Source organism: Panicum virgatum, chromosome 6K (assembly GCF_016808335.1).
Source record: "Panicum virgatum strain AP13 chromosome 6K, P.virgatum_v5, whole genome shotgun sequence".
NCBI lineage: Eukaryota > Viridiplantae > Streptophyta > Magnoliopsida > Poales > Poaceae > Panicum > Panicum virgatum.
In genome coordinates, this window is record NC_053141.1 from 17884377 (window position 1) to 17954314 (window position 69938).

Sequence of the window (69938 nt, forward strand, 5' to 3'; positions counted from 1 at the left end):
TTTTTCTGGCCTGTCCATAAGTTACCAGATTGACCTATTGTCAAAACCACTCAAAATGTTTCTTTTCTTTTCAAAAATACTGAAAAAGTTTGCATGCTCCAACATTTCAACAAATAGCAGATCTGCATGATGAGTACCGGTTGTCTATGGATCCTTGACAAATGGCAATTATTTTTGTTTAGAGCAAATATCTAACTTATATTTACATCCTGCTCCAAACTCCGCCTATGCTGACTGGAAGACTCTATCTCTCCTGAGTCGTCTCAGCACAGCCGGTCCCAAACCCGGGTAAAGGAGGAGGGTTGCGTTAGGTTTTGGCAAACCAGCATAAAAAATAGCCACTCTAATGGATTTGAAATCCACAAGAAACTCGTTGGGGCGTAACCCTCTTAGCGACGCGCTACATCGGAACCCGGGTGTGGTGATAAATGGGCAAGGGCCAGTTCGCCATCCCCCCAAGGGCGCGTCGTATCGTGACCTAGGTACGATGATAAGTGAGCAAGGGTCGGGTCGTCTCCTGAATGGCGCGCTACATCTACACCCGGGTGTAGTGAAAAATGAGCAAGGGTCTTCGCACTTCCCTCGACGGGTGCGAAGGGTAAGGAAGCTAGCCGAGCCAACTAGGATTCGTATAGGTAGCTGGAACGTAGGGTCCCTAACGGGTAAGTTGCGAGAGCTAGTTGATGCAGCAATTAGAAGGCGTGTAAATATTCTATGCGTTCAGGAGACTAAATGGAAGGGCCAGAAGGCGAAGGAGGTTGAGGATACTGGCTTCAAGCTTTGGTACACGGGAGCAACTCTGGGTAGGAATGGTGTAGACATCTTGATTGATAGGAGCATTAAGGATGGAGTCGTAGAGGTTAGAAGGCAAGACGACCGGATTATCCTAATCCGGTTGGTAGTTGGAGATTCGGTTTTGAATGTGATCAGTGCCTGTGCCCCTCAGGTAGGCCTTAGTGAGAGCACCAAGATGCAGTTCTGGGAAGATCTAGATAGCATGGTTAGTACCGTGCCTACCAGCGAGAAACTCTTCATAGGAGGATATCTCAACGGCCATGTGGGTGCGACTAATGTAGGGTTCGAGCGAGTGCATGGGGGTTTTGGGTATGGTAGCAGGAGTCAAGAGGGGGAGGATGTGTTGAACTTCGCGTTAGCCTACGACTTGTTGATAGCGAATACCGTGTTTAAGAAGAGGGAATCCCATCTTGTGACATTTCGTAGTGGACAACATGAGCCAGATCGACTTTATCCTTGCTAGGAGGGAGGATAGACGTGATTGCTTAGATTGTAAGGTGATACCTGGGGAGTGTGTTGTCCCTCGACACAAGCTTGTGGTGGAGGATTTTCGTCTTCGGGTACGTGTCCACCGGGACAAACGTGCCAAGATTGTGAGAACAAAGTGGTGGAAGCTTAGAGGGGAAGCGGCACAAGCGTTTAAGTGAAGGATGCTAGGTGAGGGGCCTTGGGAAGAAGAAGAAGACGCAGATGACATGTGGCAAAAGATGGCAACATGTGTTCGGAAGGTGGCCTCAGAGGTGTTTGGCGTGAGTAGGGGAGGCAAACAAGAGGGGAAAGACACCTGGTGGTGGAATGACGAGGTGCAAAGGGCTATTAAGGAGAAGGAGTGTTTCAAGCGCCTCCACCTTGACAAGAGTGCAGCCAACATCGAGAGTTATAAATTAGCGAAGAGGGTTGCAAAGCGAGCTGTGAGTGTAGCAAAGGGTAAGGCGTATGATGACCTGTATCAGCGGCTAGGCATGAAAGAAGGGGAGAAGGACATTTATAGGATGGCTAGGATCCGCGAGCGGAAGACAAGGGACATCAACCAAATCAAATGCATTAAGGATGGGACAGATCGACTGCTAGTGAAGGATGAGGAGATCATGGATAGATGGAGAGAGTACTTCGACAAGTTATTTAATGGGGAGAGTGAGGGCCCTACCCTTGAGTTAGATGACTCTTTTGACGATACCAACAGACGTTTTGTGAGGAGAATTCAGGAGATAGAGATCGGGGAGGCTTTGAAGAGGATGAAGGGAGGTAAAGCGATGGGCCCTGATGGTATCCCCATTGAGGTGTGGAGATGCCTAGGAGATAGAGCAATAGTATGGTTAACTAAGCTTTTTAATCTCATTTTCGGTCAAACAAGATGCCGGAATAATGGAGGAGAAGTATATTAGTACCTATCTTCAAAAACAAGGGCGATGTTCAAAATTGTACTAACTACCGTGGGATTAAGCTGATGAGCCATACGATGAAGCTTTATGAGAGGGTTATCGAGCATCGCCTAAGAAGAGTGACCCAAAACCAATTTGGGTTCATGCCTGGAAGATCAACTATGGAGGTGATTTTCTTAATACGACAAATGATGGAAAGATATAGGGAGCAGAAGAAGGACTTGCACATGGTCTTCATTGACCTTGAGAAGGCATATGACAAAGTACCGAGAAATGTCATGTGGTGGGCCTTGGAGAAGCACAAAGTCCCAACTAAGTACATTACCCTCATTAAAGATATTTATAAGGATGCGACGACGTTTGTCCGAACATGTGATGGCAACACCACTGACTTTTCTATTAACATAGTCCTACACCAGGGGTCAGCATTGAGCCCTTATTTATTTGCTTTAGTGATGGATGAGGTCACAAGGGATATACAAGGTGAGATCACTTGGTGTATGCTCTTTGCTGATGATGTGGTGCTAGTTGACGAGAGTAGGGCAGGGGTTAATAGGAAGTTAGAGCTGTGGAGATGCACGTTAGAGTCAAAAGGGTTCAGACTTAGTAGGACCAAGACCGAGTACATGATGTGCGATTTCAACGCGACTAGGCATGAGGGGGGAGACGTTAGTCTAGATGGGCAAGTGGTGGTCCAGAATGATACTTTTCGGTATTTAGGATCGGTGCTACAAAAGGATGGCGACATTGATGAAGATGTTAGGCATAGAATTTCAGCTGGCTGGTTGAAATGGCGGCAAGCTTCTGGCATCCTTTGTGACAAGGGGGTGCCACAAAAGTTGAAAGGCAAATTCTATAGGACAACAATTTGTCCGGCGATGTTATACGGTGCTGAATGTTGGCCTACAAAAAGGCGACATGTCCAGCAACTGAGTGTAGCAGAGATGCGGATGTTGTGGTGGTTTTGCGGGCACACAAGGAGGGATAGAGTCCGGAATGAAGTTATTCGGGATAGGGTTGGGGTGGCACCAATTGAGGAGAAACTTACCCAGCATTGGCTGAGATGGTTTGGACATGTCCAACGAAGACCTCCCGAGGCGCCGGTGCGTAATGGGGTTCTTGAGCGGGTCGATAATGTAAAGAGGGGTAGAGGTAGACCTAAACTGACGTGGGATGAGTCGGTTAAGAGAGACCTTAAGGATTGGAATATCTCTAAAGAGATAGCTTTGAATAGGAGCGCTTGGAGACTAGCTATCAATGTGCTTGAACCTTGAACTTATTTATTTTGGGTTTCATCTCTAGCCTACCCCAACTTGCTTGGGAAAAAAGGCTATGTTGTTGTTGTTGTAGTATTTACATCCTGCTCCAACAGGTAAGCCTCTCATGAGTTTTTAGCTGAAAGAATGAAAAATGGTAGAGAGAAATGTTGTCTCTGATCTCGCAGGGGAGCGTCTCATCAGCCATTAGCAAAGCTCATGTTTCAAGTAGCAGGAAATCAGCTTATCGGCTAGATCAGTCTACTATGGACTATAAAATTAACTCTGTATGGGATTACAAGCTTGTTGCTACTTCTACGTAAAGTTCAAAGAAACTGAGTAGAATACCTCTAGTGAGAACATTGCTAGTGACACATTGTTTCAGCATAAAAGAAGATTCCAGTCTCCTCAGTTCTTTCTGAACAGAAGATTTGAACTACTACCTACCTGCAGCAATTTTCCATTGAGCTTGTAGCTTCTCAAAGTAGAGAGTGATCGGATGACCTGTGAAATGAGAGACGAAATTTCAGCAGTCTTATATTCTCAATAAACAATCTGAATGGACCAAATTTTTAAATAGAACCTAGGATAAATATAAGGTTGCATGATGTACTTCTATTCTCAACTATTCAAACAAAAATGCATAGAAAACTATCTTAATTCAATTATGTACTTGGTTAAATCTATCTTAATTGTTAATTACAAAATGAAGGGTTAAATGGTTGCTGTGTTAAGCCAGTGTGTCTCTTATGATGGAGCGCATCAAGAAAATCAGTAGTGTGGTTTACTTGGAATCTAGTGCAGTAAACACTTTTCTTTGGCAGTGTGTAGCATTAAAGTAGACATGTGCACTCATAGTTTGCATAAATTGAACAGATGTATGTGTACAGACACACACAACAAGATGACAGAAACAAAGCCATAGCAAGAGTTGCATAGCTCATTGCTGATGAACCTAATAACAACCCAAATGAACTGTATGCTAATGCTCAATGGACAACAAATACAACAATCTCAATGGATAGGAAAAAACAATCAAGAGAGGGTACTTTCAGTCTAAAACCACGAGGCTAAACCCCACATGACCAGGACACAAATCTGATTGGGCTTTGAACCAGACAGAAAAGCACAAAGGCGTTATGCAGTACAAAGTTGGGAGGCTTACGTAGGCCAAGAGTAACCAGCAAAAAGATGAAGAAAGAGTGGTTCTTGGAGAATAGTAGTGGCCGAGATCTGCAAGATCTACACAAGGGAATCTGGAGAGGTCAGAGGAGTACAAACCCTAGGAAATTAGGAGAGAAGGAGAGTGAGAACTCACATGTGCTGAGCTGAGACGCGATTGTATACCTTATGTCACGGCCCATGGGCTGACTGGGCCGCGTAGTTACTGTAGCATACGGCTACTGTAGCACGCGGCTACTGTAGCACGTATCACAGTATTCCTTCAGTCACGGACTGGAAACGGAAAGGGAGTTGGACTGACTTACATAGCCGGTCCCTGGGAAGCTAATAACTCCGGTTCGAACATTTTGCGCGAAGCGAGGACGAAAGCAAGAGAGTTATTTAACAGGTGTGGTTTACTCAATGTGTAGAGTAGATCTTAACCGTTATCCTGGACCGAGTCGTTACACCCTGTACCCTATATCGACGGGAGGCCGAGCGGTTGCAACGATGGGGATGCCGAGCGGCGGAGGGCGGGTGGAGGCGGTGATGCTCCTGTTTCCCTCTCGTCGCGTCCCTCACGACTCGGTCAGGGAAGCGAAGCCCGATGTCTCGCCCCGAGGAAAACGGGGGGCTCAGGCTTTCTAACCTGCTAGCGTGGGCTTCCAAATGGAAAGGTAATTTGACCTCGGGCCAATTTCCACATGGGCTTCCAGCCCCGGGAAACGGCCGCAACCCAGCGGGATTCGGTGCTTCCAAACTAAGCCCCCATTGTGTATTTTTGCCCATAAACGTAGTACATGATTAGACGATGTGACGCTGCCTTCCGACTAAAAGGAGCTAATCAACTAGCTGTAGCCAGGTGCCCAAGTGGTTTGAACTGTCTGGTCACAAATATAGACCTCTATTTAGGTTCATTGTAAGTCAAATTAACTAGCAATATCTGTAAAATATGTTGTAGTAAATTTGAAAAAAGAAAACATTTGTCATAAGGTACTTCACGTAATAAATCTACTGGTGTCAATATTTTATTGCCAATCTAAGAAATTTAAATATCGACGGTGAAGGTTTGAAAAAATTACTTATAAACATATATAGAGTAGTGATTGACGGCAACGTATCAGATGCAAACCAACCTCTCCGTGCAAACTATGGAAACTTCAATCTGAGTCATTGGATCAACATCCAAGGGGTATGGGGGATTGGGTAATTTTATAATCTAAACCCCCTCTTGGATTGGGTAATCACACTTTTGCAAATCCCCCCTCTCACCTCTCTGCGTCTCTCCCCTTAGATGTTGATCTGATGGCTCAGATTGAAATTTCCATAGTTTGCACGAAGAGATTAGTTTGCACCTGATATGTTCCCGTTATTGACACTGCCAGCTCGGGCTCGCAAAACTAAGGGATTGTTTGGTTCCCAGAACTAAACTTTATTCCCTATGACATTAAAAAGAATCTTAGTATTTAGTAGTATTAAATAAAGTCTAATTACAAAATTAATTGTATAGATGGGTACTAATTGGCAATTTTCTTTAATGTGCAATTAATTTTACCATCTGTGCAATTAGTTTTATAATTATACTTTAATAATACTTTTAACTATAAGATTTTCTTTGATGTAACAAGGACTAAAGTTTAGTCCCTAGATCCATACGCCAATGCGAAGCGGCCGTGCACCGTGCTATCTATACTATAAAAGTTGAAACAATTGTAGCTCTTTCTCATCAAGATTAGACCCACCATACCCTTCACAGAAGTCCCACTTGTTAGGCCAAAGGTTTGACGAAAGGGGTGTAGACCTACAAAATTGATAGAAGGAAAATGTTTACACCAAAATTTTAATTATTTTTACACTAAGTATTCATCTACCTATCTTTTGTATCCACGTATTACTTTTTTTTTGCACACACTTTACTTTCCTTTGCATTGATATCGTTGTTTTATGAAAGAAAAATAAATATGTGTATTATTTTGAAACAAAAATAAATAATATCGTTGCTCGATGAAAGAAAAATTAAATACATGCCTCGGCACGTACATCTCCGCTAGTACGAGATAAAAGAAAAGGAAACAGAAGGCCGCCGCCTCTGTCTAGCGGAATGGGTCGGTGCTGCTAATAAAAGCTACGCTGGGCCAGTTGAGCTTTAGCCTCTTCTGTGGGGGGTAACCACAGTGATTCCGATTTCAAATCTTGAAGGTTTGCATTTGGTTGGTCTTGTCAGGCAAAATCTCAGCCAAGAGGAAATGCATGTAGGGCACGTAGGGGGCATGGCAGCTGCCAATTAATAATTGATACTTCAATAAGTGCCCACCGTCATATCAGCTACCGCTTCGTTCATAGTATTATCCTCCACCCAATTACTAACGACAATTTTAACTAGTCCACAGGATTATATTGCATCAGATTTTTTTCCCGAAAGCATTAGAAGTTTCTACCAACAAGTGTGGTAAGTACCTGTCGTGTGGGGCCACAAGCAGTTGCAGCGCGGGACCCACCACACATCAATATGCAATCATCGCCCACGTCTCTCCACCATGCATGCAGGTGCGAAACAAGCCAAGAAACGAAGCAGCTCTCAACATCAAACTAAATGTGGGTTTAAAAGGATTAAAGTTTAGTGCTAAATTTTAGCATATATTAGCACTCGCGTGCTCCTACTAAACTTTTTGAGTCGATTTTATTTAAAATTTAGTCCATCTCATTAGCACTCCTATTATTTGGATGAAGTAGTGCTAAAGTTTAGCACTCTCGTATATATCCATTAAAATTTGGATCCAAACGGAGTTTAAACTAACACACGATCGATCGCCGCCATGATGATGATGATTACCTCGACGGTATGGCCAGAGATTTGTCGCAACGAACTCCAAACGTGTGGGGGTGTCGGAGAGCCAAATGTCCCGTCGCCGAAACAGTGCGGTGTGGTGGTGGATCTTTTGATCATGATCAGGCTAGGTAGCTAAGGTCCTGTTTAGATCTTTACTTCTAAATCCCGTAAACGCAAAAAAACGTCACATCGAAATGTTGGGACACATGTATGGAGTACTAAATGAAGTCTATTTATAAAACTTTTTCCATGGATGGGCTGTAAATCGCGAGACGAATCTAATGAGCCTACTTAATTTATGATCTACAACAATGATGCTACAGTAACCATCCACTAATTATGAATTAATTATAGATTAATTAGCATCATTAGATTCGTCTCGCGATTTACAACCCATCTATGCAAAAAGTTTTATAAATAAACTTCATTTAGTACTTCAAATTTGTAAGATTCCAACACAAAATTTTTATATGTAAAAAACTAAACACGGACTGACTGAACTGCCGAGCTAGGCCACTCCACACTCATGCTGCCGCTGGCTTCGCCGCCAAGCAGCGGGAGAACAAGGAATGGGAGCCCGTCCTCCACTGCAGGGACGCGAGTGAGCCTTGGCTTCCACCCTAAACAAGCCTCTTTTCTTCCTGTACCAACCGCCATTACTGCTGCTCGTCCAACTATGGCAACTCACAGGTTCTCTTCCTACAAATGCTGGTTTTGGTACATTTTCAGATTCACTTATATCATTTTAATTGATGCGTAATTAAAAATCATGATATGTGGCATTCAATTTTGGGACTTTCGGATTAATGTCAAGTCGTCTGACATATATAAGAGGCATGTAAGTATTGAGTTCCAAAATCCAAATTTGGCTTTACAAATTGGAAATTCTAAACAACAAATAGTAGTTTCAAATATTGATATTTAAATGGTTTTGGATTTGCAAATATGGGTGTTGAGAAAAATAAGAGCTCAATGTCCAGAGAACGTAGATGAAATTTTATACTGTAATTCAGGGTTTCTTATTAGGTTCTGGTTTGCAGGTGGAAAACTAAGAGTAAACTTCACAAAACTACACGAGGATGTTGATAACTATAGAAAAAACATATATTTCAAAATCTATCTGAAAAGCTACACAGTTCTTGTTCTTTTGTATCACAACTACACCTCTAGATTAGAAAAAATTAAAACTACACTTTTATTATCATTTTGTATGGGAAAACTACACCTCTTTAAAAATTTATATCATAAAACTACACTTATATTATCATTCCATTTCACAAAACTAACTTATTAGTAATGTTGTATTTTTTTCTATACTGACGACTAACAAAAAAGTGTTGTTTGCGATACCGAATGCAAGTTTACGTGTAGTTTTGCGATACAATATGGAAATGGAAGCGTAATTTTGTGAAGTGTACAATAACATATCATAGGGTATTATACCCCCCTCGACCGGCCGGGTGTCATCCCCCCTATGTAAAAAGCCAAGGAAAAGTGTTGTTTTGTGATAGCTTTCATAATTACAATGTTGCTCTCTCACATTTACTTGGATGAGTTCTTGGTGTTCCATTTTCCAACTACTCCACGTTCTCCAAAACTAGAAATTCGAATCCATTTTGAAATTTTTTATTGCCAATTCTTTAACATATAAAGTTGGAAAACTACTCAAGATTACAAAGCAGTACTTGAAAGGACTGGATATACACTTTTTAATTCTATTCACTTTTTTAGTCTTAATTATTTGATCTAAAACCAAGCACGTGAGTCTGTAACTTCTGAAATTTGTAAGTTAATATGATAGTTTGGAATGAGTTTAAGAGTGTTTTCATGTATATATATTAAGCTAGTACTACAGAATTCATCTAGCTGAACCTGCACCCACAGGATTTATTCTTCAAAAATAATACGCACACAAACTGCATTTTAAAGGTTTTGGGATCAAAATAACAAGTAAGAACTGTATTTATTAGCGGGGTGGTGGCCTGCTGCACAGATGGGATCCATAAGAGCTTCGAGAAGGATGTGACACATGAGATGGCCGGTCTTGGTGTTCTAGCAATAATGTCAAGGAATGCTAGCACTACTAAAAAAACGCTAATTTGTCCCGGTTGGAAAACTCTTATTGTCCCGGTTTCTCGAGTCTGGCAACCGGGACAAAAGGTGCTGCCAGCGCCACGTGGCTGGCGCACCCTTTTGTCCCGGTTGGTGTTAGGTCTCTTTTTTTTTCCTGTTTTCCTTTTCTCAGTTCTTTTTCTATTTCAATTATACTTTTGCATTTCAATTAAACTTATGTATTGAAATTCAATGTGTATGATCTCCACTAATATATACATACATATATATATATTCAGGGCTAATCTCTACCCTGGGTATGGAATAACTATTCCATACCCGAGCCAGCCACCGTCACCCATGCGAGCGCACCCCAAGCGAGCGCAGCACCGGTTTTTCCTTCGAGGCGCCCCGCTCCCGGTTTCTGCGCTCGCCAGCCACCTCGGATGGCGCTGGTGCCTGCCGCACGACCCTCCCCTCTCGCGCCACCGGTTTTTTTTTGTCACGCATGCAGAGATGGGTGGCCCCGGCCCCTCCATTCAGTTTGGGTCCCCTTTTTCTGGTTTTGCTCGGTTTCCTTTTTTTCTGGACCTGGATTTTTTATTTGCACGTGGGGGTACGTAGCTGTTTTATCTTTTGTTCGCTGTTTTTTCTGCGTGGAGGTAGTACCGTCACAGCTATGTAGATACGGTTTTGGCGGAGGGCAAGTTAAGATATATGAAGCGAGATTTGAAGAAGACTATTGATCACACTAGCAAACAATACGTATATGAGTAAAGAGAAAATAAGATGTACCGCATGAATCTGCCTTTTCGCTATCTTCTTCGGCTAGTTGGAACCACATGTTTGTTTACAAAAATAGTAAATTTTCCAAAGTTACCTCTTGACAACAGGACATGTGTTTGTTTGCAATACAATACTTGACATAATTGAACCTTGGATTAATAACTAAACTCCACCTAGTACTTTATGATTGTACCACAATCAAATCATTGCCTAGTGATAATTACAAGTGGTAGAAAGAACCAACAGGTACTAGCAAAGTCTATACTATGCTGAACATCCAAACTTGTGATTCTTCTTTCATAAAAGATTAGACCAAGGATGCCCCCGAGTTCTCTTGCTACTTTGAGGCTAGACAGAATCCTCCCCTGCAACAGTAGTGAACACTTGTGTTGACTCAATGCAACAAAGCAAAATCACATCCCAGAATACACAATGAACCGGCAGTGCCTCTGTTAGTTGCCTCTGTTTGTTGTTCTCAGCTAGCCAGCCTGCTTTCTGTAAACCTCAACCCAATCAGATGTTCTAGTTAAAATGCAGTAGGGCATGTGAAAAGAAAAGAAAATAAGAAGGAACAACATTAAAAAAAACAAAACTCCCGCAATAGCATCCATCAACCCAAGTTCATAAAGGTGCAAGATTTAGATGCAAAAGTAGGCAAGCCAAAAGAAGTCTAACAATTGGAATGGACCTGGTCAGGGAAGAAACAGTGGCGGTGTGGCACTAAAAATTCCAAACATGCACTTAGAGAACCTGAAATATAAATTCAGAAGATTTTGCGACACCAGTGGCACTCTATGACAATGCACAACATCATAGCCTAATAGGTCATAGTTAGAGTAGGACACAATTAGGTAAGCACCATGTGTATAGGCCTCAACACATATATCTACCTTGACATGAGCCTAGACTTCAGATCTCATTGGTAGTAATGCATTGCTTACAGGTTTCAGGTTTATTGTCTGAAAATTCCATCGGTAGTATTGCAGTGTGCGTTGCCTACAACTGGTTTCAGGTTCATTGTCAACAAATTTGATCAGCAGCATATGACAACTTAATTTTTTTTATTAGCTGATTTGATCAGTAGAAATTATCTGTGCAAATCTAATTTCCTATTTGTGTATGCATTGCGTACAATCAAATAGCCTTTACAGAGCTATGGATACTATTTAGGCATATGCTGGAACCCTTCATATACAAGGGCAGCATGTCATAAAACAATTGTATTCTGGACTAGCTCTGAAACTCTTCAGTATGTGATGCAAGAGATCCATAGATTTTCAAAAAGAAGGGAAATAAAAATGACATTTTGACGCAACCTAATTAGAGATGGTTGAGGTACCGATCAAGGTTGAATTCAATGTAAGCGCCACCAGCAGTTATTTGAAGGACCAAAGCAATTAAACTCCTACAAATAATAGCAAATTCATTCAGACCGTATAGATGATTCAGGTGCTTTCAAAAAAAAATAGATGATTCATAGCATATAGGAGCTTTACTAGAATATAGTTACAGTCCTAGCTGAAGAAATCCTCCTTCACTATCTGCTATAATCCAAGAGGAAACCTATGATCCAAATTGGTGTACGTGAACCAATAAATCTAATGAGAAGGGAAATAACATTATCCTGCAAAATATCTCCACCAATGAAGGCTATACTAATCTATGTTATCCTGTAATTATTATTGGAATTCCTAGGTCATTTTCACAGATAAGCCAATGACACTGCTAATCAATTAACCAAAAAGTGGAAATCAGAATGCCCTAGCCAGTTTGCTTGCTGTAACACTGAGCGAATCACAGGCGTGAGCATTGTTAGTATAAGTAGAAATCTCCATCCCGATTTTTTTACTGTGATTTACTAGAAAGAAAGTGCTCAGGCGTAAATCCACAACCTAATTTATCTGTCAAGACCTACATCAACAAAGTGATGATTGCCGTAACTCGCTGACTATAATATGGTGGAATCGACATAATGTTGAAAAAATTAGTAAATTATATGGTTAATTTACGTGAGTTACTAGACAAAAATTTATAGTAACATATCAATTGCCGAAGTGAATTTTTAAAGTGTGTTTCTGAATATTTGGTACAAAATTCAATACAGTCAAGCACCTAAGGAGTGGCCTCCCTGTAGCAAAATATATATGAAAACATGGACCATCTGCTACATGTGGTAGTGACATCCCTGTAGCAAAAATATATTAAAATGTAGACCATTTGCCATCTGCGGCTATCTAACTTGGAATGAATCAAACAAGGCTACGAGATTTTCATGAAGGCATCGTTCAGAAGATTTTGCTACAAGAGAAATTCACAGTGCAACACGGATAGGCAAACAATTAAAAGTAGGCTAAAAATCATCACCAGATTGAACGTGAGTGCTTAGCTTACCTCTGCTGGTTTAGATGAGGGGGCGATTCACCAAATCACTAGGAACTCCTGCAGGCACGGTGGAGGCAATCTCAGAACAGATTGCATAGATCGGCCGGCAGACACCAATCCAACTTTGGGGATGAGGATTGGGCTGTCTCCGATGGCGTTCTTATGGAGGTCTGTGCTGCAGAGGAGGAGCCCGTTCAAGCTCAGGAGGTGCCAAGAGCTCGGAAAAGCCGTAGGGGCCGCCGCTCGAGGAGCTTGCCGGAGGCCGTAACGGATGCTGCGCGAGCTCGCCGCACCTTTGCAAGCGGAGAAAGCAGGGGGAGGAGGCCTGGGTCGTGAAGAAGTCCATCGGGATGAGGGTGCAGCGCCGGGAGGATAGCGGCGTCGGGAGGGTGGAGGTGCGGCCCCGGGATTGGGTGGAGCGTCGGGGGAGGGAAGCGCCTGGATTGGGGGAGCGGGGAGCGCCTAGATTGGGGGAGATGACCTGCCGTCGTGGATGCCGTGCGAGCTCGCCGAAGCTGCCCTCCGCACCACCGCAGCGGAGGAAGGAGTGGGCAGCACCGGTGGTGAGGAACCCCGTCCGGTGGAGGGTGCGGACCTGGTTACCGACGGGAAGCCCGCCTATGGCAGCCGGCGGCGCAGGGTCCGTCAGAGCAGGGTGTTGCAGGGGCGGGACGTTAGCCGGCGAAGCAGGAAGGCACGGGGGAGGGCGGCGCAGGAAGGCACGGGAGAGGGCGGCGCCCGGCGCATCACCATAGGATCGCCGGCGGGAGTACGGGTCGGAGGATCGTGGACGGGGGCACGATGTATTGTGATGCGAGCTGTGGACGGGGAGGTGGGGAAAAACCGACGGCCAGAAAAAAAAACCGAATGGAAAAGGTCGGGTCCGACGGGTTGGCTCGGGTACGGAAGGGATTATTCCATACCAGGGTATGAAATACTTATTCCATACCCGAGCCAGCCTCTGCCGCGCACCGGTGCGCGCTGCTCGTCCTGGCAGCCTCCCTCTCCGCGTACGTGGGCTCGGTGCGGTTCCCGCTGCTGCAAAGATGTGATTTCCCCGGGAGCTACGATGGGTGTGACGGTGGTTACATAATGAATTCAGCGCTGAAAATCATTCGTCGCAGAAAGCTAGCGGAGTACAAAAATTATTTTCCATTAGTTTCTATCCACGTGTGGATGCATCAGCTTATGGATTAAATTATTTTTTCCTTTACAATACCAACCGTGATACATCTGCCCATGGAGTAAATCAATCTTTCTTTACAACACCACGTGGATTAAAATATTTATTCTTTACATCAACGGCCATGAAAAAAAGCATACATTGGTTGAATAAGGAGCACTAATACATTTGCTTCATGGCGCCAAATTTTACGATTTGGACTTACAGGGAAAACTACAAACCCAACAACTAACTAAAGAGGTAACTAAGCACAGTACACATGAAAGCAGTGTTTTAAAGGAAGTAAGGCGTCCTGTGTATGCCATGTCTTGAACCAAGAATCTGATTGATTGGTATACTAGTGACGGAACTATATGCCTATGCTGACCTTCACTTGCATCAGGCATGAGCGTAAGATTTTTTTTTTTTGGAATCCAATCAGGCCATAAGAAGGGTTAGGAAGGATCACACTACAGACATTAAATGGATTTCAGAAAGACATGAGCCATGACGCTAACAAGAATTTCTACACTTCCCACAACATACTTCAGACTTCACCATGATCTGACTGCTTACTTGGATGTCTTCCATAATGCAAACGAACGCTAAGCTTGTTTGTTCTCACCAATCTGCTCCAATGATCATGATGTGACTGCTTATTTAAATGTCTTCCATAATGCAAATGAATGTCAAGCTTGTTTGTTCTCACCAATCTTCTCCAATGACCATGATCCAACTGCTTATTTAGATGTCTTGCATAATGCAAACGAATGTCAAGCATTTTTTTTCTCACCAATCTACTCCAATGTGACCCTGTAGCTGCAGGCAGAAGTCAAACGAATGTCAAGCTTGTTTGTTGTCACCAATCTACTCCAATGTGATCTTGTAGCTGCAGCAGAAATCAATAGATCAGAGCACTAAACAGGATCTAAGCCGGTCAATATACACAATTTAAAAGATATAAAATGATAGGATTTCAGGAAACTAACCAAAGGCTAGTTTATTTAGCAAATAATGGAGTTATCAATCTGATCCAGCCTTTACTGCAAATCTTAAACTATTAATCTATATAAAAATTAATCCCAAGAAGAGAGCAGTTTGCAGAATACATCTAATGCAGGAGCCAAAACAAAATGAATGGGAGCTGAAGACAGATTGATGACAATAGGGCTAGAATGAATTAGCAGGCAGCTTTACAAGGCTGTCTATGAGTTTTGCTGGAAAGCTGGTCTGAGGATCAGCATCTTGACAAAGGTTGCTCTGCAGGCTGTGTTTAGTCAGAGCCAGTAGTGGTTGAGGCTTCACAACACACTGCCAATAGCTCGAGTGTGTTCAATGGAGGATTTCAAAAAGAAATTCAGGAACGTAAGCTCACATTTGAGCACTCATATATAAACAAAATCATTTCCATCTAAGAACAAAATCATATTGTGTATCTGAATTCCTAACAGGTATACATACAGAAACAAATAAAGTCATCAATCCAGTTTTTTAAAAGAACATAACGCTCTAGTTATCTGAACATGTATTCCCCCACCAACACTTTACAGAAAAACAATTAGTGGTAATAAAGTGCTTGGTCCTGGCACTCAGCAGCTCGATAGACGGATAGAGCGTGTTCAACAATGACTTATCTTTCATGTTATATAAATTCTATGGTCCAAGACATGAGCTCCACTGAATTCTACACAATGAACTATCTTGCTTAAGATTCAACCCAACAGGACAATAAAAATGAAGACAATCAAGACATAAGACTGACCAGCATACCAATACAGTTACAGCTTGTCACATTGTCACAGAAAACTGAGAACTATGCATAAATTCCCCCCCTTGGTTGAAACAGAAGTACATGGTAGTGCACTAGCAAATCGGTTAGCGCTTGGAAGTCTAGACAAGTAGCCTGCTTTACTGTTAGACAGGGATGAAAACAATTGAGATCTAAGACTAAACATAAGCGTATAGAAACTAACAATTTAATTGCAACTCAACAGGTTCTCACGAGCCACTAAGAAGCATGCCTAAATGTTCCGCTTGGCTCACGTATAAGTAGATGACGGGAGTGCACCAGCTACTCGATTTGAGCAACCAAGGCGCCTATGCAGATAAGTTTCCTGCTATACTGCTCTGCATGAACGCCATAGCAGCACAACAGTGGTCTCCGGGGGGGGGGGGGGGGGGGGGGGACGAGTACGAGCTCACCGTGGCCTCGTTGTGGCAGTGGCGATAGGGGAGCACCTGATTGCAGGCCACGATCTTACACCTCCGCCAGTAATGCTCGCACTTGCAGAAGCAGCACAAATTCATTCTCGTGAGAACAAGCTCAGCGAGACGAACCTGACACGGATCGAGGAAGTCCGAAGGACCCAATCCATCGAGCGGAATCGGACAGCCTCGCAGATCCGGGCCATTCGACCCCGAGAGTAGCAAATCTAGTGTAAGGATCACCGGGGTGTCCGACCCTAGAGGGGGAGGGGGTGAATAGGGTCGCTAATCGCTTTTCTATCCTAGGGCTCAATCTAATTGCATAAGATAATCCTAACACGTCCTACACATGCTAGTTATGACTAAGGTTTATCTATGCAACTCTCTACTTACCCCTAAAAACTTGCAACATATAGCCAATCCTAATCAAACTAACTAGGAAAGTAAAGGCACACAAGAAAGAGTAAATGCGGAAACGTAATAAGGTAAGTAAAGAGGTAAGTGCAAGAGGGATGCAAACTCCCGAGTAGACACGGTCATGTAACGTGGTTCGGCACAAACGCCTACGTCCACGGGACACCGAGGCTCTTCCGATCACCGTCTTGCACTACGCCACCAAGGCGATGCCGGCAAGCAAAGGCAAGTGCACACAGGACACCGAGTCTAGTGCACCGCCACCGTCTCTCTCGGTCACCCGGCCGAAATCCACTACGGAGCTTCTCCACCAAGGAGGGGGCCTCCTCTTCCCCCGCACAAAGTGTCGTTGCCACTCCACACCAAGACGGAGGGTCACACGACGGATCACAAGTTGCTTGCCGCAGCAAGACTTCTCTCAAGGGAGCTCTCGCAAGAACTAATCCCTAAACAAGCACTAAGCACTCTCACAAGTGTGCTTAAGCCTATATGATGTACAATGAAGCTCTATGGTGGTTGGAGATGTTCTTGGGTGTGTTTGGGATGTTCAGCAACTCCAGCACACTTCAAATGGACGGGGTGAGGCATATATATAGGCCACCAAGTCTTGTAGCCGTTGCTCCAACGGTCAGCTGAAAATCTGCTACCACCGGAAGAACCGATGCCTCTTGGCAGGGTAGCGTCGGTTCATCCGGTCACTCACAACATGAAGTAGCCGTTGAAGTCCTGACAGCTGACGCAGAGACCACCGGTTGAACCGATGCAATGCACCGATGCCTCACCGGTTCAACCGGTGCTGAAAGAATCTTCTCCTGGATGCTGACGTCATTACACCGGTGGTATGCACCGATGCACCGTCGGTTGAACCGGTGCTGAAGAAACTTCTTCTGGATGCTGACGTCATTACACCGGTGGTATGCACCGATGCACCGTCGGTTGAACCGGTGCTGAAGAAACTTCTTCTGGGCACTTGACATCGTCTCTGGTACAAAGGACGGCCATTGCACCGATGCCCTATTTTGGACCGTCAGTTCAACCGGTGCCTATAGGCTGACTTGGCTTCGATTCCCTTCTGCACCAAAGTATCAAGGCGTCGGTTCTTCTGACTACCATCGGATGCTCCGATGCCCTAGCGTCGGTTCTTCCGGTGCTCCTGAATCAAAGAGCTTTCAGGGCGCTGCCCTGAGACCCGCGAGGGGCGGCTCCCCCTCGACCCCCGTCCGCTAACCGGGTAGCGGAACCCCCGTAGGGGCAGTCCATCGGGCCTTGCTACGCCTATCTTCTCTTTCTCTTTGTCATCACTTGAACCTAAAAGCCTGAGAATGATCATCTTAACAATCATATTAGTCCAAGTGTTGTGTTGTCATTCGATCACCAAAATCACTCGAAATGGCATCAATGGTGCCATGTTCGTTACATCTAGGTTCTGTCGAGGGGCGAGGAAATGGAAGAGTGGAGGAAGACGAAGGGCGAAGCTAATCTAGGCGCCCACTCGCTCGCTCACCCGTGCTCCATCTTGCCTACGTTGCGGCGGTCGACCTCCCCGTCGCAGGCCGCGTCGACCTCGGCAGCGCCGTTGTCGCCGGGGAAGTGAGCTCCCCCCCCAACCCCGGCGGAGAAGGCGAGCGGCGCCGGGAGGAGAGATACGGCATGGGAGGTTGGTGCAGCACTGGGAGGGATTGGGGGCTAGCCGAAAAAATAGCCGTGGTGGGGGGAGCACCGTCGGAGGAGGCGAGCGCCGTCGGGAGGAGAGCAACGGCGCGGGGAGGGTGCGGCGCCGGGATGGGAGCTGGGCGGTGGAGGCGAGCGGCACTGGGAGGAGAGCGATGGCGCGGAGGGGGTGCAGTGCTAGGAGGGACTGGGCGTCGGGACGGGAGCTGGGCGGTGGAAGCGAGCGGTGCTGGGAGGAGAGCGACGGCGCGCGGGGCCGACAGGGGGTGGGGGTGGGGTTGCGGCGCCGGGAGGTATTGGGCACCGGGACAGAGCTGGGCGGTTGGGCATGGAGACGGTGGTGGAGGTGGTGGGGGATGTCGTCGCAGATCGGGGCGAACCGGATGGAAAAAACCGAAAGCGGGGCGATCGGGGGACGAGATGGATCGGGTGTGTGGGCTGGCTCGGGTATGGAATTCCTTATTCCATACCCAGAGTAGGAAATAGACCTACTATATATATATATATATATATATATATATATATATATATATATATATATATATATATATATATATATATATATAGTTACTTATATAATATTTGTCCTAGATAGTTTTCATATATAAATTAATTCACTTATATATATGTATACACATATCTATACGTGTGAATTCTTTTACATATGAAAATGTTTAGGACCAATATTATATAAATATATATATACACATATATATTATTGGAGTGCTTATATATATAATACATACATACTCATAAATAGAAATATAATACACACACACATATATATATATATATATATGTATATTCATTTTTAATTACATATATACGCGTATATTATCATATTTGTTGTGATTGTCAATGTGAGATTGTCCATCATAGTAGAATTCGCCTTTTGGATCGAGGACTTTCTCAACAATAAATCTGGACAATTGTTCTTGAATCGCCATAATCTTTTCCTCTGGTATGAGTTTATCACGCATCTCCTCGACCTATGGAAAAAAGGAATAATTAATTTCGACTAATTAAAATACGAGTTCAAACATTAACAAGTTTTTTACTTACTTCCCCCTCCCAATCTGTCCAGGCCCTTGGAGGACCTACCAGACCATAGATGTTCTCGCATACATAGTATGCGTATAAATTAGTGCCTTGTTCCTACCTCATACACTTTAAGAGAGAAGAAATTATCAGGTATTTACATGAATATATAATAAAACTAATGAAACGTGCAACGAATCATCTAAGTGCGTACCGCAAAATCTGTCTTGATCTTCAATTCCTTGTCCAATTTGCCTGGATGATTTTTAACGACTTGTTTCCAAACCCTGTGCATGATTAGAACAATTATAGTCAAGTAACAAAGTGATTCAAATTATCGGTCATCGACGGAGTAGTGGTAGAATTACTTTTTCATCATGTTAAGAAGATCTTCGTATTGTTCTGGATTTCTCCTCAATGAGTCCATAACCACGAGTAGGCTCTTCTCGGGAATTATGACAATTAGGACCCAGTGTTCACTGCAAGATTATACGGAGGCAGTTCTTGGTAGTTAAGCTTTAAACAATTCGATTACTGAATAGAAAGAGTTAGACGGAAGGAATCACTCACGCAAAGTTGTAAGGAAACAATATCATTTGCTTGTTGTGATGAACGCTTATGTACTTGAACAAGTTTTTGAATATCTCATCGGAATTGTCGCGTAGAAGCCTCCAATTATAAGTAATTGGGTCGATGAAGCCGAGGTGAGAGTATCCCTTTCTCCTGCAAGTTTGTATCTCCATTCTACATGATACCGAATAAATCAAGGGATCAGTATGTTGAGATCATGCAAAACAATACGTAAGGAGAGTAAAATACTTACAGAACCCACAAGCCGATCATAGAGATGTCGAGGTCCTTCTGATGGAATAGTTGGTAAACTTCTTCCCAGTTTATCCATATAATGGCCTCCCCCCGTAAGAAATCATCATCTTTAATCTTTGCGCCCTGCATGAAGATGCAATCGGCCATCGCACACATGTAGTGTTGGTGCAGCTTATACATTTGCGTTGGAAGCACGAACACTACTTCGGGGGGTACAAGAGATTTGCCCAGCTCATACGTCCATTTCACGACCACATCGGCCTTTGGAATATCTTCCCCCCCTGCAATTTGAGCCGCCGTTAGGTTTGATTCTTTCAAAAATGTAACAAAGTCTTGTTGTTGCGTCGTCTGTCCCACTACGAGAGGCTCTATTGATTGTTTCTTTTGGGCTCCGAGCTGTGGAACGTCGGACGACGACGACTTTGATTGTCTCTTCTTTTTCTCAGTAGTTTTGATAATTGTGCGGTCGTAGTCTGAAGGGAGATCTCTCAGAATGAATTTTCTCTTATTTGCTTCGCACATTCCCTTAAAAAATTCAAATCTCCCGGATTTATCACTTTCTCGGGCTCCGGCTTCGGCTTCGGCTTGAAGTGCTCTTTAACTCTTTCTTGAGTTATCCGATTGCATTCTTCAAGGCTCATGTCCCAGGGTTTAATAGGAGCCTCCTTGGTTTTCTTCTTCTTTTCCTTCTTCTTTGGAGGCTCCTTAGCCGGTCCAGCTACCTTCTTTGCCGACGGCGGAGGGGGTGACCATGGAGGTGAAGTGTCCCCTCATAAGAGAAGACTTAAATGTGATATCAACATCAGTCCCAGGAGGCTGATGACACATTTATTACATCAGATGGTTCATCACCGTACAACTCTACGTGGTAATGGGCAGAGAAGCGCCACTATCGCAAGGATTACAACCCACACCCACACAACGATATTAATTATAAAAAGGGGGTGATCAAAGTCTTGCGCCATGCGGGATCTCCTGCGGGTGACCCTAATCCACAGGCAAGGTTGGGTGCAGGACAGTATCCTACTCGACATCCTCGGGAACGAAGTCTGGGTCTTCTACTGTAAAAATTAAGAATGGGGTGAGCACAAACGTACTCAGCAAGTCCAACCACACCCATGGAAGGGGGAATAAACAAAATATAATGCACAGGGTAATTCAAGGATAAGGTTAGGGTTTACTTTTGCAGAAAGCTAGATTTATGCATGGGTTCATTTGAAAGCAAGCATTTCCAAAACTAGTTTTCCTGTACCGAGTAAAACGAGGGATTGATCCACACAGGATCCAATTTTTAAGCTGCTACCGGACTCCTCATCCGCCGTAGCACACGGCACATCTGCCGGACACTTTTCCAAAACAACTCACGCCAACCCATCCCAAAATAAACACTAGTTATGTGACCACACCGTAACTCGCCCAATACCGTGGGCATGGCTATTCGAATAGATTTTAACTCTACAGAGGTGTGCAACTATACCCACAAGCGGGGTACCGCATCTCAATCACCTTAGTGTGGGTGCAGATCCCAACAAAGTCATTACCCACCTTAGCTAGACCTGACTAGCCATCACGGAATACACCAAGGGGTCATTGACCTATCACAGAGGTTCTAACCGGGGCATAAGTCACACAGAGCTAATCCCTTCTCCTTGATCACCCGTTGCTCTCAGCTCTCCTGATGGCTATCAGACTAACTAGTGGGGTTTATGCTAAGTCGTTGCCCATTCAACGGTCGAGTGGTTTGCACGATAGTGGAGTTATGTGAGATGACACACCAACTCGGTCCTTAGTGGTGACAAGATGGATATCTCCCTTCCTTACTCTGCCACACAGGCACGAGCACACCAAACGGCAAATCACACAGAAATGCCATCCATCCCGTCTAAACTCATCTTTCGAAATTTCACATTTTTTCCTTCCCACACACTCACACATTTTCCGTTATAAAACAAATTGTATTGAGTTCAAGGTCCTAAGCGTTCTAATAGCGATTAACGTCCAAACGCATTCAGACATTAACCTAGGTGGTCAAGGAATGGTTATAACAAATCAAGGGGTGGCTATCCAACCGTGTTTTCAGCAGGCAAAACATATGCAATTTTGTAAAACAGGCCAATAGGTTGTGTTTATAAAAACTACGACAAAAGCATGCATCAAAGGATGAGATTGAACTTGCCGTCTTCGAATCCTTCCGGGAGGTCCTGATCGAAGTACTGTCCTTCGGGTTCGGGGTCGCGGAATTGGTCCTCGTTCACTTGCTTGCAGTACTGCTCGTCGACGGGCTCTCCTTCATTCACACCATGATCTACGACGTATACAAACAAACACACAATCAAGAAAAAGAAATAAAAGCTTTATCGTTGAGCTCGAATCGGAAACAATTAAGATATGGAGACAGGAGTAATATTTTAGGGCGGTTTCCTAATGGCATGGCCAAAACTATGTTAGGAATGGCATGGTAAAGTTTCAGACCGATCGGGAGTTGTTTTGCCCATGAAATAATAGGTCAGAGAGGGGTTTAAGGTTAAACCGAGATTCAAGGGCCTCTTTGTAATTAGTTTTGGAAAGGGGGAAGGACTAGATTGTAATTTCTAGAAATATCTGGGCATACTAGAAAGGGCAGGGGCTTATTTATAAATGTTTTCATAAGGTGGGAGGGTTGGTTTCGAATAAAAATAAAAGGAAGGGTTTCTTTTGTAAAAGGGCTTGAGAGGTGAGAGGGTTCTTTAAGAGATAACAGGAAAGGCAGGGGCCTAAAGGCAAAAATGCCTTTCTTCTCCCTTTCCCCTCGCTGGGAAATAGGGGAGGGGGGTGGCGCGCCAGCGGCGGCCTGATTAAGGCGTCCAGGGCGGAGGCGGTGGCCGGGAGGAGAGGGGAAAGAGAGAGGAGGAGGTGGGGGTTTGATTCCCCTACCTAGCTCGAGCTGGGGTGGAGCAGGGAGGTGGGGCGATGAGAGCGAGCGGCGGTGGCCACGGCGGCTCTAGGTGGCGGCGCTGCGGGTAGTGGGAGGGCGCAGGTGGTGGCGGTCGGAGTCGTGGGAGCGAGAGCGACGCCGAGGTCCCCTTTTATAGGCAGGGAGAGGCGGTGGCGCGGCGGTGGAGGGGAGGAGCAGGTGGTGGCGGCCGGCGAGCGGCACGGCGAGCCTTAATGGCGTTCTGCCGTGTTTGCTTGTCGCGAAGCGGCGTGCGGGCGGGGAGGCCGGCGCAAGGGTGACGGGACGTGAGCGGCAGCAGTGACGAGCACAAGGAGGTGGCAGCGGTGGCGTTGGGCTCGGCGTGCAGGGCGGCACTGTTGCTAGACGACGGCGGCGTGGCGAGCGCACGTGGGAGCAGTGCGTGGGCGGGCTTGGGAACAGGACGAGCGGGACCGGGGGCGGCCGGCGTCGAGCCGCAAGCGGCGAGCGGCACGGCGGGCGGCGTGCGTCATGTGGCGCACGCATGCGTGTGCGCGTGGAGCGCGTGGGCGGCCGTGGCGTGGCACGGGCGTCGCGGCGGGTGGCGCGGCGGGTGGAGCACGCGCGCGCGTGTGCGCGTGCAGCAGCGCTTGCGCAGTGGGGCAGGAGGCGCAGGCGTGGCGGGTGCGCGGGCCAAGGGAGCACGGCGTGCGGGGCGAGCGAGCAGGGGCCGGGGCGTGCGCGCGTGGAGGCGGCCGGTGGTGGGCCGAGCGACGTCGCGGTGCGGCGTGTCGAGCGCCGCGTGTGTGCGCGCGTGTGCGTGCGCACGGGCAGGCCGGGGGCGGCGCGCGTGCACAGGAAGGCGAGGCGCGCGGGCTGGGCAGGCGAGGTCGGGCGCGGGCGCGGGCCTAGCGGCCTGCTCGGAGGCATGCGGGAGCAGGGCAGAGGATGGAGAAGGAGAAGGGAGGAGGGAGGAGAAAGAAAAGAAAAGAGAAAATGGAAAAAGAAAAGGGAAAAAAGGAAAAATAAAAAGGAAAAGGGAAAGAGAGAGAAAAAGAAAGAGAAGGAAAGAGGGAGGGAGATCGCGCCGGCGTCGATCGCGGCAGGCGGTCGCGTGTGGGCGACAGGCCGCCAAGCGGCGCGGGATGGGACGGCAACGAGGAAAAAGAAAAGGTGGAACGATGCTTGAAATCGGGTGTCGGGTGTCAAGACGGAGATCTGACGGGACGGTTTCGGGGAAAGGGGCTCAGAGGTTTAGGAAGGTTTGAACTCAACGATAAAAACTTTGAAAAGAAATATTTTAGCGTGTGATTTAATTCAGTAAATTTTTGGATGTCGCAGGAGGCGACGGTGACACTTGAGTGTTCTTCGGCGCATGAGATGATGGTGATGGAGAATGTGCCGGTGAACCTTGCCGAGATAGTGCTGCCCTTGGGGGGTTTTGCGGAGATGAAGGCCTTGGAGAGGCATGCTGAGATGCCGGTCTTGGTGTTCGATCATCCAACTTTAGGACAATGTAGCGCTTATCCCATAGGATGTAGCCATAAATGGCTTCTGCTAGTGTCCTCTCCCCATCGCCTCCAGGAATATCAAGCTCGAGCGTCTCCCAACCCTGGCACACCTGATCCACGCCAACTCTTGTATATCCTGCCGGAATTTGCTGCCCGTGGTACACGTCGCCTGGTTGGGTTGGCATGGCGGTACCGTACGCAACAGTGAACATTAAGTTCTTAATGGCAGTCTGCATGTTACAAGGTGTCCGCTGGGTGATCTCTTCCACTGGAAATCACTGCGGGGCCGTCGCTTCAACTGCGGCCTGGATCCCCGTTGGCTCGACGGTGACGTCTGTGGAAGCGCAGCTGCTTTTCCGCTAAGACAAATGATCGGCTGCGACATTAGGCTCTGGAGGCACCAGTTGCGCTTGCTGTTGCTGGCTCATTGCTATGGCCACTTGGTGTTGAACCTCTTCCTCCAGTCTTTGATCGTGTGACATCAGCCGTTCCTCTAGCCTTCGTAGGTGCTCCCGCTCATCATTCTTTCTTCTTTGCCGGCTTCTATATGATTCAATGTAATCCATGAACCCATACTTCCACGGAACCACGTCTTTTCCTCTTGTGCAGTCCGGACGATCTGGATTCCCAAGGGCGTAAGTCAGCTCGTCCCTCTCTCTATCCGGCTGGAATGTTCCCTCGGTCGCTGCTTGTATGGCCTCCTGTAGTGTCTGGGCTGCTAGCTGGATGTTTGGCCCACAGATGCAGGCCCTAGTCAATGGGTCCAAGTGTCCCCCGTGACCATAAAACCAGGTCCTTGACCTTTCAGGCCAATTCATGGTCGCAGGCTGGATGCCTCTGTCAAGCAGATCCTGCTCCACCTTCTCCCATTTGGGTATTGCAAGCTTGTAGCCTCCTTGGCCTAGAGTGTGATGGTACACTTTCTTCGAGGCGTTGTCCTTGGCCTTCTGCACCTTCTGAAGCCCAAGCTCTGAAGACTTGTACTGCACAAATGCATCCCAGTGACCCCTGAGCTTTTCGAGCTCGCTGGTAAACATGGGCGTGGTCACGGTCTTGATATATTTCTTCGTCAAAATTTTCTTGAATGATTGCAGCTGTTCGGCCATCTTGCTCAGGGTCCAGCGCTTGCATATCTCTTCGGATTCAGCTGGAACCATGAAGTTTTTCTTAATCTCCCGCCAGCACCATTCTTTGGCGGCAGCCTCTGGATCGATCGGTTTGCCATCTGGACCAACTTCCATTATAATGAACCACCCTTCCAGTTTTTTTGTCGGGCCTCGCTTCGCCTTTTTCTGCTGCGACGATGATCCAGACGGCTATAAAAAATATTCATAGTATTCATATAGATTCAGATGAAAATATGATTTTCAATACAAGTAAGTATAGTTGTGATATGTACATTAGCACTTTGTTTACCAGCAGCGTCATCCTGAATAGATGGTGGCTCAATTCCATCACCGGACATATTCAAATATATGTCGGTATTGCTGCCATCATCAGCTTGTTCAGGGGAATCTCCTTGACCTTCGGCAATCATATTCAACAGGAACTGTTCGTCTTCCGCGTCTGTGTGTCGCGGGTCCATCATAACTAAAATATGAATACAAATAAAATCCTTAAGAAACTTCTCTAAATAATCCACATATTTAGATCGGTAACGATCGGAAACTACCAGAAATGATCGGAAACGATTTGGTCGGTATCGGTAACGATCGGAACCTATTGGAAACGATTCGGTCGGTATCGGTAATGATCGGAAACTATCGAAAACGATTCGGTCGGGATCGGTAACGATCGGAAACTATCGGAAACTATCGAAAACGATTGTGTGTTAGCGCGAGTTTGCGAGCCCGAGAAGTAATATATAAATGACATAATTAAAGAGTAAATACATGATAAATTGAACTCTTTGAATGACATAAAAAAATAATAAATACATGATAAATTGAACTCTTTGAATGCCATAAAAAATAATAAATACATGATAAATTAAAGTCTTTGAATGACATAATTAAATAATGAATACATCATAATAGAAATTCTCTCTAATTCTATATATCCTTCTCTATTTCTCTCTAAATTCTCTCTAATAATATATCCAAAATTGAATTCTAATAATATATCTAAAATTGAATTCTAATAATATTTCCATAATTGAATTCTAATAATATATCTATAAATCAATTCTACTTAATATATAATAAATAAAAATTTCCAAATATTTTTCATGATTCTACGATTTTTCCAACTATTTTCTAACTATTTTCTACAAACTCCTATCTATTTCCAACTATTTCTAACATAATAAAAAAAGCTGACGTCAGCACATAGTAGTGCTAACGTCAGCAAAGGGCTTACGTCCTTCGGCGCCGGCCGGCATCGGCGGTGGTGCGTCGGGTCGCGAGCTGAGGCGGCGGCCGAGGGGTGCAGCGCGCCGGCGGTCGAGGTCGCGGTGGCACGGCGGCGGTCGAGGGCGGGCGGGGGCACGGCGGGCGTCGAGGTCGGGGCCGGCGAGCTCGGGCCGGTGGTGGTGGAGGTCGCTCGAGGTGGGGGGCCGGCATTTGGGCAGGCGACATCGGGGCCGGCGGCGGGTGGAGGTCGAGGGCGGGGTCCGGGACGACGGCGCGGGGCCGGCGAGCTTGGGCGGCACGCGCGGGTGGAGGGCGAGGTCGGGGCCGGCACGGGCAGTGGTCGGCGACGACGGCGCTCGGGGACGACGGCGCGATGGGGCGGCGAAGCTCGAGCGGCGCGTCCTCTGGCGGCAGTGGACGACGGCGCTCGGGGATGACGACGATGGCGAGAAGGAGGCGTCGGATCGAGCAGCGGGGCGACGGCGCGCCGGCGGAAATCAAGAAAATCGCGAAGTGTTGGGGGAACATGGGGGCGAGGAAGAAGGAGAGTTATATGGGGGCGAGGAAGTGTTTTTGGGCGGGCCGGGAAAATTCCCAGCCCGCGGCCCACCTTTAGTCCCGGGTGGATCTACCACCCGGGATAAAAGGGTCTGTTTTCCCTCATTCCCGCCAAATCTTATGTTTGTTTTTGTTTCTTTTTACTTCTCTTTTAAAATAGACTTTCATTTGTTAATTCAGTTAATAAAATTATGATTCCAAAAATTGGAACAAAATTTCTTATCTCTATATAAACATGATACACGCAACAAAAATAATTAATTTTCATTCAAGTGATTGGATCAACGAAATATCTAACTTTTTTGAAATTATATTTGTTATTTTGACCATGCAAAAATATATTAGGTGAATAAATTTTTTCAAACTGTTGCTTTTCGACAGAAAGTGGATTCTATCACGATATTAACATTTAAAAAATGAATTTTACATAAAATTAATCAATTTCATGATATTAATGAGTAGTGTGTGAGTTTGAGAGATAGTGTGTGTTAGTGAGAAAGTATAGTGTGTTAATGTGAATGTAATTTCAAGAAATAAATAAAATTAGTTGAGTAATCTATATTATTTTATGAAAATTATACTTGAGTCTGATAATTAAGTGAAAATTATAAAAAATGATATATATATATAACACATAAAGGATAATGGTACAGTACATATATAATAAAAGTATTCGAATTGTCATTACTTTTGTATATAATAATAGAAACTGATTCAAGTACATGAAAGATTAGCGGTAACAGACTTTCTCTTAACAAATGTCTCTTGATTATGATCACGGCGCAAGTATGGAGCATTATCATTGGCTAGCAGGATGCATGGATCCGCATTTACTTCGAAAGGTGGAATGGCAACAAAGTTATTATATTTTTCTGACAAGTCTATCTTATCCTCCACTCCAACGATGTTTCTCTTCCCTGATAGAACTATGTGTCACTTAGGCTCATGATCTTTTTGCTTGTTTATCCCCTTCTTTGGCTTGCTGGACATGTCTTTAATGTTGAAAACCTGAGCGACATTCTGAGCTAGGACAAACGGCTCGTCTCTATACCCAAGATTGTTGAGATCAACTATTGTCGTCTCATACTCATCTTTTGTTACCCCTCCTCCAGATAGCTTAACTCATTGGCAACAAAATAGAGGCACCTTGAAATTGGGACCGTAATCCAGCTCTCATATCTCTTCAATGTAGCCGTAATATGTGTCCTTTTTTCCATTATTGTCCGTGGCATCCATACGAACACCGTTGTTTTGGTTGGTACTCTTTTTATCTTGGACTATCGTATAAAATGTGTTTTCATTTATCTCATACCCTTGGTATGTTAAGATATTCCAAGATGGTCCCCTAGCCAATAAAAACAGTAGTTCACTTATATCCATATTATGCATTAGATGCTTCCGTAACCAGCTGCAGAAAGTGTTCATGTGCTCACGTGTAATCCATGCCTCAGACTTTTCCAGGAATTCGGAGAGCAGAATTTTCTTGTGTTCCTCGATATACGGGTCAACCAAGGATGATTGTTGAAGAACCACATAATGCGCTTTCTTGAATGAGAAATCATCTGTGCAGACATAAGATTTCTTTCCTAATGTACCCTTTCCAGTTAGTCTCCCCTCATATCGCGATTCAGGGACTCCAATCGGTTTAAGGTCATCAATAAAGTCAACACAAAAGTCAATGACCTCCTCAGTTCCGTAGGCACTAGCGATGCTTCCTTCTGGACAAGCTCGATTACGAACACATTTCTTGAGTACCCCCACGAACCTTTCGAATGGGAACATGTTGTGTAGAAATAGTGGTCCGAGGATATCAATCTCTTTCACAAGGTGCACTAGAAGATGTGTCATGATGTTGAAGAAAGATGGTGGAAATATCATCTCAAAGCCAACAAGGCATTGCACCACATCGTTTTGCAGCTTTATCAAATTCTCCGGGTCAATTACCTTCTGAGAAACTGCGTTGAGGAAGGCATATAGTTTCACGATAGTTAACCGGACGTTATCAGGCAGAATCCCCCGCAGCACAACCAGAAGAAGTTCGGTCATAAGCACATGACAGTCATGGGACTTGAGATTTGTAAATTTCTTCTCTGCCAAATTTAAGATTCCTTTTGTATTGGATGAGTATCCAGATGGAACCTTTATACTGCTCAAGGAATCAAACATGGTTTCCTTCTCTTTCTTGCTAAGAGTATAGCTGGCAGGACTTAATTATTCTCGTCCATTATCTCGTTGTTGTGGATGTAAGGCATCTCGTTCTTCCATACGTTGCAATTCTTGACATGTTTCTACTGTATCTTTTGTCTTTCCGTAAACTCCCAAGAATGCTATCAGGTTGACGCAAAGATTCTTCGTGAGGTGCATCACATCAATTGCATGACGAATATCTAAGACTTCCTAATATGGTAGCTCCCAAAATATAGATTTCTTCTTCCACATGGGCACTATTCCGTTTTCGTTCGGAATAGGTTGGCTACCAGGTTCCTTTCCAAAAATAACTTCTAGATCTTTTACCATGTTGAAGACGTCTTTACCATTACGGTGCATCGGTTTTGTTCGGTGGTCCGCTTGGCCTTTGAAATGCTTGCCCTTCTTTCGTACCGCATGCCAGATGGGAAGAAACCGACGATGACCCATGTATACAACCTTCTTATAGTGAGTCAACCATATATTATCGGTATCATCTAAACAGTGTGTGCATACTTTGTAACCCTTGATCAAATGTCCTGACAAGTTACTAAGAGCAGGCCAGTCATTGATCGTTACGAACAGCAATGCTCGTAGGTTGAAGTTTTCCTATTTGTATTCATCCCACATCCGTACACCTTTATCGCCCCAGAGCAATAAGAGTTCTTCGACCAATGGTCTTAGTTACACATCAATGTCATTTCCGGGCTGCTTTGGGCCCGGGATAAGCACTGGCATCATGATGAACTTTCATTTCATGCAGAGCCATGGTGGAAGATTGTACATACAAAGAGTCACAGGCCAAGTGCTATGACCACTGCTCATCTCACCAAAAGGATTCATGACATCCGTACTCAAACCGAACCTTATGTTTCTCGCATCCAAATCAAATTCAGGGTGCGTTCTATCTATTTTTCTCCGCTGCGACCCATCAGCGGGGTGTCTCAACATCGAGTCTTTCTTGCGTTCCTCTTTGTGCCATCGCATCAATTTAACATTATCTTTATTTCTAAACAGACGCTTCAAACATGGTATTATAGGCAAATACCACATGACCTTCGCAGGAACTCTCTTCCGGGGAGTCTCCCCCTCGACATCTCTAGGATCATCTTTGTTAATCTTGTAACGCAATGCACTGCATACGAGGCATGCATCCAAATTCTCGTACTCGCCTCGGTAGAGAATGCAGTCGTTGGGGCATGCATGTATCTTTTGCACTTCCAATCCTAGAGGGCAAACAAGTTGTTTGGCTTCATACGTTGTGGTAGGCAATTCATTGTCCTTAGAAAGCATTTTTTTAACAAGTTCGAGTAATTCACCAAATCCCTTGTCGGATACACCATTTGTCGCCTTCCATTGCAGCAACTCCAAGGTGGTGCCAAGTTTTTTCATTCCATTTTCACAATCTGGGTATAACAACTTACGGTACTCCTCTAACATCTTCTGGAACTTCAACCTCTCCGTTTCACTCTCACAGTCTGCCTGCACATTGTGCAATGCCTGCCCCAGATCGTCGCTGGGATCATTTTCTGCTACATCTACTTCGGGCTCTTCCATGGGAATATCATCATCGAATGCACCGAATCCAGCATTCCCGGGAAAGTGGTCGTCAAAATCTTCTTCTTCATTGTCTTCCATGGTAACCCCCTGTTCTCCGTGCTTCGTCCAACAAACATACTTCTCCATGAAACCATTTGTGAAAATGTGGCTGTGTAGGATTCTTGAAGATGAGTAATCCTTGTTATTGTTGCAATGAACACACAGGAAGCACATAAAACCATTCTGCTTGTTTGCCTCAGCCACAGACAAAAAATAATGCAGGCCTTCAATGAATTCGTTCGAACGTCGGTCAGCATTGTACATCCATTGCCGGTCCATCTGCATTTTAAAGAAATCGATTTGAATTCTTTACACGTATCGAATAAATAAAATATATCAAACCTAAATTAAACTAAATGTAACATAACATGAATAATTAAAAGATCTGCAATATCCATCATACATCTTGATTAATTAAAAAGAGTACTTAATGCATTACAGAACTTAACAAAGGAGTACTCAACATGAAACTTAAAAATTCGGACAACAACACATAGGTTTTCAACCGTCCTTGTGTGGCAACGCAGAATGCTCTAACGGATTTCTTCCTGCCGCAGAAGAAGATGGCGGAGCTGAAACCTCCGAGTTTGGTGGTGACGAACCGTAACGCCACAATAAATCCTCAAGATCAAACGGAGGTTCTTCGCCCCTTTCCACGCATTATCTATATTCTTTTTTCCAAATAACGGAGCGCTGCCCTATGAAAAGCACTAGGTTTCTTGGACCGACGACCTACTCGAGTTGTGCCCTTCTCTCCAGAAGGACAACGATCACCCCCACCGGCGCCACTCCCTCCAGCTGCTGAAGCCATATTTTACTGTAAAATACCTTTATTTTTCACAAAATTATAAATTCTTACCATTACAATGCAAATATTATTTACTATTACAATTACAATAATCAGATTAATAACTCTTGCAAATAACAATGAAATCATATATACATCACTAGAGTGTTAAAATAATTCATTCATAATACAAAAAAATTCTAATATACTCATTTCATTAATTCATTCATGAATACAAAAATCAACTATCCACAATATGGTCATATATACAAGTACATCACATGAAGTGTCTACACTCATTCTAAAAATTTCTACTATCCACATACTCATCTAAATCTAAAAGAAAATCACACCTACATATGCAATCTAAATGTCCAAGAAATGTGCTAGCTACACATTTTCTCTATTTCTAAAGCATGAAATGAGCTATACAAGCCAAGGAAGAAGAGAAAAACAAGCCCCAAATCTTTAGCGCCGATGAATGGACGGGGGAATCAAAGATCTTCACAAATGTGGTGAAGAAATGGGCAAGAACTCTCCTCTCCCGAGGCAAGAACAGTAAGAACAAATGAGCTGAATGGCTCGGGCGAGGGGAGAGGGAAGGGGATAAGGGGGCCAAGGCCTTTTGTTCCGGTTGGAGGCACCAACCGGGACAAAAGGGGGGCCTTTTATCCTGGTTGGTGGCTCCAACCGGGACAAAAGGCCGTCACCAACCAGGATAAAAAGCCCCCTTTTTGTCCCGATTGGTTCCTCCAACTGGGACAAAAGACCCCTGTCCCCCGCTGGCCCGGCTAGCCGTTGGACCCGAGACAAAAGCCACCTATTGTCCCGGGCCCAAAGGCAGCCAGGACAAATGGCCTGGAACAAAGACATGTTCTATAGTAGTGTAGGGGTGTTCAGCCACATGCCCAATTCCTTTTCAAAGAACTCTTTACAGCATTAGGCAACAAGGAGCTAGCAATGCTGAAGCCGGGGCTAGTTTGTTTCCCGGAGTTAGCTTTTCTTATCACGGTGTGTATTGTTATGTTTGGGTTCATTTCCTGTCTTTTTCTGCGTTTGTGGCTGAGCAGCTAGATGTCAAGAATCAGCATCCGCATTTTGCAACTCATTCCATGGTCTCCTCCAGTCCTCCTTAGTTTACTACAAAAGCGTGCAAGGCTTTTGCATCTTCTAAACTAATGCGGACAGTTGAAGTGCCGTTTGCCACATACACATCTACTCTCAGACTAGACATTAGGTGGTGCATTAACCTAGATTGGGTGTTCTCTTATCCTATAACTTGTTGATGTAACTTCAAAAACATCTATATAAATGTAGAAAAATATATCCTGCAAAAGGTCAAAGCCTGTCCCCATTGGACAAGTTCATCCTCAAGACCTCAACCACCACACATTGACTAACACATTAACCTCTAAGTACACATAAGTAATCATCTACCCGACTCTAATGCGACATATACTAAAATGAATTCGTCCCGTGAAAATGGAAGCAACTCTGACACGAAATGGATATTGTACTCTGACCAAGAGTCCAAGAGGCACATACAAGAATTTTTTTCCCCAATTATGAACGAGTACTAGAACTCGTAGCTTTCTCCATAATCAGAACCCAATCAGACCCAGTTTGGAGGAAATTAGTTCTCTTGTAAGATCAGATCGGGTACCAGCTTCGAGTACATCTACTGGAAGATCCAATCAGAATCAGGCACCAGTCCTAGGTTGGCAGTTGGCACAGTAGTGCTCCTCTGCTGAATGCTGATCCCATCCCATCCCTCTCTCTCCCTACCCATCTTTGTACCTGCACGCATCTTCTGTCCTAAGCAACCCCATTTTTGTAGTCCTGCAATGGCAGCTCCAGTCCCGGAGCTCCACTCCCACGGTGGCCGCCCACTGCCCAGTCAGCGAGCGAGCTAATGGAATGGCCATCACTGCCTCCAACTAACTAACCACCTTTTCACTGCGCCCCACTGGCCACTGCCATACCTATCACCATGCACGCGCGAATTAAGCTCCCCGTCCGTCACCTACAAATCCCCGTCGCTGTCGTCCCGGCCGTCGCCGTCGCCGTCGTCGCCATCACCCCCGCAGCAACTGTGCCGGTGTGCCACTTGCTGTCGGCCAGCTAGAGCTTGAGCTGAGTAAGAGAGGGAGGGTTGGTGTTCAGTTCAGAGCATGGACACCATCGAGGAGTGCGGCGACGGAGACCGGCACCTGCTCTCCGGCTCCAGGATACTCGTCGGCGTGCCGGACAACTCCCGGGGGTGCTCCGAGCTCCTGTCTTGGGCGATCGGCGCCGTCGCCAAGGCCAACGACTCCGTCGTCGCCGTGCACGTCCTCGGTGAGTTGTTGATCAGTGTACGGTGGCGTTTCTGCCGCTCTTCTTATGCCGATCATCAGGTGTTCATGGCTATGGTCTGTGTCTTGCAGGAGGGAGGGGGAGGAAGAAGAGGCTGCAGAAGGCGAACGCCTTCGTCATCTACATGCTCGGCGAGTTCGTCGAAGCCTGCGAGGCCAAACAGGTGAGATTGAGATGAAGAAACACACAATGCAATTTTTTTATTAGGCTTTGGTGATTCCTTGGTTCCAACGTCTGTTTTGATGAATTCAGGTGATGTCAGAGTGTAGTTCTTAATACCTTATCGGTTTGGATTGTATTTTCTGTTTGTTTGGGTGAGATTCCCTTTTCCCCAAATCTGTGATCGCATCACAGTGCAGTGGGAACTTGGAAGCAAAGCTTGTGCATAATTGCTAGTTGGTGTTCCTTTCTGTCAGGTTTGTCATGTATCTTTTCAGCTGTTAGCCCGGTAGGTGAAGTGGCCTTTATGTCATGATTAGTGCCCTGCTCTGAGCCTGTCTCTTTTGTTTGTCCATGTTCTCCTCTGTACTTGTTTTCACAACAAGCAGTCTCGGGATAATGTATTGTAGTTAAGTGTATCAATCATAAATATTACTGGTTAGTTACTGCACGTTGCCAAACAGATATGTAACCCTTTTTTGTTTTCTTTTATTTTTCAGATCAATTTGGAGGCTAAGGTGGTTCGCAGCTCAAACATTGGGAGAGCCCTGACCCAAGAAGCTGCACTGACTGATGGAAACATCCTTATTGTTGGGAGATCAAGAAATGCATACCATAGGTAACCTCAGCAGGCTACTTGAATTCTCATGTATTTAAATATTGAACTGAAATTCTCCTCAAGTTTGCGATGTCAGATGATGTAATATGGAGTTGGTATGGACTGAAAGTAATTCTATTTTTTCAAAAGTAAATTTGATTTAATTCAAGGATACTTCTAATTTAAAAAGTAACTTGCAATTTAATTCAATCAGTGCTTTATGTGCCATCTCCGAGTGAAACTTCTACTATCTGTTAGAAGACTGAAATTACAGTTACAACGTAACAGGAGCCATTTTGAGATTGCAAACTACTGCTTCATGCATGCTCCAAAAAACTGCTCTGTGATAGCTGTTGGAAGAGAAGGCCTACCACAATGTAATACCCGATTGAAGTCTCGGTCATTCGATGGTAAGACCATTTTGTCAAAAAAAAATCTCAGCTGCGTGATAAAAATGCTGTTGGTACTAATTCTGAAACTGGAAGCAGCAGAGAGCAATATATCCTCAAGCTCAACATGGAGCAGAAGGTTCCCACCACTTCAGAAGCTACTCAGATCAAACTCAATGAGAAAACTGGCTCAATCTAGTAAGGAAGATGCCGAGGACAAGAGTTCACCTAGAGCGGTTCTTGATGGTCCAGAAGAAAGGGAGCACCAAGTCACTGAAGAATGCTACAACACGTCTAGCCATGAGGTGAGCCGGCGTGGCCAAAATGGCCTATGGAGGCGGTTGTCGGACATGAAGCTCTGGCTTCCATTCCTAAGGACAATCGGCGATGACAGCGCTAGGGCCAGCGATGCTGGTTCGGCGTATGCCGAAGATCAGAAGCCTGCCTGGAGGTGCTTCAGCTTTCAGGAGATTTCAGTGGCTACTAATGACTTCCATCCAGGTATCTCTTTTCAATCATTTCATTAAATTATCAGTATTTCTGTCCAGGCTAGTGTATGCAAATTGAAAGAGTTTCTGAAGATCACTGAATTTGGCATCATAAGAAGTACAGCAATGGGATCAGTATACAAATAATTCATTCAGTTTCAAGAATTTTGTCTACTCTTATGTAACAAAAGTTTACTGGTTTGGTGTCATCATAAGTGAGGCATCTGTAATCTTTTATGGTTTCTTGTAGATAACTTGGCGGGAAGAGGAGGCTATGCAGAAGTATACAAGGGCGTCCTATCTGATGGCCAGCAAGTAGCTGTGAAGAGGCTGGCAAAAGGCACGCCCAGTGAACAGAAGGAGAAAGAGTTCCTGGCGGAACTAGGGATTCAGGGACATGTATGCCACCCAAATACATCATATCTTCTTGGATGCTGCGTTGAGAATGGACTATACCTGATATTTGAATTCTGCGCAAATGGAACTCTAGCATCGGCATTGCACGGTACACTGAATCTCAGTCAGTAGTATTTTTTCAGAGATGGTGAAATTTTGTCTGAAACTTTGTGACAACAGAGGTCCAACTTTGCAGGGAAGAGTGGTAAAACCCTTGAATGGCCTTTGAGGTACAAGATTGCGGTTGGTGTTGCAAGGGGCTTGCAATATCTGCATATGTTCTGCAGGCATAGAATCATCCATCGTGACATCAAGGCCTCCAATGTGCTTCTTGGTGATGACTTTGAACCTCAGGTAAATCCATTTTCTGATTGGACAATGATCCTCCTTGTATGATCTGAAGACCAAAGGAAATGCTACAAACCAACAACAATTTATAAAAACATTGTTAACTGCAAGAAAGTTAACCCAGATTGAATCAAGATTATGATCAAATCAAGAAATGCCATCTCTTCCACAGATTTCAGACTTTGGACTAGCAAAGTGGCTCCCCAAGCAGTGGACTCATCACTCTGTCATACCTATAGAAGGCACATTTGGGTAAGAAGCGTATTTATATTAACACTATCAATGCAAACAAATTGCAATTCGACTCATGTTTCCAGAAAAAATAACACTTTGAGCAGGTACTTGGCACCAGAATATTTCATGCACGGCATCGTTGATGAGAAGACTGACATATTCGCTTTTGGGGTTCTGCTGCTGGAGATTGTCACTGGAAGGAGACCTATTGACTGCTCCAAACAAAGCCTTTTGCAGTGGGTGAGAACTAGAGATAAAAATATTAGAAAAAAATTATGTCTTTACTTAACAGCAATTCACATGTATGACTTCCTCTTAATGTCCAGGCAAAGCCACTCCTGGAGGCTGGGCAAGCGACTGAACTTGCCGACCCGAACCTCGGAGATGACTATGACAAGGATCAACTGAAGAGGATGATCGCCGTCTCGTCCCGCTGCATTATGCGACCGGCAATGTGGCGGCCCTCAATGGCCGAGGTACCATGCATCAAATTACTACCTGATCTGAACTGATTGACATGTGAAATGTTCAGTGATAACCAAATGCCAGTTACTCTGCATGTCATCTTTCAGGTTCTGCATTTCTTGTCTACTGATGATTGCCTGGAGGAACCAGAGAAATGGAACATTCCCGAGGACGAGGTTGATGACATGGATGATTGCACATTGTTTTCTGAATCTTGTTCCCCATAATTAATAGCACCCCCCACTCCCCAATTTCTTTGTGTTTGCTGTCGGCATGCCTTTCTTCTCATGGTGCTTGTGCTATTTTTTACGTTTCTTTTCTCGTTTGGAGGGTTAGATTACTGGTATTTAATCATGTAATTAGAGTATGAATGAGCATAAGAGATTGTATTTCCTAATGTGCGCAACAATGGAACGTGTAACTGGAAGCCACTGCTAAACCAAGAACTCTATAAATCAACACTAGAATCACATCGATTCTGAATGCAAACCCCCTACGGTGAACTGAACCTGAAACACTGGATGGAAACATGACCAGGCAAGCCTGTAGGAATACCATTTTTTTCGCATTGCCCTTACTGAAAAACTGCTAAAACAAGAGCAACTAACATGGTGTCGAAAAATGAGAGGAACATATACGGGCAGCATCAGGAGTATTTATTATCTTCATGGATCCAATGCGCAGCCCAGTCCTGATGGTTAAGCCTAATCAACTCCTGATGAGGCCTACGCCTGCCCAGCCCCCCAGTACTCAACTGATGATGTAACACCCCTTTAAAAAAAAATGATGATGTAACAAGTTTGGCAATCTGCCAATCTCGAGAAATCCGGGTTGATGAGCAATCTCATGGCTAAGGGTATGAACAGTCGCTGACAGGTTGACCTAGGACAGTAAAGTTAAAGGCGACATTATGCAATGCATCACCGTCCAAACATCATCACAACAATTCGCTAGAATAAAGATGGTGGTAGAATATTCCGAAGACGAAATCCTCATTTGGAAAACATCCCACAAACCAAAAACAGAAATACTTTTACCATGACAGGCATCGTTAGCTAATACTGAATAACTAAACAAAGGACCAAGGATCACGTCGCACTCCAAAACCCACCAGAAAATTGTAGCCATGAGTCATGCAACCTACTATATGTTCATAAGAAATCACATAGGATTTATTATCTTCGCATAGATGACAGAACAGAGAAAGCAACATGTGAACAAACTACACAATTTTACTCGGACAGCTCCATGAGCTACCTTAAAAATGCATTGATCACCTAATTCACTAACAGGAAGTTACTTTTACCACAGAAAATCCACATTATTAGCTGAAAAACAGCAAGGCATGTTTAATTTACACATAGAGCTAGCTAATTATCAAAGGATAGGAAATCCAACCAATACCGGTGAACAGCTGCACGAGCTATATATCTTTATAGACCACTAATCATACCTATTCCTGGTTGACCCATAAAAATCTGAATTATCACTTAAAAAGGAGCTATGGAGGATCCACTATTGTTGGATGTAATAATGACATTAGAAAAGTTATCTTATGATAAATTAATCCCTAGTTCACCAATTGACACATAAAAAATACAAACCATTGTTAGTGAAATAAAAAAATAGCTATGCGGATTTTTACCACAAGTATTCGCTGCAATGTGTCAGATAAAGCTAATAAGAGGCTGGCAACTTGGAAATGTGACACGTTATCATCAGGGTGGAAAGCTACGCTCATTAACTCATGTCTGTCCAGCATACCAATGTACACAATGGGAGTATACCAACTGTATGAAGGCAATTTCCAGGCTTTAGACAAGGTCAGATCGAGGTTCTTTTGGCAGGGGACGAATAAGAAAAGGAAATACCATATGGTTAAGTGGGAAGCATTAGCCAGACCAAAAGAACGGGGTGGCCTGGGTTTTTTGGAAGTGAAAACAATGAACATTTGCTTGCTAGCTAAATGGCCGGAGAGACTAGAGGTAGAAGAGGGCAGTCTTTGTGTCGAGTTGTTGAGGAAGAAATATTTAGGAAACAGAAGCATCTTTCAAATCACCAGAACATCTGGATCTCAATTCTGGAGAGGCTTACTAGCTATCAAAATTGGTTCCAACGAGGCAGGACAGTCAAAATTAGAAGTGGAGCTCATTCGAGTTTTTGGCATGATACATGGCTGGGTAACTGCCCTCTGAAATTGGAATTTGATCAACTTTACAAATTCTGTCGGGACCCTCATGCCTCGGTGGAACAAGTTATGGGTAGTGGTCACATACAGGTGGAGTTCCGTAGGTCGCTGAACCAGCAGGAATTTCGAGAATGTGAACGTTTGGTAGAGCTGCTAACCTTTGTATCCTTAGGAGAGGGAAGAGATATAATGTGCTGGGCACTTGAGAAATCTGGCAAGTATTCTACAAGGTCATTGTACAAAGCTCTTACCTTTGGGGGTGTCGAGAATAAATTCCTTATGGGCATCTGGAAAACGAAGATACCTCTAAAGATACAAATTTTCTTATGGATGGTGTACCATGATAGAATTCAGGCAGCGGTGCAGCTGAAAAAAAGAAATTGGGATGGGGCTGTTGAATGTAATCTATGTGGAGAGATAGAGACTTCTGACCACATCCTCTTCCAATGCCCTGTGGCGCTGTTCCTTTGGGTGTTCCTAAAACAAACCTTCGGTTGGGCCGCATATCCAAGCTCCTTTGGGGCCCTGATGGAAAACCTCCTTCTAAATAACAAAGGCAGAGTTAGACATCTGTATCTTTTCTTGTGTTTTGGACACTGTGGAAAACAAGGAATGATCTCGTCTTCAACGCCAAGATTGTGCCGGCACCGGTGGTGGTGATTCACAAGACCATCGCGCTCCTGACGCAGTGGAAGATCCTTCTAAAGAAGAAAGACCGAGCCAAGATGGAGCTTATGATCGGAGAGATGTCAGCGAGTGTGTTGTCAGTATAGTTTCGTATCTGTCCCTCCTCCATTGTTGGATGTGCCGCCTGTCGTGGCTGCCGTAGTCTTAGAGTAGTACTGGCGCAGTAGAGGTATCATCCGTGGTGCACCTTTTGCTACTTTTGTTTCTCTGTGCCAGGGGGGTCCGAGTGCCCTCCCGTTCCTTGTAAAACCGGCCTCCCCGGTTATGTCGATCATTGTAAAGACGTGATACGCTTTCAATATAAAGTTGGACGACTTTGCCTTTGGCCGAAAAGTATTCGCTCCAATAGTGGCATAAGATTAAAAAACACCAAGGAACTACTAATTATCTTGGAATAGAAAGATAAAACGCTAAAATTATGGATGAACTGTTGCAATGTTGCATAAGCTATTCACCAAAGATTAACCACTTTATTCACTGATTGACCCATCGAAAATCCGCACAATCTCCAAAAAAAATGGCGGACTTTCGCTACAATTTTTGCTTCCGGAGACACGAGAGAGAAATTACCACAGAACTAAGCATCTTAGCATAGAAAATCAATCCATGGAGACTTAAGGTGAACATCTACTTAGGCTACCTTACAACACGTGAATCCCTAGTTCATGTTCACCAACTGACCCATGGAAATCCCGGGCCATCTTTTAAAAATAGCGATGGCAGCGGAATTTCACCACGAATAATTGACCACAAGAGTGAAATGAGACGAACAAGAACGATGATAGCGCCCTTAGCATGGCGACATGGCGCACGCCCATTTCTTAACTTGCTTTAAGCTGGGCCTGCAGGGCGAAACATTCTAGAAGCTTGGCACGACACCGTAGGCCGCGGCGTCGACGTAGAACCCGACGCCGTCGTCGCGGGCGTCGTCGGAGAAGGAGAGCCAGAACTTGGCCGTGTCGGAGGCGTTCGTGGCGGCGGCGGCGGCGGGGGCGCGCTTGACGAAGCGGCCCTTGATCCTCGGGCGGGCCTCGGCGTAGGCCTTGCGGGACGCGTAGCGGATGGTCTTCTGGAACTTGCGGTTCTTGCGCTTCTCGCGGTACCTCTGCACCCTCGCCACCCGCTCCGCCGCCGCGGCGACCACGGCGGCGGCGCCCGGGACGACGACGGCCGCGGTATCCGCTGGGGAGGACCACGCGGCCGCCCACGCGGCCATGCCGGGCTGCGACCACAGCGGAGCCGCAGCGCCGCCGTGATGGACGGGTGCCAAGCCGTCCGGCAGGTACCCGCCGCCCGTGACGCAGGCGGCCGTCGCGAGGTCGACGTCGGAGAGCAGGTCGAACAGGCTCCTGCCCTCCGCGCCGCTGTCGCTGGTGGTGAAGCTGGTCGACGAGCTGCCGTTCTGGTGGGGGCTCCCCTGCCCCTGCGCGGGCGCCGCCGCCTCCGGCCACGACGACGCGGCGTCGACGTCGTCGGGCGCGAAGAGGTCGTCGTACACGCCGGATGCCGCCGCCGCCGCCGCGGCCATGGCGAGAGGCACGCGCTCGTGGCGCGACGCCAGCAGGTTGGCCGCGTGCACAGCGGCGTCGCAGGGGCTGCAGAGCGCCGCCGCGTCCGCCGCGCAGTACACCGCCGCCGCGCCGCCGCAGACCGCGCAGGAGGCTCCCCCCGCCGCTGGGCTCGTGCTGCCTTCGCTTCCCATCATCCCTTTGAGCCTCCTTCTAGTTCTAGCTAGGCTTCTTTTTCTTTTTCTCTCTTGAGCTTGCCTCAGCTTCTTTGAGCTTCTTGCGTTTGTGTGTGAGCGTGGGAAATGGAAGTGAGCTGCTGAGCTGTATTAATAGGGAGTTGGGGATGAAGTGAGGAAGCCATGGAGGAGAAGGGCGGGAGCTTAGGGAAGGTGGAGTTGGTGAATCGCCTAAAGAGGACACGTGGAGCTCTAATGGCCGCGAAAACTTTGAGCTGAGGGAGAAGATCGTGTAATTTAGAGGGAATTGGTAGGTGTACTATGGTAGGTACCCTTGTTCCCTTGCCAAACTATCCATCCATACCTGCATTTGTAGAGTAACTTTGTTTTGTGGCATCACAACCATTGGATTATTATTGCTTCGAGAAACTTGTTCTCATTGATGTTTAAAGGCTAATGATGTGTTAAATGATAATATTTTTTATTCTTGTGTGTGGTTTCGTTTTGTTGTAATTTGAGCATTTGGGATATATGTATGTAGGCATGCAAATCGGAATTTGAGGGGTTGAACTTCAATGTGCTTCTTCCCTTCTTCAAATTATGTTTATGTCCTTCTCTTCGATGCAACAAATCTCATAATCATGATCATGCGTATGTCTAAATGTACTACATTTTATTGAAATTCAATGTGAATTGAACATCTAGATTGAAAATTAAATGGAATTCGTGTTTGATTTGTGAAAAAATATTGTTCAGAGGAAAATTAAAGTATCTTGATATTGGTTGCCCCAGTGAGAGGTGCCCCTTTTGAATGGGTAATAAAAAAAATCATATCGTCTATTGAACAACTACTCATGGTAATTGTTTTGTGCTGCACTTGATCATTGGTTTGTAATGCGTGTGACACAAGTGTTCTCCTTGTGAATTCTTAACTGCCTCCCACCAATGTTTTTTTTTAGGAAATGCCTCTCACCAATGTTAATCAGCAATTATTTATTTTGCCTTCTCATCTCTTTCTGTAGTGTGACCCTTTGTATCACCCTGTAGAGTACAGATTGTACCTTGTATTGACCAAAATTTGTAAATTATTATATTGTGATAAGGCATCTAGCAATGGTACTTACAATATGATTAATACTAGCACTTATAAGTATTAGGGGATCCCATCAAAATGGGAATAATTAATTATTTGGCATCCTTACAAGGTGAGTGGCATGTGATTTGCCACCAAAATGCTACCTAGTACCCTTTATGAAAGTATCTTCAAATTTATGTGTTCTAATGTTAGCAAGCTTCTGTCTTAGAGTTAGTTATTGTTTTTAGAAATCAATATCAGTTATATAACTATAATGAACCTCTTATTGATCCTTTAAATAGAAATCATTAGTTTATTATAATCCTCTCTTCTCACTTATAGAAATTATTTATTTGGATTCTAATTGAAGAGAAAATAGGTTTGAGCCATCGAGTCAATTATTCATACTCATGGTGTAAACATGTTCCTTTATGCCATTGATGTCCCAATTTTAGTGTGAAAACTTGTTTCCCAAATGCCACTAGAAATGCTACGACAATGTCATAAATGAACAAATTTTAAGCGATGGTGTTCTTATGTAGAAATTACAAAAAAGTTGTGGAAATTATAGATAGTAGAATTCACATAATTGCACAAATCTAAGTTTTATATATTAAGAGGCCCTTTGGCAGGGCTCAAAAATGGGCTCCAATGCTGGCTCCGGCCGAAGCTCTGTTAAACTGGTGGTTTTGGAGCGGCTCCACATAAGAAGCTGTTGGTGAAGCCCAAAATGGCTTCCACTTCAACCAGCTCCTCCTCTTCAATCTACTCATAAAAAGCAACCGTTTTACCAAACATTTTCCTAAATGGTTTTAGATCCACTAGAGGAGCTGGAGCTAGAACTGAAGCCATTTTTGAAGGAGCCGTAGCCTTGCCAAATAGGCTTTAATTTATTTATTTTAAAATATTTTTGCTAAATCATAACTCAACTTATTTAGTTATGTTCTTTCATCCATTTGATGAATCATGATATGCAATATAAGATGACAAAAAATTCTAGAAAAAAAACTCATCATTTGAATATCTTTAGCATATGGAGTATATTAGTTGCTTGGTAGACCATGTTGCATTTTGTGTTGTCACGAGTACATGAATAAACACCCTTTCATGGAAACACTATATTAGCACCTCATCCTCTATGTTCATTATAATATCGTTTTTTATGAAACTACAGACACGGACACTCATCCCTATGAATACACGCACATCAGCATATCCTTACGAATATCTCATTGAGACTAACACAATCACCATAGGTGCCTCGCTGTCGACGGACACATCACCTACTACTGAAATGATAGTGCCGGTGAAATAGTAGAATAAAACTAAGAAAATGCGAGTACCTGTACCGAATCGAACCTCAGCTATATTTGAAATGTCAAGTATAAAGTATATTATTACTTTTCTGAGAAAAATGCCAAAAAGTTGTTTCATATCTGAATCTGATTGATATCAAGAAAAACAATTGATGGTATAAAATATACTATTTTGGAAGATAAATTTTTCCATATGTTAAAGCCCCGACGCTCCGCGAGCGACTAGGCAGGCCACGTCGGCCAAAAAAATTCGGCCGTCCGATCGCGATCCGATGGCTACGGATGAAAGGGAATCTTGCTATTTTGGAGTACTAAATAAAATCTCTTTACAAAAACTTTTGCACGGATGGGTTGTAAATCACGAGACGATTCTAATGAGTATACTTAATTCATGATTAACTCATAATTAGTGAACGGTTACTGTAGTATTACTGTTGTAAATTATAGATTAAGTAGGCTCATTAGATTCGTCTCGCGATTTACAACCTATCCGTGTAAAAAGTTTTGTAAATAGATTTTATTTAGTATTCCGTGCATGTGCTCAAATATTCAATGTGACGTTTTTGGGATAAAGTTTTTGAATCTAATCATGGCCCTAATTTCTATATGTGAATGCCCCCGAAGGTTGGCGCAATCGGCCGTCCGATGGCTACGGATGAAAGGGAATCTTGCTATTTCGGAGTACTAAATAAAATCTATTTACAAAACTTTTGCACAGATGGGTTGTATCTTGCTATTTCGGAGTACTAAATAAAATCTATTTACAAAACCTTTTGCACGGATGGGTTGTAAATCACGAGACGAATCTAATGAGCATACTTAATTCATGATTAACTCATAATTAGTGAACAGTTACTGTAGTATCAGTGTTGCAAATCATAGATTAAGTAGGCTCATTAGATTCATCTCGCGATTTACAACCTATGCTTGTAAAAAGTTTTATAAATAGATTTTATTTAGTATTCCATGCATGTGTTCAAATATTCGATGTGACGTTTTTGGGATAAAATTTTTGAATTTAATCACGGCCCTGATTTCTATATGTGAATGCCCCGAAGGTCGGCGCAAGGGCAGACCGGCCACGTCAGTAAAAAAGATTCCCACCATTCGATCCTAAATTGACGGTGCATGTGATTGGCCGTGCCATTGTTATTTTTGAGGCCTTCAGACACGAATGGTCCACACATCAGCTCTCCATTCGGTCATTGCAAAATATCTTAATCTAGAACTCTCGATCGGTAATTTTGGTGGCCTCCGAATGGGTGTGTGCTCTACTGCAACGACGGCGGTGAAGCTAGGCCGGAGAGCCACGCGGCGAGTTTGGGCGGGCACGCCCTCGACGGGTGCGGCGAGTTCATGCCGTCACCGGCGGGCGACCCGGCCTCGCTCCGGTACGCCGCGGTGCCACAGGTCGGGCGTGATAGCCGCGCATTGCATGGTAAGGAGATGCCCGAGGACCGCTCCCGGCCGCCTTCGACGGCGAGATTGAGACGGCGGATTTCAGCTACTATTTTTTGCCTTTTTGTTTTAAAAATAAATATTCTATTTCTATTTATATATATCCATTTGTCTATACATTTACTACAAACCTCTATATAAATTTATATTGACAAATGGAAACAAGTAAATAAATTACGCGTGCGCAAGGCACCCGTATAGAACCAAGCCTCTAGGCCTCTGAGTAACACGAGGAAAAATCCACGGTAGACAATCCCACACATACTATTTCAGAAGAGAAGGCGGGCTTCCTACGTACGTTGCTGTGCACACGATGATTTCCTCGCAGCTTAATTAGTCCGGGGAGATGATTTAGCTGATAGTCAGACGGGTAGCAAGCAGGGGAGCTGATGTCCACTTGGTCTGTGCCGACGTGGGCCCGCCCCCCGGCCCACACAAAATCGCAGAAACGGATCCTGACGATGACGTGGCGTGCGCGGTCGTCCGGGATGTTATTGCGGTGGGGGCCGACCTGCTTTCCCGGGGCGGCACACTATTACTACCATTTTTTTTTTGAAAAACGACTACTACTATTCAACGGGATGCTTGGCTTGATTGCTCGCGTCGTCGGGATACTGTTGGTAGTGGCCACAAAGCCCCCAACTCGGTTTCGGCTGCATCGGTCGCGGTCTCTGACCTTTTCAACCCTGGCTGCCGTACAAGCCAAAACTCTTGTCTCACCACTGGCTAGTGTCTGGCAAGCTCCTCCTTTCCTTCCTCTGGAAAATAATCTGCGTGCAAAATGAGCAAAGAGTTCTCGTGAGCCTAAGCTACTAAAATCATTAGACATCAGGTTTTATGCTAGTATTAGATATGCGTTGCCTTTGATTGACAGAGAATTAGCAAAAGTAGTAGAGGTTTGTCCTAGTAGTCTTTGTCGTGGTATGCAAACCCATAGCCGGGTGGCGTAATGCATCCGCCTAAATCCAGAGGGTGAGTACTCGGGGGTTCGCTAGGACTAGTTCGATCTCGCTGGAAGAACACGATGAACACAGCTGGTTTAGAGTGGTTCGGGCCGCCGGAGCGTAATACCATACGTTCACTGTGTGTTGTATTGCTTGTATTCCCTTCGTCTCGAGGGAGTCTGGAGAGTGTGTGAGAGAGCTTAGTGCTGAGTCCAGCGTGAGTCTGTCTATCTGTAGCGAGCGCCTCCCTTTTATATCTCAAGGGAGGCGTGTACATGGCCGTTGGGTCCCCGACAGGTGGGCCCAATCGATGTAGTATAAAATAACATACTGTTCAGACATTATGGCATTGCAGGCGACGGAGATCTCATTCCTGAATTCCCTTCTCTACCCGTGAAGATCCTCCGTCCTGCATATCCATGCTCTGTCTTGTCGAAACGGCGCCAGGATGTAGCTTGCGGCGTTGCCTACAGCGTAGCTGAACGGGCCGTGTAGCTTGCGGTGTAGGCAGCATGATGGAAAAGTGTCGTGCCGTCGTATCCAATTAATGCGGCAGACGGGCTCTGCACGGATGCAGCGCAGGCGGCTGCACTGTGTACCTCGTTAATACGCGGTCTACAGTGAGACCTGACAAAGGTTGTCCCGCGTGCCACGGCGGCAGAGCACGCCTCAACTACCCGCATTGAATGCGGTGGGTGGGCGAGTCTTCCAGCGCCCGCGCCCGTGGGACACGTGGCGCCCCCGGACCCCGCCCCGGCGGTATGCTGGTTCTACGCGCGTGGGAGGTCCGGACGGGCGCGAGGAGGTCCTGGACCCCTATGGAGGATCGGAGCCCTCAATTGTTGGTTCGGAGCTTCCCCTCCTCAAGGACACGTGGCGTCACCAGATCTGTCCCGGAGCGGAGAGCGGGTCCGGGGCTGTTGGTCCGGTGAGGTAAGAGCCTGACCCGTGGGGCCCGACTGCTCCGCCCCTTATGGCGTAGTTATAGATGACTACACGAGTCCTGGTTTACTGCAGTAGAAGTGGGTATCCCTGCTAAAAGATACCGACAGTCTTATAAGGAGAACTCTGCCCTCATGAACCTGTGTGTCATGACTCAGCCTTCGTCAAGACAACTTTACGCTTTCGAGTTTAGTTTACGCATTATGTATTATGTAATTGAGTTGCTACCCAATAGGTCCAGCTATTGTAACCTAGATGGCCACGAATACTATTCCATTCTCTGAAGAAAGCAAACCACCGTCTCAGGTCAGGGTTCATCGCCCTCCTGCAGGTCGGATCGAATCCATCTTGTGCAAAATCTCACATCGGCGGCGAACGCGGGCGGTCACGAGAGTGACACTGTGGTTGTTTTCACAGACATTGCATCGTCCTGAAGTACCGCCCCTACTGTTGGGTCTATGGGTTCGTTCGACTCACACGTCGGTAAGGGCCAATGCTGAAGATGAATTCCGTCTATTTTCAGTTGGTTACAGGTGGTGGTCTTGGAGCAATGTGGTGGTGGGCCCTAGCTAGCTGGTGTCTTCAAACCATGGCAATCAGCTGTGCGGCACAAATCTAAACATATACTTGACCGACCTAGTGCCGTAACACCTTTGTTTAGAACTCAGATTGTTGCCATTAGTAGTTAACATCAGGCCGGATAACCTAACCGCCCCGACTAAACAAATACGGACCATTAGCGAACAAGCACGGCCCCCCGCTCGGGATAAACTTTTTAAATCCTCCCCCGAGTAAACTATCGCGCCGCCTCCCGGATCTGCCTTGGTGCGGAGCGGCGGCGGCTGGTGATTGATTTTTTTCTAAATTTTTTACCCAACAGAGGAATGATTGAACGACTCCGAGTGAAAAGGTTAAAAACACGGACAGTGAAAGCTAGTAGCCATTAGCATGAACAGTAGTGATATCTAAAGGGTTTGAGATTGGAAGATAAATAAAAAGATGAAAGGGAGCCGTGGCGCACTAGCACTGGGTGGACAAGTGCGGCCATCCCTGTCCCGCAGACCCGACGGAGCGAACCGGGAAGTGCCTCCTGAAAGTCAACGCGGGTCGCGCGCGTTGACCTCTGCGCGCCCCCCCGCGGCGCACGCGCGCGACACGTGTCCTTCTGGAACGTTCGGAGGTGATAGCGCGCGGCGCCGGCTACTAGTGCCACGTCGGACGGACGGCTAGCTAGCGCGTGCTCCGGGCTCGCGTGATGACGTGGGCTACGAGCTCTAGGGCATTTTTCTTTCTTTCTTCTTCACTGCACCTGATCAGAACTCAGAACTAGCTTTCTTTTCTTTTCTTTTTTCGGTTTTTAGGTCGATTGGGGCAAACCGCCCCATGAGGTACTAGCAGATCATTTCCGCACCCGGGACAAAAAGTCGTTGACCGATAGCGACGGCTGTTCTGGGGGGAGACGGGGAGTCGTGTAACGCTTGGATTGGCTGAAGGTGCGCGGTATAGTTGCGCAGACTATTTGCTTTGGAAGCGAGTGCTCGTCAGCAAAGCACAAGCTAAAGCCAACGCAAATAGGAGTAGCACTCGTGTGACGGTATTGCCCCGGCTCCCATGGGCATCCATAAGGGCAACCAGAGGTGCATCAGTTAGGTGAGTATACCTGATGAACAAAGCGTTTGGTTTGAAAGAAGAAAAAAAGTAGCACTAGCTAATCCCATATGTAAGTTACAACTATATTTTCCCTTAGGCCAGTCTAAGTAGAGGTTTCATGGAGAGTTTCATGACATTAAATACCATTAATTTTGTTGACATGACAAGGAGAGAAAATCATGAAGTTTCATGGGATGTGAGGAGAGTTTCATCACCACGAAACTCATTTGGCACGGTTACATAGTTCTCAGTCTAGATATTTATGTCCATGAAACTCTCACTGAGACTGGCCTTATGTCATGATGGAGCCTTTGTTTGGAACATAGTATAATTAGCTACATCATAATATGGAATTAACTGCATGCATGATCTTCGAGCCTTCGACGAACAAAATGTGCCACCACTACGAATTTACGCCAAGACCATTGAAGCCCTATTTAGTTCCCACCCCATAAATCCCATAAACATAAAAAAAAATCGTCATATCGAATGTTTCGACACATGTATGAAGTACTAAATGAAGTCTATTTACAAAACTTTTTGCATAGATGGGCTTTAAATCGCGAGACGAATCTAATGAGCCTACCTAATCCATGATTCGCAACAGTGATGCTACAGTAACCATCCGCTAATATATTGATTAATCATGGATTAATTAGCATCATTAGATTCGTCTCGCGATTTACAACTCATCTGTACAAAAAGTTTTGTAAATAAACTTCATTTAGTACTTCAAATTAGTAAGATTCTAACGCAAAAAAATTTTACGTTGGAACTACACAGGGCCTGATTTAGGCAAGGGTTGGCCGGATTTCACCAAACTAGTACCGCTTTTTTTTTTCTTTCAGTAGTCTGTTTTGAAGCGGCATGAGAGTATGTGCCAATCAAGCTTCTTGCTGGAACCGAAGGGTTCCCTTTTCCGGCACGTCCCACTCGTCGCCTTATCCTCCGAGTTTCTTTTTCTGGGAGCACTCCATTAGAGGAGAGAGGTTGTTGTTGGTGGTGGTGGTCTTATCCTCCCCTGCTTGTGGTTCCAGAACGTTCCAGGCCTTACTTCATTCCTCTTGCCTCGTGAGGCCTCCAAAGAAACAGGACATGCTTATCAACAAAAACAAAACAAAACAAAACAGGACAGGACACGTCCCATCGAAATTGCTGCTGATGGCCCTTTCGGCATTAATCGCTAACCAAGTGTTTTGTCGCCTTCAGCTTTCATCTCGGCCATCACAGCAATAGATGGATATTTCCCCACCTAGTAGTAGTGCCTCTTGTCCAGCTAGTGTTCCATCCAAATCTTATTAATCAACTATCGTAAAAGATTATGACAAGGGTTAGGGTGTGCCTAGGATAAATATAAGTATTTCTTAGATACTGTTGGGATAGGGACGTTGGTCAGGAAGGTTCTGAAACCTTGTTCTAATGAGTGGGGATTCTTTCTAAACGAAGGGAACCCTCTTAGTTTCAGCTTTGAAGGGTTCGAATGTAGTTTCGAATTTAGACAAACTAGAGCAACTCACATCTTCTGAAAAATATTTTGTGGTGGAACCTACCCACTCGGGTTCAAATTCTTAACTTAGCACGGGTGCTCGCATTTTCTTGAATTTATTCTAGAATGTTTCGGCACTTATACTTTTATAAGTGGTAAGGGACGATCCCCTCGACAACGAGACGCTATTGGTGACTTCAAGAATCTTCAGATTTGCTGACCCAGTGCTTCGGAGGTGCTCATAGAGGCAGGATTTGCGTACGTGTGTTCATAAGAGTGAGTGTGCGTGTGTGTTGTGAGCGTCTGTATTGTACTTATATAAAAAAAAGTATATGTCTAGAAGCGAAGGCAGTTGCTAATGGTGAAATTTACGCACGTCGCTTGTAACATTACGTCAAGGTGCCGAAAATTACCTGGGTTTTCGACACAACTCTAAAATACTATCAGCGCAACACGTGTCCTACTGTTGATGATATTACCATGAAAGGCACGTTATTAGCCTTTTGGGAAACGATTGTTCTTCCAAAGTTCCAAGTCGTTAGTACTACTGGCTCTGATCTGATGCGAGAGACGACGGTTGAACGGTCGTTTCCGTGGTGCAAAACTCCAAGCAGGCTTGCCGTTCAGCGCAAGAACCTTTGCTTTCAGGTGACGTCCCGGCTGACGCCAATTCGCAGGTCTCCTTCGTTCCACGAGTTGGTTTGTGCGATCGATTGTGCTAGGGCCAGCCTGGCCGCCCCGGGCCTACCTGCAAATCTTTTCCTGGCACCGGAAGGATCCATCATGAATGAAAACACCTGCTCACTCCATTCCCAAATACTCCTTTTTTTCTCTCCAATATAAAAGGAATACTTCTTTTTTTAGAAAAAAAAGTTTATTGTTTGCAAATGCTTACACTCCGAAAATACTTTTAAGATAATCTTACCAGTAACCACTACTTAAAAATAAGTTTACCGCTAGTCCATTTTTTTCAAATTGCATGTCAATTTGACAATTTCTTTGTACAGATAAGTAAACTCTCACGCCGACTTCTGTCATCGGTCGAGTAAAAGATGTAGCAAATGATGCTGAAGACAAGGTACCCAATAAAAAAGGTGTACAAGATAAGGTACAAATGTGGTGCGTCTCATCATTGGATCGACAAGGTAGAAATGTGGTGCGTTTAATCATTGAAGAAAAATGTCACAGTCCACGGGATTTACGCAAAGACACGGGCACAGTTTGCTCATCATCTTCTACAGACCTATTCTTCATCTCAATATGAGGGTACATCTAATGTAGTATATGAAAACTTTAGCAAGCACTTTACAGAAAATCGACGGTGGTGTGGAGCTTCTGGAGTTAAAACAAAGAGAGTGGGGATTTTCACGCTGTCTTGCGAGGAAATGGGCACCACCGGCTCTATTGTTTACCATCCAGCAATGGTTCATGGTGAAGGAGGCTCCTACATTAGCTGCTTCCGGATTTGAGTGTGTTACTGAGCCTGCAATAATAGCCAACCAGATTCAGATGAGTTGCTTCATTGAATTATGTCCCCGTGTGTCACAATCAAGAAGCAATTGTGTTAGCTTGATTTTTGAATTATTTGATAGAGCTGCAGCCTGATCTAGGACATGGATAGGACAGCCACTACTTTGTATAGCAGTTGTGGTCTTATCTTAGCAAACTGTCAAGCACAAACATCATTAAAAGCAGGAAAAATTTCACAACTTACCAGTCCAAACCTTCGAAAAGCCCCTCTCCCTTTATGGCAGATGTTTTGAAAATCGCCCATTGGCGGCTCTTGATCTTGTGGAGTTCTAATGACTCTGTTATGGCAGCATCATCGAGAGCACCTGGAAGATCCTGCATGAAAACACATTGACATTTCAGTCAAAATGCAGAGAACCGCATGTAAACTAAAGCTCCAGGTTAAGTAACATAAAGCACAACTCAAAGCATATCTTCGCACTGTGTTCAGTGGTGAACATACTAGCTACAGAAAAAATCATCTTTAAAAAATTTGATAAGAATGAGCAAGCTACAGGATCGACCAATGGCTCCAACAAAAAATTATCAAGTACCCTCAGCAGGGCACTTGTATGGTAGAAAAAAAGAAAATTATATTAAAAAAAAGAAAGTAAACATTTATACTAAAAAGTAAGACAGCCTGAGTCAAAAGGTAGCATTTTTCCATGTGATTAAGTGCTGAGGAGTGCATCAACATTCACGTGATCACACACATATCTATACATGCAATTTAATTCTGATAATCATGAAAAAGTACTAAATCTCCAACAGAATGAGAAATTTAAACGCTGCTTTTTACCTGCTTATTTGCATATACAAGGACAACAGCACCTTTCAGCTCATCCTCCTGCCAAATAAAGGCGTGTACCAAATCAGCAGATGTAACAAATTGAACTGCAAACTGTACCACATACTACCCTTTCTTGTTCAAGGAAAAAACTAGCATTTCTGTAAACACAATTAAGATTGGAGTTGTGCCAAGTTTAAAGGCATATGAACACTAGCTACTATTCCAAGTTCAAAAGGCTACATAGAACAAAGATCAAGTATGGGCTTTAGAATGAACAATTATTATTGTTGAAGATTCTACTAATGAAATGATACTACTGTGATACTATATCAAGCAGCACACGGTATGTTACCCCCATGCTCCCCTAATCTCACATACCATTAACAGTACCAGACACATTCAATACCTCGATGCTTCTGAGACAACAGTACTAAGCTTAACCCCATCCCTACCAACTACTCCCTCTGTCCCAAAAAACAAGTCATCCTAAGAATTATACGATAAATTAACAAGAAGGTAAAATGACCATGTTTGCCCCTATTTATTATCCATATTTGGCACTAATTGATTATTGCATGCACATGCACTTTCTAAATACAGTAAGATAACTTGTTCTTTGGGACAAATTTTGAATCCTAGAATGACTTGTTTTTCGGACGGAGGGAGTAGCTTCACTCCAAATTGTACCCCACCGTCCTACAATATTCAGTAGCCAGAAATGTCATATTTCCACTGCATGAACTATGTTGTGACTCATAGCCATTTTACATTTCTTTTCATTCCTAGATATACTAATATATATTTATATACTCCCTGTGTTAATGCATCATTTACTTTCAAGGGACCCCGTATATGTATCAGGAATCAAATTAAAATAGAGCACAACTAATGCCACTAGTATGAAATGCTATATTTTTCTCGAATATGCAGGAGAGCTGCATATCATTGCATTAATAGAAGGGTGCTTCTGTTGTCGTCTTGTCTTATCGATGGGTGCATAAAAGATTCTTGATACTCCTAACAGAGCAGTTGAATTCATAACCCGCTAAAAGCAAGTTCAGTTTGCAAATAAAAGAATGGCCAAACAATCTTCTAACAATCAGCAAATTTATTCATTGCCTTGAAATGCAATTGCATTATATACATGCATATAGCATCAACTTACTCATTGAAAAGTAATCAACAAATAAAAAATGCTACAGTTTTGCAGCCAGCATGAATAATCATTACATCCATTTGTGAAAATGTTTTAATATTTTTATTTCTTCTACGATAATGGCATGAAACGTTAAATCTAAACAAATAAGGCCAGAAAAGTATCTCAGACTGCTTGATACAGATGAGAGGACCCCATGCACTGTGCGGTATTACCTCAAGGATGGCATGGAATTCTTCCTTTGCTGTTACAAGCCTATCTGTATCGCTTGAGTCAACAACGTATATGATAGCCTGGGTGTTTGGAAAGTAGCACCGCCAGTATGGCCTGAAATTGCACACAGGACAAAGATATTAATACAAAAATTAAATGTGTTAGTTCATGGAGAATTTAAATGTACAGCAAAACTGCAAACGTATCATGTCAAGTAATGATTCTAGGTCTGATATTTGAATGACGCAGGATCAGAAACAAAAATCCAAACTGATTGACACGTCAGTCTTATCTAAGAAACGTGGAAAGAGCAACACTAACAAGCTTAAAGAAAATTCATGCCATGTCATAAACAATTGTTGCAGGCTTCCAGCACTTAAAGAGAAAAAAAGGAAAATGGACTGTCACAGTATTTATACAACTACTACAATATTATAGGGACCTATTTTTTTTCCCAAAAAATTCACATGTAGAAGAGATTATCAACAACTAATGTTACAAAAGCATATAGACGTGCATTGGAGTTCCCTTGTATAGAATATCATATCTTGGTCCACATTTTAGAACTATTTCAATTTTCAATAAACTAGTTACACCATAATTAATAGGATTCAAAATGACCATGTTTTATGATTTGGCTTACCAAAACTAAAGTGATAGGGCACAATCAGGCTATTTTCTCTACCAATTACAGATCATAAAAATGAAAAGGTGGTAGTGGAATACTTCAGTTAGTATCTGTTTTCCATCGAGAAAATAAATTGAATAGTACTATTTGCATCAGAAAAATGACAGTCAAGAGTTTAACTGTGATGATAAAGAGCCAGTACCTGATGCTTGTTTGACCACCTGTCAAGAAGAAAGTTGGTGTTAATACTGAAATATGGATATTTCGAAGGACCAAAAGATAACACAAATACCGACAAAACTGAAGTGGTGGCACTAGAAGGTTAACTATGGCTTTTGATGCACGAAACAAGAGGAAAATATTCTTGGATGCAGAAAAACAATCAATTAATAATGATGCGCTCAAAAGTCAGCATGGAAAATACAGTGCACTAACAAAAAAATGTTTCCATGGCAATAAAAAGGTGATAAAATTCTGCAGTAAGCATGCAGTTTGGCTACAATTTCAGTTCTCATGGCAAATTTTGTGCAAGACTTCACATCAAGCATAAACTAAATCAAAGATAAGTGATTATATGCGTTAGAAATGTCATCTGCATTTGCAAACATATGTTCATATGGATATAGATTCCATTTCCTACAAGATTAGAACCATACACAAGTTTCAAGCATCAAGTATCAAGCCACGCTAGTTAGGTTAACGATTTCCTTAATTACGCTAAAGTTCACAGCCCAAATAATTGGGTGGACCAAATCCAGTGATTATTTATCCTAAATTCATATACAAAGAAATTATTGATTTCACTTTACTTGGCTATAATTGTGCACCTGTACATGCAACATGCTATTTCACAAAAGAAGCATGAACTCGATTCCAACATCATTTTTGTGTTAATTTTACTTATTGATTTCACTTTATTTTGCCTTTATTCAACTTTGACCGTTTCACGCTGCCTTTCCTTCAATTCTAGAGTTGTGTTTGCCTAAGAGCCCAAGTATATGACTGCATAAGATTGGGTATCCCTTATGACTGCCAGATGCTAGCAGCAAACATGTTCAAAGTTCAAAGTAAAAACACAATATTACCATAACCTTGCACTTAGATGCAAAGTTTTAAGATCAAAGCGGACCATTATGATAATACACCAGCCATAATTAAAGACAAAAACAACCAGTCACAATTCTCCGAACTAAGGTATGCAGGCACTATAGTGTAGACATTTTGAAATTTGAACACCATGTTTCCCCAGAAAACAAAACCAACATGGGTAAGCAGTAAAAGATAGTGATCCATATATCAGACAAGCGCATAGCAATGATGGGTCCTTAAAACCTTAGCATGGAATGGGCCAACGTGCAATGCAAAATTGTGTCTAGAAGGTTGACCTTAACTTCTTAAGAGAACATGCTAACTTAGATAGCACCAATGAAGGCCAGGCCAGCAAGTAAGCGGTAAAAGTTGGGACCACAATGATAGGTCCAAACCAGCATATTCAGCTAAATGCTACAAAAGATGCTAAAAACAGCCACATTATAAGATGGGGAAAAAAACTAGTCACGCGCTGGTGTGAGCATGCATTGGTTGAATTAAAATTCCACTCTGGTTCGATCCAAGCACACAAATGGGGTGTAATTTCAATTATCTTTCACAGGATCAGGACTATATAGGTCAACCCAGCTCAGTTTCAATTGCCCAGCTCACACAATAGTCCCTAACAGCTTTGGTTTGAAATCACAATTCTGTTTGCTGATGGGTACCTAAACAGCCTTGATCAATCTGAATGCAAAAGAGAGCTGCAGGATCCGAGCAACTCACCGAGATCCCATACTTGGAACTTGATGTTATTGTACTGCACCGTCTCCACGTTGAACCCGATCGCTGCAGCAATACACACACGCCATCACACCGAAGTTCCACCAACCCCAACCCCGTCAAGAGGAATGCGCAGGCAGAGTCGGTAAATCAGAGCCGGAACTCACTTGGGATCGTGGAGACGACCTCCCCCATCTGCAGCCGATCTGCGAAGACGAACCAACATACACGGAGCGGGATCAGAATCCGTGAACCCTCGCGGGACCGGCGCCGCAGATCCGGCGCGGGCCCGCGGTGATTCGAGGAGGGAGAGGGGACGAGGCGGGCGGGGCGCGACTCACAGAGTATGGTGGTCTTGCCGGCATTGTCGAGGCCGAGGACCAGGATGCGGGCCTCGCGGTTGCCGAAGAGCGACGAGAAGAGCCGCGTGAACACGATGCCCATGGCGACGCCCGCGGCCTTGGCGCCCGCGGCCTTGGCACCCGCGGCGGCGCTGGGGATCCGGAGCTCCGGCCTCGGGGCCGGGGGAGATCTGGGATTATGTGGGAGGGATGGAGGAAGATCTGGGGGGAAGGGGAGGGAAGAAGAGAGGGAGTGAGCTGGCGCGCGCGAGTACCGAAGACGAGGAACGACGACTCCGCGACCGGCAGGAGGGGAAAGGCGGACGGTGGGTTCGGAGTTGATTTTATTTTTTTCAACGATGTTTGGTTGTTGGTAGAAAGTTGGGCAAGAATCCAATAGAAACTAGAAATATCAAATATACTCTCTTCCCAGTCCTAAATCATTAGCCATTTTAACTTTTATTTATAAATATATAGATTTCACAATAAATCTAAATGCATACTAAAATCTATACATCTAGAAAAGCCAGAATAATAATTTGGAATGAGGAAATATTTTTTGGACAATTCAATTTTCAAAAAGAACTCTCTCTTTTTAAATGAGCAGCATTATATATATTGAAAAAGTCCAAACTACTACCTCCAAGTATAAGTATATGGTAGGTCTAAATAAATTTTATTTTGAAAGATCCTGAACCTTTCGGTTCGGGTATATTAATAATAAGAAGAGAATTGATTCGGTTTCTAGATAAATCAGACTAAAAAACCAAACACCACAGCTACAACATCTACAGCTACACCTACAACTAAAACCGAACGGATTGGGACATCGACGGCGCCACACACTGGTCGGTTGGATTAGAGCATCAACACAACCACATCACTGCCCAGGTCGGATTAGGACATCGACCCAGGCCTCAACTCACTCTACCCTGTCGGATTGGGTCGTCGACCAGAGCCTCTGCAGTGCTGCACACCATGCTCGGTCGGATTGGGTCCTCGACACGAGCCACCCAACACAAGCAACCTTTTTTTTTCCTTTTTCTGAAAAGAGAAAAGAAAGAAAAACGCTGCAGCCACTGCCATTGCCGAGCACTTGCCACCAAGGTCTGGTCTGCGTCAAAGATACCCGCCGTCGCTTTTAGGAAGGAAATGACGCCAGTGGCGCCATTGATGCCGTCCCAATGAGGGATGGATTTTCACCCGTATCATCCATGGCGCAAGAGACGGCCGGCTCCACCAGCCCCACCACCATGGTGCCACTAGTGAGCCACTGCATGGTCGCCTCCAACAACGCCACCACGGCGACGCTGGAAAACGCCCGAGTAAACTGTTGTCCGCACACACTAGAGAAATATATAAAGTTGAACATAATAAAATAAGAAATTGAAAGATTTTGTTGAAATTGTTCATTTGAAAATTTCACGAAAAGCTAATTATAAGTTCTTCTTTTATACATATTTGAAACCGGTTTTGCTTAACCCCTAAACAATTAAATAATTTACTTAAACCCCTCTTTTTCCTAAACCAGATCAAAACACACCTTTTATACATATTTGAAACTGGTTTTGCTGATTAGGTGGAAATTAGAAACTTGGTTTGCTGACTAGGATGAACACGTTAGCAGTCCAACATGGCTGGCTGGCAGCTATGTTTATGTTCATATCACCCCCTTGCCAATACAGAACATCTCTGTGTCTCTTTCCATTTCTATCTTGTTCGACGATGCCTAGGTCCGCTGCAAAGTGTACAAGGATAACAATTTTTTCTAGAAAAAAAGTGAAATCAGACTTCAGTACTCTGTGCCACTAACTTGAGTACTGATTATCTTCACAACCAGTAATATCCATCTTCATGTCATGACACATCATGTGCACAAACGAAAGGTTCTGCTCCAATTTCTCTCTCAACGCACGACGTCATCCACCACAGTTTCTACCAGTGCTACGAGGACATGTTGCCGGCTGCTACATCGCAAATACACAACCCTACATATCCATATCCCTAGCCGCAAGTGCAAATTAATATGCCATATTTGCATCACACGAGGGAGATTGGAAACATACCAGCATGTTTTCGTTTGTGCTGATTAACTTGTCCACTCCTGTATCATTCACCTAGTTGATCTGACTGTGTCACGCAAAAACTTAAGGCGAGGGCCGGCGGCCAGCATGCGAAATAAAATTGATGAGCGAGAGAAAGGGAAGACACGGGAGAGTCTGTTTTGGATCTAAAGGTACTTACCATGTATGACTGCCAAGGTGTCAGTCCTAGTCATAAAAAACTGGCCAAGTCAGCAAAATTGGTTTTAGTTCGCGTAAAATGTATGCTCTGATCTAGTTTAGGGAAAATAGGGGGTTAGAGCATCTCATGCATTCCCCCCAATTTCCAATAAACTCCTACTATTGGAAAAAGAATGTGTTCCAATAGTTTCTCAATGCATCTCTCTTTCCCCGATAACTATTGGGTTGTCTCAATATTTCACTCCAACTCTCCTCAAATTAAGTGAGGGTTCATGCTCTCCCAATATGTTAGTTATTGGACGAGATTATTGAGAGACTGCAAAAACAACTCTTCCAATGATCCTAAAATTACTATTGGAACATCTCTCAATACCAGTTATTGTTTAGGGGATTATTTGGAGCTACCATATACTTGGAGCTAGTAATTTGGACGTTTTTCTATATTAAAATAAAACATCATCAGTATGATTCGGATAATCTATGGTGACTCATTACACCACACTTATCTAATGTAGTGAGAATTTAATCTAGTTAAAACATAAGCTGCCTTATTGCAACATGTACGAACATAAAAGAAAGAGAAAGAAATCTTTGTGATTAAGTTTTTGACGTCATGAACATAGGTCCAAGATCTAAAACTTATTTAGACACATAGAAGCCACAAATTGACTGATTAAAGTTTAGCTCCTTAGCAAAAGCTACTCTACATCTAATAACAAAATGTTCGGCTAGCTAAGGATTATCCTTAAACTCCCTTAGGGCATAAGTTACACTACTACAAAAATGATTTGTAGAAACGCCCTAATTTTTTTAGGAGCGGACCAAAATATCATCTGTTATTACAAATAGAGCGAGATTACTGTAGCATCCGGCCCGTCCCTAAAAAAATATTTTTAGGGGCGGGTCACCCCCTCACCCGCCCCTAAAAATGAGCGTCATTTTCAGGGGCGGTTCATGGCGTCACCCGCCCCTAAAAAAGCATCCGACCCGCCCCTAAAAAAGTATTTTTGGGGCGGGTCACCCCTCACCCGCCCCTAAAAATGAGCGCCATTTTCAGGGGCGGTTCATGGCGTCACTCGACCCTAAAAAGAGCATTTTTAGGGGTGGGTGACGCCATGAACCGCCCCTAAAAATGGTGGCATTTGTAGGGGCGGGTCATGGCCTCACCCGTCCCTACAAATATATTTTTAGGGGCAGGTGATGGCATGGCCCGCCCCTACAAATGGTTCGATAAAAAAAATTCATAACTTTTTCTTATGATCTCAGATGAAGTCCAACTTTATATCAAAATTATAGAGAATGACGAGACCTAAAACTTTGTAGTTGATAACTTTTTTATTTGAGGTCATCTAATGGTCCAAAAAATTAGTATAAGTTCTCTAATAGCTATAACTATATACTATCTCATATAACTCAAGTCATACTCTAAGGTTTCGAGAATCTTAACATTTATATACACTGAAATATATTTGGCATATTTTTTTGTTTCTATAATTTACAATAATCATAGTGTAGAAGTTTCACATTTTTTAAATTTATTTTGCTATATGTAAAAATTAAATGAATTTTTAGATCAAATAGAAAAATTGTTTTAGGGGCGGTTGATAGCGTCACCCGCCCCTACAAATCAATTTCCGAGTTAATATAAAATTATAACATATCCCATAGAGTCACAAGTGGCTGTGTAGTGTAGTGGTAAGCAAGAAACGTGCGAGGCTGGAGGTAAGCGGTTTGAATGCCAGGTGATGCAAGTGTGTGTATTTTGTCAAAAAAATCATAGCTTGACACTATAGGGCTAGTGGTGGTGGCTGGTTGGCTAGAATATTTTTTTTCTTTTTTCTTTTGCTTTTTGATTTTTTTGGACCTTTTTTATTTTCTGGACATGGATTTGTAGGGGCGGGCCATGGCATGACCCGCCCCTAGAAATCGATTTTTAGGGACGGGCCACGCCGTGACCCGCCCCTAGAAATTATTTTTAGGGGCGGGTGCATTACCCGTTCCTGAAAATGACATTTTTACCTGCGAGAACTAGGGGCGGGTACCGTATCCGCCCCTAAAAATACGTTTTTACCCGCCCCTAAAAATTATTTTTGTAGTAGTGTTAGAAGGTAAACAACTATTGTTTGATTGGGATAAAGTACTTGATCTTACATTTAATGTTAACGATTAACTAATGTATCCGTTCATCTCATGACAAATTTGTAATAAAGCACTTAGGGTACTAATGTGAATAGGGTTGACTAAGACAACTCCAATGCCATAGATAGGTTCACTTACTGTTGTGACCTCTGCATGTGGATCTACGTGAAGACACCATATCATTTAGGGCGCAATATATCCAATAGTTTCGCTAGGATGCTTGTTACAACGAGGCAGATGTCATTGGACGTATTTGCTCTGATCTCCTCGTCTATGAGTTACATCTCTAAACGCATATACATGACTATGGAGAATGCCACTCGCTCCTCTCAATGTCTCTTTTTTTTCCCTTACCCACTACTATTTGGATTTGACCTACTCTATGGCTCTGTAGTGGAATTAATTAGATATGACATCTAATTTACTCTTTGTGCAAAGTACTTCGCCTCTACAATTTGAGGTGTATTCATCCTCTTTCGTCGTCAACATGAGCGAACCCCCTCAAAAACTCTCAAGACATATTTCTTATTCAATTGTTGTAATGGAGTACCACCTGTTGGGGACGTCATCTTCGGTCCCCGCGCCGAAGGGGCACTGCCAAGGCGTGGACCACGACGATCAAGAACGACGAGGCCCGGAATGCCGTCGGGCTGGCGAAGACCTCAAAGAGGGAGGCCTTCAGCAGGACGCGAAGAGATGGACGCTGGCAACTAGGGGAAGTCGTGAGACGGGCCGAGGGCAAAAGGGCTTCGGCAAGCAATCGAAGACCCACACAACCGACAAATGAAGCCAGTCGCTGGGCTCGCGGTGGGCCAGGGTTGGCTGCTTAGTTATAATCCACTATTGAAATGTAATATTACCTGTCTACTCATAGAATATTCTAGGAATCTAGCAGTTGAGGGGCATTACAGTGTTGTAATCAGGCAAGCGGGTAGGTGAACCGCCACCTATAAATACTCATATAACGGTCATTGATGGGACATTGAATAGAGAGAGAGGAGAGAGAGAAACTGGACACTCGTCCAAAGACTACGTCTCCTTTCATGTGAGCATCTTCGTTTTGTGCGCACTCTGAGACTGTTTGTAGTGTTCGTCCAGTGCAGAGACACTCTCCACCAACCAGTTAGGCGCCCACCCGTCGGTTCGCTCCACCACACCACATGGCAGTGAAGAAGGGAGCCAGTAGTGCTTCGGCGGATACTACGATGCCTCCGGAGGACGCTGTCGTGCTGCAAGGCAACGGGAACAACAGTGACAACGTCTCTGTCGGCACTGTAGCAGATGGGGAGCATGAAGTCAACCTTCTCGACTTGGGAATCTCCCCCGAAGACATAGAAGCCATGCGAAGAATTGATGCTCGCCTCGAAGAAGTTCGGAACACACACCAAGTGGCTTTGGAGGCAGGGCCTTGGGCCCCACAGATGATAACTAGGGAAAAAGGCAAGGGTCTTGCTCTTTCCAAAGTCGAGTGAGAGGAGTAGTATAAGAAGCTCAAGGATTAAGAGCTTTGATGCCAGTTGATGCAGTAGAAGCTTCAAGAGCAAAGGCAAATGCTGGACCAAATGCAAGCCCCAAATAAGGCACCTGAAGAGACCAACCAGCGAAGACATTAGCCACCGAGGGCCCGCCCATGGGTCATCCCAATCGAAGAGGACTCAGAACACTCCGAGTCAGATCGCAAGAAGAAGGGGAGTACTGCCGACGACACCATCGGGGTCGTCACAATTACGATCCGAAGTCTCCATAGTTCGAAGAGCTTGAAGAAGTGCAATGGCCTCGTCGCTTCAACCCAGCAGTCTTGCCACAATTTGACGGCAAGTCTGACCCAAACGAGTTTTTGCTTAAGTACTAAGCCACAATTGAAGCATCGGGATGAGGCTCCGCATGCAAGGTGAAGGCACTTGTTCTCGTTGTACGAGTTCTAGACCAACGCTGGTACACCAATCTACCCTCCAGCCAATTAAATTCCTAGAGTCAACTTCGGTCAGAGTTAATGCAAGCTTCGGGGCCATGAGGCCCGATGAGGTCACATCATGTGACTTGCACAACCTGAAGCAAGGGAATTCGACCCTTCAAGAATATCTGGAGCGTATCATCAAGCTTCGCGCATGGACACCGGAAGTTGCCTAGCAGAGTATCATCGACGTTGCTGTCCATGGAATGAACCTGGGCCCCATGCGGAGAGTATCTCGAATGACGCAAGCCCAAAACCGTCAACAAACATTTCGAGATCATTCAAGAGTACTGTAAGTCAGACCGCCATAAAAGGCGAAGGATTGAGGAAATGAATGAGCACAAGAAAGCAAAACAGTGAACAGTCACAGCCAAAGCCATGGCATGCGGACCAGTCGAAGAACCAGAAGGCAGTAAACATAGTCTCAGGAGACAAATCTCGCAACTCCCGGCCTCAAAGCAACAGAGGAGGGAGGAGCGAAAGAAACAACCGAGGGCAGGGGGACAATGGAGGTCGAAAGGTGAAAATCCTATTCTATTTTTTCCATGGCAAAGATAAAGGTCACTGGATAAACGAATGCCCCATCGCCAACAAGAAGAAGGAAGAGTTCAATTGCCGGGACCCGCAACCGGCAAAGCCAGTCAATTACACCTCGCGGAACAGCCAGCCGAGGCCGACAGCTTTGACCCACCAGTGGCCTTCGGCGACAGCCCCCCACAGGCCTTCGACATATTCAACATTCAACTACAACCCATTGCCATACGACCCGCTATATCCAGCGTTGTCGGCCCCTTCGACGTCTCAAGTTCCATCTGCCGCCCCTCCAGCACAACATCACACGTGACCCCGAAGCTCTACCTTGTAGAGTTACCTGCCCCCACCGCCGAAGCTAGAACCTGGTCAGATTCTGTAATATCCCAAAAGTTCACTAAAGTAAATCACTTGCTAAAATTATTTCAAATTTTTCTATCGCTGAGCTCCAATCTTTTCCCGGCGATTTCGCTGTCCCAACACCAAAATCAATCACGGTCCCCTCCTTGTTTCCCTTTTCCTCGTTCCGCGTGCACCAGTGCGCGCTCGCGACTGTCGCCTCGAATCTTGGGGACGCCCCTTCTCTTTTCTCTTTCCTCTCTCTACTTCCACTTTTTCTTTTTCCCTTGGCAAAATAGCCACTTTGGTCTTTCAACTTTGCTCCAAGGGTCAAGTTGGTCCCCCAACTTTCAAAAAGACCAATTTGGTCCCCCAACTTTTGTTTTTAGGTCAAATTTGTTTCTATACTGATGTAATGCTCCATAATACCATGAGAAAGATGTGAAAATTCATTTATACCCATAGCTCCTTCTCATACTCAATTTCCATTATTGTACAGTTGTAATTAATCAATAATAGGTCACGATAGATCTATTATTCTGTCTGCTGGTTTGATGTCTCTCGTATTTGTTGAAATGCTATTTCGTATTTAATTTAGTCTAGATCATATAAGAGTATCATGCACATATTTGATTAACTTGTTGCACCATTGCTAAACATGCAAATTGTGAAGAGAGAAAATAGCCAAGGGTAAAAATAACTTTTTAGCATTAGTCTCATGGTGTTGTGGAACATTACATTTGTATAGAGACAAATTTGATCTAAAAACAAAAAATTGAGGAACCGAATTGATCTTTTTTGAAAGTTGAGGAACCAACTTAACTCTTAAAGTTAAAGAACCAAATTAGCAATTTTTCCTTTTTCCTTTCCTTCTCTCTTCCTCTCTCTCCTCCCTCACGGCCGAGCAGACCACCACGCGCACCACGCGCGGAGCCGAGCTCGTGCAGCACACCGCCGCTACGCGCCACCGCCCACGCTTGTGAGCCGTCACCTCAGTACCACCCCGCCGCTCCATGACACCGAGCCGGCCCCCACCGCCATTAATCGCCTGGTCAAGCTTGCCGGCCGGCGCCGCCGCATTCCCACCTCACCTGCGCTGCTGCAGCGTCCTCTCCGGCACTGTAGCCTCATTGCTCGCGCCTTCAACGTTGCCAGCGCCGCCAACATCGACGACCAAGCTCTGCTCGGCCACAGCACCTCCATTAATGGCGAGCAGAGGAGCGTTGGCACCGCTACGCCCTGGCCGCCTATAAAAGCCGCCCCAACCTAGTCTACTCACCACCATCGAGCTCGCCGAACCGCCCAGCCACGCCGCTCATCTCCTTGTTCCAATTTCTGTTTGCTCTGTTCTTCACCAAGAACAGACCCGCCTCGTCGATCTCCTCCACCGAGCCGTCTCGGTCCAATTCCTTCCACGGTGAGCACCTCTGCACTTTCCTCTACCAGCCCCAAACCGCGCCCCTCCATCTCCCAGCGACGAGCGAGCTCCCCACGAGCTCTCGAGACAGCTACAATGGCTGCTCGGTGAAGTCAATCTTTCAGCCCCTCTCCCATGCCCGGAGTCACCAAAGTGGAATGCCCCTGCCCTCTTCTCTCTCCCCATGCTCTCGGATTCGAGAACGGTGGCCGGAGCTGCCACCGGCTCGAGCTGGAGCAGCCCAGCCATGGCGGGCAGAACAGACGAGCACGAGCAGCTCCTCCCTCTCTGTTCTAATTTCCTTTTTTATCTATGTTCTAATTTTGATGAAGAGGTATATGAGTACAGAGCCCACCAATCCAAAAGCCCAAAATACTACCAGCCCAAAAATATCCACGTACGGTTCAAAACCGTGAAGCGCCCACACATTGTCTAATTTATTTTTGAAATTAATTAGGCACCCAATCAATATCTCACCCATCCAAACTTAGATTCCATTGATTCTTTTTTTTAAATTCTTCTAAAATTATATACTATCTACTCCATCTATTTTCATCTTCTTTTGAGCTCATTTTATTTTATATTTGTGCTTACTTTTGTGTTTGTTTGTCATGTGTGCCGTTATCGTCGTAGCCGACAGAGTAATCGAGGAAGAGAATGCCAAGCAGTTTGGAGACCAGTACCGCAAGCTGGAGCCAAAGAACCCGTACCGCGAGCAGGAGCTTCTGGAAGGCTTTGAGGAGGGTAAGTACAATATCATCTTTTGATGCATATTTAACCCAGTTTTACAACCACAATCTTTTGGCCGGTTTATAAAATTGCATATTATTTTATCGTTGAGACATGGTTGGATAGACACCTCTTGATTGTTATGACAATTTCTTGATAATCTAGGTTTGTCTCTAAATATGATATGCTCTGTTTGGATGATAAACACTGCTAGAATGCTTAGCACCTTGTTACTCATTTTATTACACATCAAATATGGTTACAATGTGTTTTATTAAAGAAGAAATATGTGAGTAAATTAAAGTGAGAAAAATAGGGATATTTGGAAAATAAAAGAAAGAGATGCTTAGATGAGATGGATGAGTATTTTTTGTATGAAATGCCATGTTGAGCTCATACCTTAGTGGTTGAGCAAGACCGGGAGATATCCATCTTAGCATAATTAAGAACCAAGTTGATGCATCATCTTGGCTAACTCAAATTATCATGCAACCACTCGATCGTTGTGTGTGGCAACGACTTTGCATAAATCCCACTAGCTAGTTTGTTAGTCATCAGGAGAGCTAGTGAGCAACGGGTGATCAAGGAGACGGGATAAGATCTGGGTGACTTATGCCCCGGATAAACCTCACTGGTAGGTCAACGATTCCTTGGTGAATTCCGTGTTGGCTAGTCAGGTCTAGCTAAGGTGGGTAATGACTTTGATAAGATCTGTACTGACACTAAGGTGATCGTGCTGCGGTACCCTACTTGTGGGTAAAGTGTACAATATCTGTAGAGTTAAAACCTAGTCGAATAGCTGTGCTCATGGTATTGGGCAAGTTACGGTTTAGTCATATAACTAGATTTTGGGATGGATGGTTCTAAAGGGTGAATTGTTTTTGGGAAGGTGCCCAGCAGTTGCGCCATGAGCTACGATGGATGAGGAGTCCAGTAGTATTAAACTTGGATCCTTGGTGAAAGATCAACCCCACTTACTACTCAGTTACTAAAGAATTGCTTTGAGAAAATCTTTTCTAAAATAAATCCTTTCATGAGTAAAAATCTAGCTTTACTGCAAATTAACCTCAGCCTCATCCTTATTATATCCTGTGCATAATCTGTATTATCCCCCTCCGTGGATGGGTTTGGACTTGCTGAGTATTTTTGTACTCACCCTGATATTTGTTGTTGCTTCAAAGGAAGACCCGGACTTCGTTGTTGAGCACATTGAGTAGGTGGTCGTTTCTGCACCCAACGCTACTTGTGATGTTGGCCCTTGCAGGATGCTTCCGCTGGCACAATATTCTAAGCATGAACTGGACCCCGTCTGGGTTGTGCTCTGGTGTATCATCGTAGCCTTTCTACTGCTTATTATCGTGTGTATCAAGTGCCCACCTCCATGGAGGTTGTAGGGGGGCCTGAACTATTTGTTGAATAAATATATTATCAGTCTCCTAAGATTGATATTTGTATCACATTTAGTCTCTATTTATGTGGGGACGCTTTAGGTGGTTCCAATGTCGTAGTTGGCTGTAGGGCGTGACCATTAGGATGAGAAAAGCCCATTTGACCAATATAAAAGATTTTTAAAAAAAATTTCTCCCCTGCGCTTTTGCGAAAACTAATTTACACCCGGTTCTTTCAGATGACCGAAGAAGAATGGGTCAACAACCACTGTTTGGAAGAGCATGATTTCCTAAGACTGTTGTTTACTTACATGGACTGTCTCGGCATTTATGAGCGCCCAGAGTACTCAATCAGGGAGTATAAGGACTGTGAAATCCTTCGATGTGAGATGATCATCTATGTCGGGAGGAGCAGTCGTTTCCGTGACATTCAGCCTCTTGACAGTTCTTCTTGACTGGAGGGTACAATCTCATCGAGGTGCAGCCAAGATAATTCTCATAAATCTGGCACAGATAACGCAGGCTTTCCAGCTTGCAACTTGATAAGTTTCCTCGTGCCGGAAACTAGTGGCAGACACATTCCAAGGTTGAATGTCGCGAAAACAACTGCTCCTCTCGACATAGATGATCATCTCACACCGAAGGATTTCACGGTTCTTGTACTCCCTGCTTGAGTACTCCGGGCGCTTATAAATGCCGAGACGGTCCATGCAAACAAACAATAGTTTTGGGAAATCGGGCTCTTCCAAGCAGTGATTGTTGACCCATTCTTCTTCAGCCATCTAAAAGAACCGGGTGTAAATTAGTTTTCACAAAAGAGCAGGAGGAGCAAGAAATTTTGTAAATCTTTTATTTTGGTCAAACGGGCTTTTTTCATCCTAATGGTCACGTCCAGCCAACTACGGCATTGACACCACCTGAACCGTCCCCACATAAGTAGAGACTAAATGTGATATAAATATCAATCCCAGAAGGCTGATAACATATTTATTCAACAGATAGTTCAGTCACCATACAACCTCCATGGAGGTGGGCACTCGATTGATAATAAGCAGTAGAAAGGCTACGATACACCAGAGCACAACCAAGACGGGTCTAGTTCGGACTCAAGAGTATCGTGCCAGCGGAAGCATCCTGCAAGGGCCAACACCACATGTAGTGTTGGCTGCGGAAGCGACCACCTATTCAACGTCCTCAACAACGAAGTCTGAGTCTTCTTTTGAAGCAACAACATATATCGGGGTGAGTACAAAAGTACTCAACAAGTTCGACCCCCATCCACAGAGGGGAATAACACAGATTATGCACAGAATATAACAAGGATGAGATCCTAGATTTTTACTCATACAATGGCTTATTTTAGAAAATATTTTCTCAAAGCAATTCTTTAGTAACTGAGTAGTAAGTGGGGTTGATCCTTCACCAAGGATTCAAGTTTTAATGCTACCGGACTCCTCATCCGTCATAGCTCACGGCGTAACTGCTGGACATCTTCCCAAAAACAACTCATGCCATAGAACCATCCATCTCAAAATCTAGTTATGTGACCAAACTGTAACTCGTCCAATACCGTGGGCACGACTATTCGAATAGGTTTTAACTCTGCAAAGGTTGTACACTTTACCTACAAGTAGGGTACCGCAGTATCAAAGCCATTACCCACCTTAGTTAGACCTGACTAGCTAACACGGAATCCACCAATTGGTCATTGACCTACCAGTGAGGTTTATCAGGGGCATAAGTCACCCAGATCTTATCCTGTCTCCTTGATCACCCGTTGCTCACAAGCTCTCCTGATTACTAATAGACTAGCTAGTGGGATTTATGCTAGGCCGTTGTCACACACAATGATCGAGTGATTGCACGCTAATTTGAGTTAGCCAAGATGACACATCAACTCGGTCCTTAATTACAATAAGATGGATATCTCCCAACCTTGCTCAACCATTAAGGTACGAGATCAACATGGCATTTCACACAAGATACACCTATCCATCCCATCTAAGCTTCTCTTTTTTTATTTTTCAAAATTCCAATTTTTC

The 69938-nt window shown here is 44.5% G+C and overlaps 3 protein-coding genes and 1 long non-coding RNA gene across 6 annotated transcripts; 1 reads left to right on the top strand and 3 right to left on the bottom strand.

Moving 5' to 3' along the window:
• Positions 1-13968: 13968 nt before the first annotated feature.
• LOC120711944 lies at positions 13969-16236 on the bottom strand. Of its 2 annotated transcripts, none has more exons than XR_005690553.1 (2): positions 16009-16236; positions 13969-14695 (listed from the first exon to the last, which is right to left on the bottom strand). It is a non-coding gene; the product is annotated as an uncharacterized LOC120711944 (long non-coding RNA). The 2 variants fall into 2 exon arrangements; XR_005690552.1 differs by having other exon boundaries at positions 14796-16236.
• Positions 16237-33631: 17395 nt separating this feature from the next.
• LOC120711945 (probable receptor-like serine/threonine-protein kinase At5g57670) lies at positions 33632-37716 on the top strand. 2 transcript variants are annotated; one of them, XM_039997618.1, is made up of 11 exons: positions 33632-34182; positions 34272-34363; positions 34860-34978; positions 35246-35367; positions 35446-35847; positions 36085-36339; positions 36427-36584; positions 36751-36830; positions 36917-37052; positions 37139-37288; positions 37385-37716. In XM_039997618.1, exons 1-11 carry the CDS (start codon positions 34017-34019, stop codon positions 37502-37504), a joined length of 1800 nt encoding a protein of 599 aa, XP_039853552.1. In that variant the 5' UTR covers positions 33632-34016; the 3' UTR covers positions 37505-37716. The 2 variants fall into 2 exon arrangements, with proteins under 2 accessions (XP_039853552.1, XP_039853553.1); XM_039997619.1 differs by having other exon boundaries at positions 33789-34182; positions 35449-35847.
• A 2884-nt stretch (positions 37717-40600) lies between these two features.
• On the bottom strand, positions 40601-42005 carry LOC120711946 (zinc finger protein CONSTANS-LIKE 2-like). Its single transcript, XM_039997621.1, has one exon. The coding sequence runs from the start codon at positions 41855-41857 to the stop codon at positions 41012-41014; it is 846 nt and encodes a 281-aa protein (XP_039853555.1). The 5' UTR covers positions 41858-42005; the 3' UTR covers positions 40601-41011.
• Positions 42006-51811: 9806 nt separating this feature from the next.
• Positions 51812-57471, bottom strand: LOC120711947 (ADP-ribosylation factor 3). Its single transcript, XM_039997622.1, has 8 exons — positions 57157-57471; positions 56983-57021; positions 56819-56881; positions 55206-55224; positions 54378-54489; positions 53016-53063; positions 52422-52552; positions 51812-52190 (listed from the first exon to the last, which is right to left on the bottom strand). Exons 1-8 carry the CDS (start codon positions 57257-57259, stop codon positions 52157-52159), a joined length of 549 nt encoding a protein of 182 aa, XP_039853556.1. The 5' UTR covers positions 57260-57471; the 3' UTR covers positions 51812-52156.
• Between the last annotated feature and the right edge of the window lie 12467 nt (positions 57472-69938).

Excerpts from the sequence above, each read along its gene's own strand:
- LOC120711946 (XM_039997621.1), bottom strand. The coding sequence starts at position 41,857 with ATGATGGGAAGCGAAGGCAGCACGAGCCCAGCGGCGGGGGGAGCCTCC.
- LOC120711945 (XM_039997618.1), top strand. The coding sequence starts at position 34,017 with ATGGACACCATCGAGGAGTGCGGCGACGGAGACCGGCACCTGCTCTCC. Across the intron at positions 34,364-34,859 it reads AAGCCTGCGAGGCCAAACAG|ATCAATTTGGAGGCTAAGGT; the intron begins GTGAGATTGAGA and ends TTTATTTTTCAG. Across the intron at positions 35,368-35,445 it reads GAAGTCTCGGTCATTCGATG|CAGAGAGCAATATATCCTCA; the intron begins GTAAGACCATTT and ends AACTGGAAGCAG.
- LOC120711947 (XM_039997622.1), bottom strand. The coding sequence starts at position 57,259 with ATGGGCATCGTGTTCACGCGGCTCTTCTCGTCGCTCTTCGGCAACCGC. Across the intron at positions 56,882-56,982 it reads GGTCGTCTCCACGATCCCAA|CGATCGGGTTCAACGTGGAG; the intron begins GTGAGTTCCGGC and ends GTATTGCTGCAG. Across the intron at positions 53,064-54,377 it reads AATTCCATGCCATCCTTGAG|GAGGATGAGCTGAAAGGTGC; the intron begins GTAATACCGCAC and ends TTTATTTGGCAG.